This window comes from Columba livia, chromosome 8 (assembly GCF_036013475.1).
Source record: "Columba livia isolate bColLiv1 breed racing homer chromosome 8, bColLiv1.pat.W.v2, whole genome shotgun sequence".
NCBI classification, from domain to species: Eukaryota; Metazoa; Chordata; class Aves; order Columbiformes; family Columbidae; genus Columba; species Columba livia.
In genome coordinates, this window is record NC_088609.1 from 11,172,687 (window position 1) to 11,244,117 (window position 71,431).

General features: G+C 43.6%; 2 protein-coding genes and 2 long non-coding RNA genes across 7 annotated transcripts; 2 read left to right on the forward strand and 2 right to left on the reverse strand.

Annotated features, from left to right (window-relative positions):
• Window positions 1-1,183: 1,183 nt before the first annotated feature.
• On the reverse strand, window positions 1,184-24,375 carry ALG6 (ALG6 alpha-1,3-glucosyltransferase). Of its 4 annotated transcripts, XM_065072016.1 has the most exons (16): window positions 24,169-24,269; window positions 23,587-23,637; window positions 21,182-21,293; window positions 17,518-17,602; window positions 13,959-14,048; window positions 12,997-13,085; window positions 10,667-10,749; window positions 9,901-9,965; window positions 7,474-7,659; window positions 6,838-6,973; window positions 4,878-4,963; window positions 4,220-4,304; window positions 3,049-3,119; window positions 2,342-2,410; window positions 1,996-2,194; window positions 1,184-1,674 (listed from the first exon to the last, which is right to left on the reverse strand). In XM_065072016.1, the coding sequence occupies exons 3-16, from the start codon at window positions 21,261-21,263 to the stop codon at window positions 1,477-1,479; spliced, it is 1,524 nt and encodes a 507-aa protein (XP_064928088.1). In that variant the 5' UTR covers window positions 21,264-21,293; window positions 23,587-23,637; window positions 24,169-24,269; the 3' UTR covers window positions 1,184-1,476. The 4 variants fall into 4 exon arrangements, with proteins under 4 accessions (XP_064928088.1, XP_064928086.1, XP_064928087.1 ...); XM_065072014.1 differs by lacking the exons at window positions 23,587-23,637; window positions 24,169-24,269 and adding an exon at window positions 24,312-24,375; XM_065072015.1 differs by lacking the exon at window positions 23,587-23,637 and having other exon boundaries at window positions 24,169-24,308.
• A 20-nt stretch (window positions 24,376-24,395) lies between these two features.
• LOC110363528 (uncharacterized) lies at window positions 24,396-28,239 on the forward strand. The gene is made up of 2 exons (XR_010474264.1): window positions 24,396-24,937; window positions 25,419-28,239. It is a non-coding gene; the product is annotated as an uncharacterized LOC110363528 (long non-coding RNA).
• A 4,183-nt stretch (window positions 28,240-32,422) lies between these two features.
• Window positions 32,423-34,748, reverse strand: FOXD3 (forkhead box D3). Its single transcript, XM_065072021.1, has one exon. The coding sequence runs from the start codon at window positions 34,126-34,128 to the stop codon at window positions 32,914-32,916; it is 1,215 nt and encodes a 404-aa protein (XP_064928093.1). The 5' UTR covers window positions 34,129-34,748; the 3' UTR covers window positions 32,423-32,913.
• Window positions 34,749-55,441: 20,693 nt separating this feature from the next.
• Window positions 55,442-60,173, forward strand: LOC110363416 (uncharacterized). Its single transcript, XR_002421492.2, has 4 exons — window positions 55,442-55,534; window positions 57,154-57,302; window positions 58,232-58,338; window positions 59,714-60,173. It is a non-coding gene; the product is annotated as an uncharacterized LOC110363416 (long non-coding RNA).
• Window positions 60,174-71,431: the final 11,258 nt, after the last annotated feature.

Consider the following 71,431-nt stretch of genomic DNA (forward strand, 5'->3'; position numbering starts at 1 on the left):
CCTAAACTTGTGAAAATATTTAACTTTTGTTGCTTTATAGTTAACTGTTACAGTGTAGGTGAACTGCTAAACTGTACTCACTCCTGATAATGTCACCATTAATATCCAGGAGCACCTTTTTATTTTGTCATAGCTGCTGTGCGTGCAATGTCAGCTGTGGTTACTTTTTCCACAACAAATAAAGCTGGAAAAACTGAATTAATACACTCAGCGTGTAGAGACTTCACGTGCAGGATTCATAACTCACAGTTGGAAGTTCCCGAACAGCTGATTCACACACAACCAACGCTGCAGAGCCCCAGAATGTGCGAGTGGCCACGAGTTTGGTATGTGAGAGCGTGGTCAGGTCAGGGGACACGGCTTCAAACAGTCATGGCTTTGCTTTTATATATATATGTATATATATATATATACACACACACATATCTATAGGGGGAGAGCAGAATGAAAAAAAAAAAAGACTGACTCCTAATTAAACTATAGCACCATGAATTGCTTCATGATCTGCTACATGCTTTGTTATGTATGTATTCAATCAATTTATATTCTCTGAACTGTTGGCATTGGAGGCTGCAATGTGCAGAGGGAAAAACTGCAGTTTAATTCAGGTTATACATTTGCAAATTACTGTGCAATAAGTGGTGGGTTTTGAGGTGTTTCTCTTTTTTCTTCGAAGAGCCTGATACGTGCACAATTATTTCAGTAGAACCAAGATTTTCTTAGCTTTTCAACCTCATCAGAAACAGTTGTTGAGAGTCACAAGACCCACCAGCATTAAAACCAAATAATAGCTACTGATCTGCAGCAAAGAACAAAATGTTCTCCAACCCACCGCATCCGCAAGAACCTTCCCAGACGTCACAACCTCCAGCTCTGCGTATCTCCACGGCTGACGCAATTCTTCTGGTGTTTCTGGTTTGGAAAATGTCACATGTTATAACAGAAGGAAAGCAAAAGACTGGGGGGGAACTGAAGCTGCTGCAGAGCTGCTGTTGTATGAAACAATGATGGGTGACAGTGACTCCACGGGACAGTTGGTGTCACAAAACATTTCAGCAAGACAAGAGCTGCCACTCAAGAGTTTCACTTCATCTGCACGACTGCACTTGCTTGTGCTTTTCATGCTGGGAAATCTAAACTTAATGCTAACAAAACAATTTGCTGTTTTGCTGATATAACAAGGTTTTAGCATTAAATCAAAATTTGGTCCTTTATTAGGTATTTTCAGTTCACAAATGGTAACAAAAGTATTACACATCTGAAAAAACACACTAGAGCACTTTTCCAAGTGCTCTCCAAAATACTTCTCCTTTAAAACAGTCTTGCATTATCTTGAGTTTAAATATGCATGTTTCCTGATTTTCATTAGGTTACAGGACTTATATTACATCACAAATAGGTTTACCTGCAACGCCAGACACTGGTCACTGAAAATACTCTGTCTTTTCAGTTTAGTCCTTGATCTTCACAGGTTGATTAACTGATTTTCTTCTGACTTCTACTATTCTTTGAGTCCCAGAGTATAACAACATTAAAATACACCAAAAATAATAAAAAGTGTACGCAAGAAATAACAGACACGGATACAGGGAATAAATCCGGTAACCTCTGTGGCGGATGCGCTGCAGCACACACAAGAGACAGGATGCCCATCAAGGTTACGGAAAGAAGAAACTGTAAGATAAGGAATGGTATATTAGCTAATGGTGATTTAACACCTCAAACAAATAAGCTTTACTTGGGTGCTCTGTGTTCTTCAATCTATACATAGATGACATTGCATTTTTTATATATATATATATATATATATATATATATATATATATATATATATATAGCATTATAGTGCACCTCAGTGCACACAGATAGTGTGGCTTTCCCTCTTTCCCTGTTTGGGGCATTATACACAGTTATAGACATAAAACTGGTTTATGCAGATGCTTCAGTAGCACGAATAGCTGCAAGTAATGAGTTATACAAATTAAAACTGCTTACCAGCGTCCTGACAATCTTGGGAAGTGATTTAAACCAAGAAACATATCCCTTCATGGAAAGGGAGAACGGTTTCAGCTGCAGGTCCTCAGCTGAAGTCTTGTCCAATATGGAGAAGGAAGCCCCGCAGAGCAACAGGAACGCTGGCGTTGTCACCGCATAGGCCAGCAGCAGCCCGTCCTTCAGGAGAAGGGGCGACATACTGTTAAAACAGGATTAGCCGCAGAAGTGAGTGCACGTTCTGAGTTACATGCCAAAAAATGTAAAGAGAAGAGGAAAAATAATACTTTTATTTACTAGAATTGGGGAAAATGTGGTTTTAAAATAATGGTTGTAGTGTCCAACTCACCTGAAAGTTGATACAAGTAAAAACCATGTAGCCATAAAAGGGATTTCATTTATGATTAAGCAGACTGGTCTAGAACGAAAAGAGGGAAAGCAGGTCTGCAAACACGGCAGCGACAGCACTTTGTCCCCTCCGCCTTGCACAGGGATGATGCCCTCCCACCCGTCAGGGGCTGGGCAGAACAAAACCCCAGGAACCGGCAGCGCCCAAAGCCCCCTGCGCCCCCCGCACCCCACTGAGCCCCGGCGTGCAAATGTTCTGCCCCACACCGGGCTGCAGCAGGAACTACCAGAGATGACAGAAGCTCTCCAACCACCAGCTGAGCCTCTCTGTCAGGCACGAACGTGTTCAGAGGGCTGCCCCTCCAAATCCTCCCTTGCCAAACATTATTTCAGGCACGTGTGAGACATTTGCGCTGCCCTCACCTCCTTTGGGGCAGGGGATGGGAAAACAGAGCTTAATGATCGGTGCTGCAGTCACCCAGTTTAACACTGTGCTCCAGGACGTGCAGCCACAACACCACGCTGAGTGAAGCAGCACAGCCCCACACGTCTGGATTTGTATAATATACTGTCATTTATAAGTTATTCAGAAAAGCAAACGTACACAGGTTTTAAAATCAGATATATATCTAAGTGAGAAAGCAGCATGTGATAACAAGATGAGGAAAAGAAGATCAAAATATATCCACAGAAAAATCATTTACTTACACTGACACTAGAAGAATAGATTTTTCATGGACTTGAAAGGAGAACAGGAAAAATGACAATGCACAACTAACCTTAGAAAAGGAAATCAGAGGTATATTAGTATATCTGACTGCAATGCAAAGCACCGCTTTAGTTTCTCTGCTGGCATTAACTTTACATTAACGTATGAGCTAAATGATCTGATTTTTCTAATTAACTGCTACATTTACTCCAGTGCAACTTACAGCTACGCAGAGCTGCCTCTGTAACCAGCCACGCATGCAAAAAATACATTGTCTGAGAGTTTACACAGAATTATTCAGAAAACACTTTACATAAAGAGCCCTCACTCTTGCTTAACTTTACTGACAAGAGTATCCCTACCAAATAAACACAATATTCACATACATAAGCACTGGCAAAGTTTGGTCCTGGTGAGAACTACCCACCTTTTTGACATAATATTTTGCTCATCATCATCATCATGAGCAGTCCACACACCAAAGTAACCAAACTGTCCTTTTTCCCCACCAAATAAAAACACACTGCAAAATATAAGCCAATTCTTAGAAAGGATAAATGTTAGTTTTAAGCAATGTTGCAATAAACTCTCAAACAGTACTCACATAAAATTAAAAATAGAAATTATCTTGTAACTCTTGAAACCTTAGGACCAGCTCCGTATAATTTTGATTTCAAGGAAAACTGATTTTTGCATCTAAGTCAGGTTAATGTGCTTAAATTCAATGATATAATATGACTAAGATAAGGCAAATATTTGGGAAAATAGTATCACTGTCTCTTCCCACTGCTAATGAGATTACAATGTCCATCTTGGGACCTTTTATTTGAATTTTGCAGCCAGTGCAGTAAGAAAAAGTAGCACTTTGGAAGCTAAACAGAAAGAGGAGAAATTCCAAATCTATGTGAGGTTTTAATGCAGACAGAATCTTCTCAAGACTCTTCAGAGCAAGATCATAAAAACACAGCATTAATGAAAGAAAACTGAGGCTAAGGGAAAAGTCTGGATTTAAAAGCCAGGTCAGTTTCCCTTGGATATGTGATAGCAACGCACTTTTTATCTCATCTTTTCAGCAGAAACAGAACGGCATTTAGTGGCACAGGCAGCTCCGCACGCTGCAGCAACAGCAAGTGGATATAAAACAAGGAGTAATTAAAAATGTACATTTACCAAAGCAAATTTAAACCCTCGGAGAGAAGGCTGGACAGTCAGTTTTATACAAGTAGGAAGGAGGCTCAGGAACGTTACCGCAAAACTAAAGAATTTTGTAAAAACAAAACACAACACAGTTTTAATACATGTGTAACTACATCCATGATATCATATAATCACTTTTGAAAACTATCTAAGTTAGGAATTCACTTGTAATATGCAGAAGTATAAAAACACTCAAGGAGACTCAATCACAAGAGCACTGAACGGTCCTTGCTGACAGAAGTGCTTTTGGAAAAGGAATAAAGCATTTCCATGAATATTTCAGACCCTGTAAACCTCAACTGGAATTGTTCACTGACTCAAAAAACAGAACTGTGAACTCTGACTTCTCAGAGCACTAAAAGAGGTAATTCTCTGAAGAGGAAAGCATGCAAATTTTAACTCAGTTTTGACAAAGCAAGCTTAAATCACTATATAAACAAGCAGGAATTTTTTCAGTCATAAATATTCCTAGCAGTACTTGGGGAAACTTCTATCATTTGGGAGAAAAGTACAGTACAGGAAAGAAAACATTTTTTAAACACCACTTTTCATAAAGCTTTGACAAAAATTACTCATTTTGCAAAAATATAATGAAGATAAAAAGCTACCTAAAACACTTCAGTTGTCTTACCTGAGTTTTAGTTGAGTTTGAGGTGATATTATGTTCTTTATCTTCACAAGGACACTGAGACTGCACCAAATATTGGCTACTTTATCCTGGGGAAAAAAAAAAAAAAAGGGAAAAAGGTAATTAGTAACAATTACATTCATTTAAACTTACGTTTTTGATAACGGTGGGGCTTGGGAGGTGGGGGATTGTTGGGTTTTTACCATGATACTGCAAAAAGACACCTATAGATATACATCATATTCTTAGATGTACTTAAAATTATTCTGATCGTCAAAAATGAAACATTTCAAGGGACTCAATTAAAACATGTTCTAAAATAACCAAGAAACGGTTCTTCAGCACAAGAGACTAGTCCTGAACTTGTGGAATCACACATTTTGTGAAAATAAGGCTCAGAAACTCTCTGTCCCCGACTAAATGCTGGCATATATAAATCTTTTTTTCAAATGTAAAGGCATTGGGTATACTGTCACATTTCATTACATCCCCGAATGTATTTAGCTGTGCTTACTGCTTGCTAGCAATGACAGAGTTAACCTCTAATAAATCAAGAAGTCTAAAGACATCAGCAGTTGTGCTAGGATCACTTTCAAAATTAAATTTGTAACTACAGCTATCATGCTCTTGAAACTCATCCCCGAGCAGCTGCTGGAATCACAGCTGTGTAGACAGAACAGCGAGAAAGCCACCAGCACCAACAACTGAGCCATCTTCCTCACGTGCTCACCAGCAATACGGAGTATGCGCTTCAAACCTGCTGAGGATTACAGGCCAACAGAGGGGCTGGCAGCACCAGCAAACACCCAGGACGCCTCCTTAATAGTCAATACGATTTTACAACCATCAGCATTTGTTACTGCTGCTGGAAATGGGAACCAATTCAAAGAACCTGTTCCATGCAGCCCGATATACATTTACTGTACATTGCTTACGTGGACAATTTCTTGTTTTATCTAGATTAGCATCCAGCAAGTCACTCCCCTGATCAACTTAGAAAATATCTGGGCTAATATTAGACTAAAATCCTTAAGTACTTTCGGACTCATTGGTTATTGTTATTTACAGATTTAATTTTTAAACTTGGTACTGAATAAAGTGTGGTGATCAAAACTATTTATAAATTCCAGGGAATTCGCAAGGAATAGGGTAACTGGGGGGGTTTGGGAGGGGGAGAGGAAGGAGGATGGGGTTTTTTGTTTCTGTTTGTTTGTTTGGGGGTTGGTACTTTAATATTGAAGTTGAGAATTTGCTTGTAAAAGTGTAATATTAAGACTCCTGTCCTAATTAAGCAAAATAACAGCAACAACTCACTGTTACTTGGGAAATGAGCACCCTTTGGTTTACCAGCGAGACTCCTGTGGCGATAGCATTAGGTAAATGAGGAATTGCTCTGCTGGATCAATGCTGCGGCACTCAGCACCTTGCAGTGTGCAAATGTTGATAGCTTGAGCAAAAGTAGAAGCAGAGCTGGCCTAAGGCTTCTGGAAAATATTGCGGAAACTTGCACTGAAAATACAAGGTGGGTCAAAAAGGAAGTTCTAGGCTACACCCAAAATACTATGTTAATTTTTTTTTTTTTCATAATTAATCCTGTTGAAAAAAAGCTGAGCAGAACCAAAGACAGAGACTGAGGCTGTTAACTTTAAGGGTTACATCTTCTGACACTGTCAATTACTATGGAATCTATTTCAATGGAAAAATGTATGGATTGAAGTATGGGTTTGATGATGGGATAAGTGTTGTCTACTCATATAATATCCTGGAAGATGCCAGCTGAGCTGGGGTTAAATACTGGATTAAATAACTGGCAAGAAATGACTGCTGAAGAAGCCATCTCAAATTACTAGTTCTGTGGTGTGTCTCCCACATGAAATCCCTAAAGGTCACAATGAAGGTTTCTCAAGGGATCTAAGAATACAGAACATGTACAGCAGGGCGGGGGAGAAGAAAACATGCATGCCTCAAACAAGCCTCGGTCAATGGGAAAGAGTCTTCTGAGTACTTGCATGATTTGTTCCATGTCGGTACAGAATGGGAGCCAGCACACGGCAAAGGAAACCACCACCGTTCCTGTTATTTTAATTAACAATACTAACCTGCAATCAAGAGAAAAAGCTTATGTCAGAAAAGATGTAACAAAAATGTTGGTAACAAATGTCAGTTCTTAGTTTATAGCATAAACCTTTTTTAAAAAGATACAGCACCAAAGGCAACAAATCTAAACAGAAAGAGCTGCCAGTACCAAAATTTGTCATCCCCAGATTAGTGAGAACAAATCCATGAGAACCACAGAGCTACTGCTGTCAATCAAATCCAGTTGCCCACAGCAGCCCATATTTAATTTAGCTTACAGAACAAAGAGTGCTGAGAAAGGACACCTTAACCAATTTTGCTGTCTGTTCAGTGGAAATATTTAATGTAAATCTCAACAAGAAATATTTATTTTGCAAGAGAGGAATACATTACAACAAGATAAGTACCTTCCACTAGAAACTAATTCAAAAACACCCATGTGTAAACAAGGAGAATCCCATTCTTAATGCCAGGCTGCCGGGCTGTATTCTTGAGAAAGATAAAACGATTTAAAGTCACTTACCCCTTTCCTTTCAGTCCCTTCTTGAAGCACTTTCCAAGTAAATAGCAAAAGAAGGGCAGAGAATGGTAGAGTTCCATCTGCTTATAATTTAAGGCCAAGCAAAACGCCACTGACCCCAAAAGGTCCCAGTCATAAGACAAAGCAAGGACACCCCACAAGGCAAAGCCAAGGCTCACTGAGTTGTATATGTTTTTTTTATGTCAAGGACAAGATGCACATCTTAGTAGTGGAAGTCAGCAACGAATGCCCTGAGGGACAAGCGTAAAAGAAAGAGCATGCAAGAGAAGTTTGTCCACATTAGTTTGAAAAACACACTGCTAATTGTGACTATGCTATTCAGAGACAGAAATAAATTTACTTCTATTTGAAGTGTAATTTTTATATTTCCAAGGCTTGATTCAAAGCTTGCACAGACAAATCTGAGGACAAATAGTGTGTGTTAATTATACATGTAATGTATATTGAGTCAACCGAGCTTTTGGTGACAGTAAGATACATCAGGGTAAACATTTTATTTCTTGGTATTTACATGATTTAGGATAAACCTTTCAAGAGTCTCTCCTCCAAAATGATATGTGCAGGATACTCAGATACATCAGTATTTAAATTATATATTATTTAGTTCAAGGACTCCAGGGGTTTTTGTGATTCTGTTATACTTGCAATGCACCCTCATGCATGCCAGGCCCCTTAGCTGCTAATACTGTACAAACAATGAATAAGTTACTGAAAGCAACGTTACTTCCTTATGACTTACAGGTTTCCAACTCAGTAGAGTTTGAAGAGACTAAGCTACACTTACTATTAAATAGCAACAGAAGATTAGCTTTGTCTTTTACTGTTATTTTTACACAATGAGAGAAACCAAGTAAGAGACACTTGCGCTGTCAGAAATTTCACAATATTTTGGTTTCTCTTTGACAATAAAAGTACACATCCAGATTGCCTATGTTGTTTTTAGTCCACTCAAATTTCCTACTCAAAATCACCACATATATTTGAAATCTCATCAACAAGCTGTTCTACCAAAGGCCTGGGATCTTGCAGAGATGTGCAGCAGCAGTTAAGGTTAAGTAAATCTATTGACTTCTCGGGAGCTGGTCACAGATAGTGAAGCTATTCATGTTAAGAGTCACAGGAGACTATGCAGAACATTTGTCTGCTTCAACATCTGTGTCATTCCTGCCATGAGGTTTGCTGAACCTTTTCTTAAGGATCTCGATGCTGCAGATTCCACAACATCCACAGACAGTCTATTCCAGCATTTCGTGGTAATTAAGGTTCAAAAGACTTTTCCTTTCTTTTTTCTTTAATAAATATGCCGTATGGTAACTTCAGAGCCGTTACTTCTTACCCTATCCAACACAGGACACATAGAACACATTATTACCTTCCTCTTTATACATCTCTTACATATTAGAAAACTGTAACTCTGTGCCTTCTTCTGACCACCTGAGATGAATTGCATTCATTCCCATTCCCCATTCTTATAAGTGATGTCTCCAGATGATCTACATCTTTAAAGAGTCAGGCCAAAAACAGAATTTCAGAATTCCTGAACTGTAACTCAAATATCCAATAGCACCATGATATTCTTTCCTTCAAAATCTGCTTTCCAAGATATATCATCTTGCAAGTTCACCATGCACACTCTTGGAAGAAAACCACAAGTTAGCAAATAGATTGTCAAAGCTTGATTCAGTAGATGCTGAGATTTAATATCTCCTTGGAATATTTAAATATCTATATTTATCACAACTCCAGGGTCGCGTCCCTCTGGTTCAACAGCACTGAGCAGCACAGCCTGGAGTAGTCAACTAACAGCATCTGCTTCTTCATGTGCAAAACAAGTATAAAAACAGAAATGTTATTAAAAAATACCTGTGAATGTATCTGCCACCAATATTGACTAGTAAACTCTGATGGCCTAACTCATATTAAATGCCTAGCTTTTAAATGGTTTGGCATTAAGGGAAGTGAATCCAGTTTCAAGTACTTGTAAATGCACAACACAATGGCACATTTTATAGAACTGAACATTCTACACAACTACACTTGACATGCTCCTCTGCCATCTCAAGATCTGATGTGATTCTCTCTCCAAACACAAATCACGGGAGCACAAGCCATCCTTCTTTTCACTGTCATAGCACCATTGATGTTTTCTACAATAAAGCAACTGACAGAAATATGAGTCTGAGGCATGGAAAAAATGGTGTTCATCTTTGGATTGACTTGTCCCAATATCAATTATTTCTCTCCAATATATTTCAGACTTATGGTTTTCTTTAATATCTCTGCTTTGGGGCAGGCAGAAGCCCCTCAGATAACTTTGTATACAAAAGTAACATCCTGCCCAGCCAAAGACAAGTACAAAACAACAGTGTTCGTAAATGAAAAACTCATTTCACTGCAGAACAAGGATACTGGAAGTGCCCATGGTCAATAAGAATGAGGCCTGGATAAAGCAGTATACAGAGAGCACTGGAAACCTGGAAAGAAGGACCAAAAAAAAAAAAAAAAAAGAGGAGAAAATTATTATTTCTAAGTTAGACACCAGACAGAGGAACTTCCACTACTCCTCCAGTACAAAAAAATGCCCCTCCATGGTGCATCCTACATTTAGGAATCTACTCTACAAGTAATATTCTGACAGTAATATTTTGAGGAATAAAAAAGGATAAAGACTTTCCATAAATAAGAAAATATTTAATGGAGACCAGCCTGCCCTTTGCCAACCAGCTCAAAGATCACACACACCCATCTTAAAGCTTGGAACCAATCCAAAAATCAGAAGACTTATCATTCCAAAATGTTTTGGTTCTACCATTAGGAGTGTGCGCAAAGCAGTTCCTAAATTCCCCCATGTTACAGCACAAATCTGTGGTTTACTATCCAAATAATAAATTCAGAAATAACTGAAATTCAGGAGTTCATAGCTATTAAACTTCAGAGAGTCTTGTTATTGTCATTGAAAGCATTACAATAATTGCTCTAAGTTAATTCCTTTTTAAATCTTTTTAACTGAAAAGCCTTTAATACGAGATATACTGACTGTCATTAGTTTTAAGTCAATTGAAGCCACTGTGGTGTTCCATACACTAATTAACTCTCATCCTGTTACATTTCTACCCTGTTTTAACAGTACGTTTTCTTTGTTTTTTTTTAATTTACACACACACCAGATACTTGCCTTCTTTTTAGTAGATGTTTCTTTCAAGGAAAAACAATAGAAAATAACTGCAGGAATATAAACCAGCAAATCAGCCACAAACACTGAAAAATAAAAATCAACTTTACGTTAGGCTTTTCTCACATACCTCATTTTAATGCTACTCAAGTTGCATATTTTCATCTGGATTATGAATCTTAGACTCTGCTTAGAGTTTTAACTTCTTAATGCTCCACATCTTGGTTGTATTTGGTGTAAAAAACCTAGGATGATAATAACTACCCAGTGTTAGAGCAAGACTAGTTGCCTCACTGAAACCTTCACTTTAGTCATTCAACTCAACTGAAGTTGACTGTAGTTTCAGTTGAACGTGATTTTCTATTGTCTTACATTGCACTAGAGTATGTTTAGTTGTTTTAGAGGTAGCTCAGCTTTGGCAGTTACACCCAAGATAGGTTTTTTCCAATTGTTTTTGGGAAGGCAGGAAAACAGGACAGGCAAATAAACATTAAAATATCAGAAAGTCCTTCATTAGAATAAACTGGGTAGTTCCACTTCAAAGGACAAAAAGAAACAGGTCTACAGAATTTGATCTTGTTAATGTTTCTAACGCTATCATTTCTGATGTCCCAAAGCTGCTGCTTCCACATGTTCAGCTGTTTTGGCTTCTGGCACAGCCTCAGTCAAGAAGGGAGCACTCTCTAGTTCCTCGCATGCCGAAAGGAGAGAAGGCATTCTTAATTCTCAAAAGAAATCAACTACGACTAGATCCAGTCAAGTTGTTTGATGGAACAGATAGTCTGAAGACACAAGTAATTAAGAAGCTCTAGTTTAGAACGATCTCCAGTGTATCTGTGTGAATTACTAGTGATGTGGATAAATAGACTCAAACTAGTTATTTGGCTCTGATCATCTGCCTACAGCAAATACATGGAAGAGGGTCGATAAGAACACAGAACCGGCAGGTTCACCTGCACAGAATTATGTCAACTCCCACTCGTGCTAAAACCACCAGGTAAATTATTCTTGAGCCCATCTTAAGAGTCTGAGAAAAATCTCAGATTGTTTCTATAAACCACTTTCAGAAAATGTGCGATTATTCCAAAAGGGAAAATATGCTTTGGAAGTCATAGGTTTTGGAAGAAAACACTCAAAGACATCAGTTATTCAGCGAGAAATCATTTTGCAGGCTTAAGCCAAATATACCCAAGGCGTTAGCAAAACAAATACACTGACACCGAAAATAAAGGTGTAATATCAACTGCTGACATTGACCATTCTGAATTATTTTAATGCATTCTTCTAATGGCTATTGTTAGAAAGTTTATCAGTTCTCCTAGATCCATTGGTGGTTTGTCAAGTGAGTTAATTTCAAAATTAATAAAGAACATTACAAGGATAATTAAGTTCTAGTGATTTTTTTTTTCAATTCAATCAATTACTGGAGACCAGACTATGAGGTTTGCGAAGTACAGAAAAGCTATTGATGAACAACAAATTCTGCTGTCACAATCAGAAAGCATTTTGTGGAACTCTACTGTTCTGAAAAGCAAAAGACAGATTTAAAATGAAAAAAATGAAAAAAGGTTAATATGGCATCTGCCATTGCCTAAAGAGTTCACAGACCACATTATTTGCTGTCCTACTGATGCAGCTACTGAACTAAATTATCTACAATATTTTTCTGCACTTGTTTTATACTTTTCGTTGCAGAGGCAGTTGAAAATAATCAAATAGTCAGAAGGGTGACCACAGGAAGATGAATTTAGTATAAAAGTGGTAAAATACACTTTTATTTTTTTGTTAACATAAGTTTATCTCTAGAAGGTGGTGACCATTTGAAAGGAAAGGGACATCTTTAAGATATCAAGTATCTCCTCCTTTCAGATAAAGTATACAGCTCACAATAAAGATCCCTGAGACCTCAAAAGTCTGTTAAAGTCAATAAATGCCAGTCTACGTGCAAAACAATTTTACAATAAAGACCAAGCTAAGCTGAAAATGAAAAGCATATTTATCAAAATGGAAGGGAAGACCACAGTACTATTTTTGAAATTAAAAAATGGGTCTATGCTAAAAAAAAAAAAAAAAAAAAGTAGCTTTGTTTTAGAGTTTTTACTGGGTCAAATGGGTTGAAAACTTGTTTGTATATTTTATATTTATCACCATCACAAATAATGGCAGAAGAAAGAACACGGGAGTTTGGTTCACAAGTGGACCTGCAAAGCCACCCCAGTCAAAGAACTGAGAATAAACTGGTGAAGACAGAGAAGCTGCTTGATATTAAACAAGCGAAATTAGCAAGCAAGACAAATCTGTAGGATCATCCTAAGGAAATATAAGTTTCCTACCTGTTGTACGCATAAATAACTTATGCGGCTGACTCTCATACCCCTGAGATGTGTGCAGAGCAATCCAATCAGGATTTATTAACTTTGCGCTGTAAAACAAAGTACAGACACATCAAAATGTAGACAGTTCTCATTTCCCTTTACACTCCTCTCAGCAATAAAGATGACATGCACAGGAGCATATTCCAAGAATTAAGATGAATGGAAGAAATATTTCAAAGAGCAATAGTGATCAATGAAAGATTTTCCTCACCACTAGATCAACTTACATTATAGACTTCAGCTGCTATTTCACAATTAAGAAAAAAAAAAAACCACAAACTATATTTGAAAACAGTAAAAATGGAATACAATATTTATTAGGATAAGATAACCACCTTCAGTCTAGTTCCACTGACTTTAAAAAAAACAATTGTAAATACCTTTCATACTCAAGTATTAAATATAAACCATTTACAGTTCACATAGATGCCACACATAACTCTGCCTGTGCACTTTAACCTACATTCTTATTCCATAAGTCCCATTCCAACAGCAGTAAAGCCCTTGTGGAAAAAGTATTCCAATAACAGAATTCTATTTACATGATATCCAGTCATCAAATGTCACTTGGGCTCTCAATACAAGAGAGGTTCCCAATGCGATGCACCCAATTCCTACAGCACATTTCTCTGTACATCACTGAGCCAACACTGGCTTATAGACAAAGTTAAACATCTAAGTCACAGCTAAATCTGCAAAAATTTAAGGACCTGGCAAAAAGAAGAATGTATCCCTTTGATCCCCCTTGCAATACTTACAAGATAGAAAAATAAGAGTGTTAGTTTTAAGCAACAGGGATAAAAATAAAATCTATTTCCCTAGCTTTAAGTAGCAAACAATACTTTCCATTTCATCAGCTGCCAAAAAAAAAGGTGAATTTGGTGGTTTGTATTTGTAAATATTTAAAATAATTAACTTACATGTAAGCACACAGAAGACTATGATAGGCAGTAAGAGGTGGATAATCAAGTCCCCAATACAGTAGGTTATTATCACTCGTATTGAAGTACCTAAAAAAAGAATAATAATAATAAAGAAGGATCTACACTTCCAGCTTTGCTTCAGACCAAGGAAAAGACTGAATATTAAACCAAATATTTTTATAAATATATTCAAAATCCAATATAGAAGTTAGCAACTTCTGTATCTGTTTTATTTTACTCCACACAAAAAGAACTCAAGCAACAAAACAAAAGCAAAATTGATTCAGGATACACTCACTTGTGTTTGCAAAACATATTAAAAGCAGCTGCTAGCACTTACTTACCTGGAGAGGAATAATTCTGGATGTGAACAGAGTTGGACAAAACCCCAGATACTAAGACAAAGCCTGCACAAAAATAGCTCTACACATCTGCTGTGGCTCTGGATTTGTTTACAAGGTAGGCTTTGCAGGTCCTCACCTACATCTACAAACCCAACCTACATTTTTCATGCATGCCGATTATTCCAGAAGATAGCAGCCAATTTGCTAAACAAAATAAATAAGAACAATGCAACTAAAAGGAAATTTCAAAAGAAATTATTTTCCTTTTATTAATCCTAGATTTCTTTTCTCTGGACTTCGACAGCACGTTCAATATTTGACAATGACTCTTAAAGAGTTAAACTATATCTGCTACTCTTTTAGACTGTAATGTAGGAAAGTTGTGAATTGCTTCTTAACAGACCTTAATATGAAAGTTCTGAAAAACCATCAGTTGAAGTTATACTGCTGGGAAGCAACTGACATGGAAAAGGGTGGCATAAAGATATTACGCAGACAAACAAAAAGCAGCAGAGGGCTGGAAGAAAACTGCCACAGCAGGCGCCCTTGTAAAATTGTGATGGCACAAATGCAGGAGTCATGGCGAAAAAGTTCCTTAGAAGGCAACACCAAGTTAGTAGAGCAACACTCCCTAAATAGTCAACACAAGGTCACAAACCTCAATCAGATACATCAGCCACAAACACTTCACCTGGTTCTACCTCAAAACTCAGGCAGACCATGGGAGAGAAGGAAAAGGATTTTCCCATTTGTAATTACATTGCACTGGTATTTCTATGGAAGGCTGGCAGCAGTTAAAACTAAGTCACCTCTTCCAAATAAGAAACAAAAGGCTTTATCCAAGGAAAACAGAAGTTACAAAAATAAGGCATCAGACCCTTTATATCTTAGAGTGAATCAGACTGGCTGTAGTCTATTCTAACTGCCGAGGGGCAAGCTCTTGGCTTTTCCAGGTTCACTCTTCAAAGGCAGCCAATTTTTGACATTTATTACAGTAAATGATATTTCTTTAATTCCTTATGAGCTGCCTGAAGTATCTTATGAACTGATGATGAATCATATTTCTTTCAGTTGCATCTCTGCTTCTTATCCTGCAATTCAAGATTGCTCATGCCAAGGCAGTTCAGATTCTTTGTGCAGAATATAATAAACTGAAACTTAGTAGTAAACTTTCCAGTTTTGTTTGTTTCTTTTAATTTTACCTTCCATAAACTCATAGTTTCAACAGAAAAAAAAAAAAATCCCTATACCCAGTAATATTTAGCAAAAAGGCCTTCAGTTTTAATTAGCAGTATAATAAGAAAGTAGCCTTACATAATTAATGTCAAGGCTCTAAAGAATAATATAAATAAAAATAAATAAATAAATATTTAAATTCTGGTTTCTGGCTCAGAGAAATCTCACACAAGGAAACTAAGTACAAACCACACCACTGTTTACTGCAGCAGGGGTGTTTTGGTTTTTCGGGGGGGTTGTTGGGGGTTTTTTGTTTGTGGGGGTTTTTGTTTTTTGTTTTTTTAATAAATCTTTGGTTTGGATCAGAGAAAATAAGCATGAAGAATGCAGCTGCATTACTCATACGTGCCTGTCAACATGACAATTGAGTCTGAAAAGATAAAGCAATCTTACAAGACTATGTCCTCAAAGAGCTATTCTCTGTATCTACCTGGACAAATTAGCAGCTTGTTGCACAGACAGCTTTTCTAAACATTAAACAAATAACAGCACTAGAGATTATTAGAATCTCAACTTCAGATTTGAACACTATTTTCACATACTGGAGCATAACATCTTTCTGCACTGCATATTTCCATAGTACAGAAGGGGAAAGACAGTTCAGTATCCAGAATGTAATCCCTCGCGTGTCTGCCGGGATGTTCTTTTCCAAACGCCCAAGACTGCATATGACTTCACTGTACGAGAAAGTCAATTCTCAAAGCAGACCCGATTCAAAAAACTTCTGTTGTAAAGAAAACTAAGAGCAAATACAAGACAACCGAGATGCCTAACTGGCAGCCTGCAGACTAAACCCACCCTGCAATACAGTTTCATCTGGCCCCTGGATACACCCAGATATGACTATCATAACTCTTCATTTTAAGTACATATAGTTTCGCATAGCGGAGTGGATCAAAGCTGCCAACTCTATTTTTATGTCAGCTCTGCATTATCACAACTCTGGCACAATGAGGCATTTGGATAACCAAGAAAAATGTAGAAGAGAAATTATAATATGGATACAATGGGATGATCTGAAGTCACAATAGAGAGTCATCTGCAGAGTTTCCCAGAGCGCTACACTTTCAGAATTTGCCCCACATCTATTTACAGATATACAACTGAATTCATATTCTATTCTGTCATATCAGTCTTTTCCCCAACAGACAAACAGAAAGCCACCGTGCCCGTTGGAAGATGACCTGGAGTTCCCATATATTCCAATTTGTGTTGTAGCACATATATGGACTACATAATTTTTACTGTTCCATTCAAACTCTAAGGAATATTAGGAATGACATAGAAATAAATAAAATATTTGGAATAATTTTCCTAGTGTTTTAAGTGATCTGTACAAATCAAGTCCACTATCCTACGTATAGATTCCAGACACCCACGTTTCAAAATCTATATTAAGAACATGAGTGTGTACAATGAACTTGCAGGTGTAAAAAACAACCAGTGCCTCCAGCACAAGAATTAAAGTCTTTGCACTTACTGGAATGACCCTGTGCTTTAGTTCAGAGAAGATGAGCAGAGTTCATTTTGATTTTGTCAGTGCTGACAAGAGGTTTCATGCAATGCAGAACTGGAACTCAGGAAGCTGATTTTTTTTTCTCTATACCAGGAGAACAAGCTCTTCTATGATCTCTCATATAAGTCTGCTAAAAAATTGCTTCTTGATCTTTCCAGTCAATTCAGAACAAAGCCAGAGCCTCACAACAGAGAGATCTACCAGGCATTTTGTTATACAAGCTCACAGCTAGCAAGTTGCACTTTCAAATTTTAGGGTTTTTTTTCTTTTTTTTGCAAAGAAAATGGTACCTCAGCCTAAGACCAGGGTGACACTATATTACTACAAAAAGCTTTTGAGAATAGTTCAGAAAACAGTAGATAATATTGCAGAGAGCTTAAAGGTATACTAAAGTAACACACAAAGCAAAGTTTCTTTACATTTACCCCTCTGTAACCTGAACTACAACTGCACTACGTACCACTGCCTGATGGGTAAATTGTAAGTAACTTCTTGCCAGTGTCTCTGAGCTTCATAGTCTCCATACATAGGTGGCTTTCCTGCACCTAAAAAGAGATGACAGAGTATTAATGAATTTATTCTGTTTATGCAGATTGCTTTTTCTCCAGATCTGTATTTGCATATTAATATATTACTTATTTCACTCTCCATTCCTCTGTGATATTTGAAAACAAAATAGAAACCTCATCTGCGATGCAGTCTTAAAGGGGGGAGGTGGGGGTGGGAAGCTATGCGTTCTTTTGGCTTTCTGGATATTTCTGCAATAAGCATTTATCAAGATATTCCACTGTGAAGAATTGCTTCCTCAACTGACAGAAAAAAAATCATTTCCAAGTGCAGATGAAAAATGTGGCACTTTCTCCGAAATAAGAAAATGTACATCTTATCTTGATTTCACGTGAACTACTACACTTCCTTAGTATATAATAATTCACAATTTTCTCACTTGTGTTTCAGCCATGTTGTTGTATCTTGCTATTAAAATTAAAAACCAGCCTTATTTTTTAATATACTTCGACTTCATACCTGCTCAAAGTCCCCCAGTCCCTCTCCCTTTCCTCTGTTGCCTGCTTTGCAACACTAGCAAGGACACTGCATCTGTCCCTTTCCCCACGATGCTTCATAAAGAGTTAAGATAAGCTATTTACTAAATCGGGCCATTCAGTACACAGAATAGATTTAGCAGATTTTTTTCTTGTAATCTACAAAGCTTTCTAAGTAATAACTGCTCCGTTTCGGTTTACAGGAATTCTCTCACACATTTTTCAACTCAGTGTTATATAGCAGTTCTGCAAAGTGAATTATGTTAAAGGACACATTTCACACATGCATACATCAGTCTCTCAGGGATTTTTTTTTAATTTACAAAAAAAAAAAAAAAAAGGTTTATCAATGCAAATATTTCAGGTGTCAACTCATAAACAATTCCCTCAACATAAGCCCAACTCTGATCTCGGTAGTATGTTAAGTATCTTTATCAGAGATTATTTACTTCTACTAATCTGCACTTATTGAGAACAGAAACTGAACTTCCAGTAAAATATTGACACTAGTCAGACAGATTTAAGAGTTTCTTTAAAATATAGGAAAGCCATCTATAACTTTTTCACATGATCTATGCTTGTGGGAGTCACACAAGCTCAGATATGTACTATTTATCCCTGGGTAGTGGAGAGAACAGATTATCTCCACTAATTTATTCCCAGGTAGCACAGAGAGTAGATTATCTCCCCTATACGATACACTAAAAGTTTCCCAAATAATTGAGGTCACTTGAGAATCAGAGTCATATCAGTATCCATCCTGTAGCTATAAATCTAGAGGAACAAAGAACCTGTCATAGGATTACATAAATACAAAAATAGGTGTTATCCCAGTTTTAGAATGTGCTATACATGTGTGTATGTACACATATATATATATTAATATACAAACACATATTTCAGATTCTCCCCTTTAAAAAAAAATAAAAAAGGAAAATAAATCAATTGGCTTCAGAATGGCCAAAAGAGATCTTAATCCAAAGGTTTGATTACATCAAGCCAAATGCAGAGACTGATGACACATCAGTTTGAAAAAGCATATTTAATTTACATCTATGGCAAGCATCAAATATACAGCCAAACAATTCAGAATCAAGAAAAGTGGAGTATAATATTTTTAAAGTGCCACAAATACTTTAAAGTGGTCTTATTCAGTTTCATTGTTACCTAGAAACAGACATCTTTAAGGGTCTGAAGCTGCCTTTCAACACAGGTATTTATCTTCTACTCATTAAACAGGAATTTGACAACACATTTAAAAAAACTATGCATTAATCTATGAAGTCTAATTTTTCCCCAATAATTCTCCGAGACCAACTAATCTAAGGTCATCGTAAATGGTAAACTTCCAAAACTAGGAATTAGTTATCTGCTTTCTCACCATCATGACCGTAATTCCAGAGGCAGATGCAAAAGTGTGCTAGATGGCAAGCAACAGAATTGAAACTACAGAGCAAATCAACACTGCACAGTCCGCAGGGCCAAAATTAACCCCCTCACTTCTGGCCATCCACACCATGCATGGTTTCAGGCTGTGACGACTGAGCATTTCTACCAGGCTCTGCTTCAGAGAATGACAACTACTTCTAATCCTTTGCTCAATTCTATCTCATGGAGCAGCAGTGAACGCAGAAAACAGGACTGTGTCAGTTTAAATATTACCCTGCCCAATTTTTTTTTTTCTTGCTCCTGTCATTAAAGGTTTATTACATCTGAAGGAAATCAAAGAATAAAAAGTTTCCAGTGTACCTATGCACTTGACAGCTCTTCTTAACATTCAGGTTCTTTTTCTTTTTTCCCAACCAGCCAGTGCTCAAAGTTAAGCACACGCTTTAATAATTTGCTGGGTTGGATCAGACTGAGCTTTTGCTATTCCAAAAGAAGTTACATGATTGTTCTGTATGAAACAAGATGAAAAAAATGTTATTTTAGTTCAGGTATTTTTTTTAAGACTCTCTTTCAAAATATTGATTGGTTAGAAATTAAATCAACTTTTTAAAAAGTCTAGTTAGCAAGGTAATTGTAAATACTTGCACTGCAACAGAAATTTAGGATTGTATGACAAGAGACATGGTGTTTGTTTTTCTGCCTGTAGATGGATAGAAGAGAGCCTCGGTTACCTACAGAACAGGTCTCTTATGGCATTTTCAGAAAGCAAATTCAAAATAAGACAGCTGTGTAAGAAGGTATGTATGCAACTTGTCGGCAAGCAAATTCCTGCAAGTAAATGAAACTCAGGAGTTACCAGTTTAAAATCCCTAGAATACTACTGAGCAGCTCCAGCGACTCAGGGGATGAGGTTCCCAATTGCCTTCACAGAAAATCAGAGTTGAATTTGACTGAGCTTGTGATTCTTTCAGCTGATGGGAACTGAAAGTAATGACTCATTAAAAAAAAAAAAAAAAGAATTGCAGAGAGCAAGCTTTGTGCAAACTTATGCTAACTGTAGGAATGGCACTGAGAGGCTTGGAAAAAACCTTCCTAGTTCTTTGCAAGCATTATGAGACAGGGAGGAGAAAAACTCATCTTATTAAAAGAATATAGCTCTAGATCACACTGTAAACAACCTGAAGGAAGTATTGCTACAACACAGAGCATAATCACTCACTGCACATCACTTTTATACCATCTTCATTATCACCAGTACAGTTTTATCTAAATATAAATTAAGGCTATATCTGTTATAGAACTTAAAGGACAAGATTTTTTAAAATGTACAATTGGACTGCAGTAATATTTTGCAGCTACTGAAACAACAAAGACACAGATGTAAACCACCAGCTGTTCTTTGGCTCCTCCTAAAATATTACTGACCATCACCCCCCAACAGCCAAGAAAAAAAGTTGTGGGTTTTTTCAGAATTTTGTTCCAAGCGGCTGTGACATTAATCATTGCACATGTCAGAAAAATATGAACAAGGTATTACAAGAATCTTATGGAAACAGGCACTAAAATATGACAATACTTGAAACATCACATTGCTTCCTATTTATGATTTTACATGCAAGTTTATTTTAATTTATCACAAGCTGCATAATTCACCTTCATGTGGTTGTTTTATGGACCGTGCACATGTATTACCTGAATAAGAACCAAGCGATACAGTCCAGCGTACAATAAGTGCTAGTAAAACAGTAATTGTCATTAAGCTCCACTTCTCCATAGCTGGTCTTCGTAATAAGCCAAAAGGTACCTGAAAAAAACACCATAAACATCACTCCAACAATGTCCATGATTTTATTCCTTAGGCGTTTAACGGCACTACTGACAGTTGCAGATTTCCCCCCAACCAGCATCATTCTGTTCCTGTCCTGCGTCTGGAAGCATGCTCCAACCAGGAGGGGTTTGCAGTACTGAAGAATTTCTAATCACGAAGCCAAAGGCTGCCCAGAAGCAATTTCTCCCACTTGTGCGCTAGACGCTGAAAAGGCATCTGAGAAAATGCATAAAAACAACAGCAAGAAGGTAAAAAAATTTCAAACCACTTAAGAGAATTCAGATACTAGATCGACACTGCGCTGTACATACACATCCATCCTTAAGCATCACCTTAATAAGCTCCACACAATTTGTTACACAAACATGTAGCATGTTTTATCTCTAAGTGACAAGAGAAGGTTCTACAAGAGAGCAGTAGAGAATATTGTAGCAGCAGACAAAATACTCATGCCAGTCATGGATGTTAAGCAGCTCACAAACTACTACTTGCCACTGAACAAGAAAAACTTCTTCAAAGAAATCTATACAAATTTCTTATTTTCTTGATTAAGAATGCCACAGTCAAATCACGCAAAGTGCAGATCTGGCTTCTCTGATGGTTTAAACATACTCAAAAATGATTTAAAAGTTAACTATGTACTGGCAGGTCTTATGCTGGAGCAGGTTTGTTCTCCTGTAGCCACCATAAAAGCACAAAGTCCATCATAAACTCTGTATCATGTATTCTAACCAATTCCACTGGAATAAAGTCAAGAGCCAGTACACAATCAAAAATTTAATGTCTACCACTGACCTAGGAATGCAAACATGGTATTAATGATGAAACATCCTTGACCCAAATCTTACTTCAGTCTCCTCAATATTCAAAAAGGGGTTTGAAATTCTACCTCTTTCTTCCCAAGCATAACCACACAATCCACCAGCTGCCTTTCTCTACAGGATCCACCAGATAAACCTACGAGGCTCAAGAGATCTTCTCCGTCCTTCTACCCAAAAAGGCTGGGGGAGTGATCTCCCACCAAGCCTGCTTGACCATCATAAGGACATAATAACAATAAGAAATGTTGCTAGATCTGTCAAATTAAAGGCCTCATGCATCAAATTCCAAAATCAACAAACAGGAAAATAACGATGTTGCCTTATGCAAAAAACACCCACTAACGATAGAATACGCAAACTTTGACCCAGAGGATCAAAAATATTTTAGTCCAAGTTAAAAAAAAAAAAAAATCAAAGTACTTGAGTCTTGACAGTGACAGACAGCAGTAAATCCCAAGACCGTTCTGCCAAATCAGCAGTAGTAGCACCATTCCCTCCAGTCAGCAACAGACACATTACAGAGGAACAGATGAGCCTGGTACAACTGCCAAAGACTTTCCTTGCAGAAGAGGCATCATCTGATTTAAGTGAGTTAGTGAGTTTAATACACTTGCCACTGCCAAAGGAGAAAAAAATAGGCACAGAAATCCCACACTGCAGCAGTACTGAACTGCTGGTTTAGTAAGACAAGTAACATTTAAGACATGTTTAGGTTATTCTGTTCAAATTAAGTCCACATTTATTTACTGTTCACAGAAAGGTATGACACAACACCACCACCAAGGGAAAAAAAGCTACTTTAATAATATACATCTCTGACAGCAGTTGATCATCATCTATAAGTAGAAACGTGAACATTGATATTTTCATGCTTTCAAAGCTACACCTGTGCCTAAACCACAGGATGTGCACATTTATCTAAATAAAACACACCAAGGTTGACTCTGTAGATCATTTTACCCTAAGTGAACTCTCATGCTTCCTAAACTTGGGCCCAACAAGACCAGTCCTGTGTGACTTCCAAAATCGAGTGTCACAAACACAGCCTTTCCATTCCAGAAAATACCCACATCTGCTCTCCCTTTTTATCTCCAATTAGAATAAGTGTTAATTAATTATATCTTCTTAACTCCTATGTAACACCAATTTCAGCTACAGACAGACTCCTCCATCTCTGTTCCTCCCACTTCTGCCATTCCCTACATTTGGAGTAAACATCATTTTCTGGGGTCTTGAGTTTCTTCTTTCTCTCAAAGGTGGTTCATAGTCTTTCCTACTTCTTTTTTATCTTTAATAATTATTCCATACCTCCTGAAGCAAAAGCCACGGTTTTGTTAGATGCTAAAGCACAGATCTCTAATGTTTGCCATCCCACAGGTAACAATGTTAAACAAATAAGACTTTTCAGGAAATGATAAAGCTGGTTTGGTCAGTCTCAAACTTTTTACCTTCTGCCTCTGTATGGGCAACACTAGAGGGTCTCTCAAGGAAGATGCCACCTATAAGCACAGGGTGAAAATCACAGCGAAAAAAAAAAAAAAAAAAAAGAAATATCCTTTCACACTGCCTACTAGGTAGATCCAGATAAATAGCTCCAATACAAACCACCCACTCCTTACCAAGGGGAAACTCACATAACTCAGTCACGTGTAACTCATTTTAAATGAGATGTCAGCACACAGCTCACAGCATCCTTTCCTTCCTCAAAAACACCAATACTAAACTAAGAATTGCATTTGCCGAATACCCGCTCTATAACCCTACTGCTCCCTCACTCCTCTTCAGAAGACGTATTTATTCCTCAAATTTCCTAATTCACCCACCCCCTATTTCCCGCCGCCTCACAGAGGGACACAAGGCTGAGGAGCTGGGGAGGGTCTGGCGCTCGGGCCGAGCCGCTCACACAGCCGAGCTGCCCTCACCGCCCGCGGCCACCGGGCCTCCCCTCAGCCTCGGAGGATTCACTCAGCCCACAACCGCACCCGCAGAGAAGCCACGAAAGGGCGGCTCGGTACACCCGCCCCGCGCACCGACACTGGCGAGGCTCCCGGTCACCCTAGGGCACGGCAGCGGGAACGGGACAGGAGCCGAGTCCTGAGGGGACGGGCAGCGCCTCCCTGCCCGCCACGCACCCCTTCCCGCCCCGCCACGGCGCGAGCCCGCGGCTCCTTACTGGACACAACGGCCGCGCACGCGCTTCCGCCTTGAAAGAGGCTTCCGGCCTCCCGCCCCGTGAGTCTGCGCAACGCGCATGCGTGAGGGGGCGTGCGTGCGGCTGCGCGGCTGCGGCCGCTGCGGGGCTATCCCGGACACCGGCCCTGCGGGCATAACGGGCTGGGCGCGGGTCGGAGAAACAACCCGCTCGGGGTGTGGGGGAATGAGAGCTTAACGAGAAGCTTTAGCTCAGCGGACGGCGCGAACTCCGGGTTCAGCTTCACCCCGCCGGTTCTGTCAGAACCGGATGCTCTGCATGGGGTGTATTAGAAGGGGGTGGTCCGCAGGTCGAGAGAGGTTCTCCTGCCCCTCTACTCTGCCCTGGTGAGACCGCATCTGGAATATTGTGTCCAGTTGTGGCCCCTCAGTTCCAGAAGGACAGGGAACTGCTGGAGAGGGTCCAGCGCAGGGCAACAAAGATGCTGAAGGGAGTGGAGCATCTCCCTTATGAGGAAAGGCTGAGGGAGCTGGGGCTCTTTAGCTTGGAGAAGAGGAGACTGAGGGGTGACCTCATTAATGTTTATAAATATGTAAAGGGTGAGTGTCAGGAGGATGGAGCCAGGCTCTTCTCGGTGACAACCAACGGTAAGACAAGGAGCAGTGGGTCCAAACTGGAACACAGGAGGTTGCACTTAAATTTGAGAAGAAACTTCTTCTCAGTGAGGGTGACAGACACTGGAACAGGCTGCCCAGGGGGGTTGTGGAGTCTCCTACTCTGGAGATATTTAAACTCACCTGGACACATTCCTGTGTGACCTCATCTAAGTGTTCCTGCTCTGGCGGGGGATTGGACTGGATGAGCTTTTGAGGTTCATTCCAATCTCTAACAATCTGTGATTCGATGTTTTTTTAATTTACCCTGCTTACATGCATCCCTTAAGGTCGTGCTTCTATCTCTATCGCAGCAGTTAAGGGAAGTGAGGAGGTATAATATTGAGGTATTATTGCTGAAAAGTGTAGTCTTGACACACAGAAAAACTGGCTGTTTATTCAGGCTACAAATTAACCTTTTGTTTGGGGGGGGTGTTTATTTGTTTGTGGGCTTTTTGTTTGTTTGTTTTTCCAGAAGGAAGGGAGCAGCTGGAAGACTCATTGTCCAACTGCACCAGAGAACTGGGAAGCAGCTCCTCAGTGTTTATGCCTGGGAGACAATATCTGGGAACCAACCTGGAGAAGAAGGATCTTGGGCACCATGGGCCTCTCTTACAGCCCTTCAATTTCACCCTCTGTGATTAAGGACTTGACAAAGTATATAGCATAACATAAATGATCCTAGATAATCTTTATAAAACCCTTGCTGATATTTAAAAGTACAGTCTCTGTCTGATGACTGTGGTTTTCTTCTGGTTGTGTGTCTAACTGAGGTTGGCCTATGAAACTAAGTAGAAAAGGGATGATTTTTAAAACTAAACCCACCTACTGAGGTTTTTGTGGACCTTCCAGATGGTTCTCACCTTGGGCTGGAATCCCAGAACTGAAAGGTGTAAAGGCTTTAAACCCAACTGCAGCAAAATGGAAGTACAGTCACGAAGTATCTGATCACTTACAATAGAAATGTCAAAGTAAACAGAGGTGATAGAAAAACAAAATTCTTAATTTCTTTTTTTTTTTTTTTTTTTTTTTTAATGTGTGGGTTCTTTTCAAAATACCTAAATATTAGGCAACATACGGTGTTTCATACCACCAGAGATGGCTTTTCTTCCTTAAAGTTCTAGTCTAGTACCATATAGAATACTGATTTCCTCTATGCCAACCATTTTTCAGTTGAGTGCAAATCACTTGGACATCGTGGTCCCTCTCACACCTGCCATGATTTCAGTGCTCTCAGCAACTGTCACTGTGTTACCTCAGGCAGGAGGGCATGAAAAGACTGGAAGATTCTAGTCTTACGTAGGTAAATGTAAAAATCTCACTAGTCTGCTGGCCTGTCATGGTGTTTGGAGCCATCTCTATTGAAAATGGTGGATTGTTATAATCAAATGTTACCTGTTTTACCAAAATCTGTTATATTCAATCATATTGCTGCTAAAGAAAATGCTTCCATTTTAGGATATTAAGATTCTAAGGGATCTCTGGAGAAGACAAGTCTGTAAAATAAGCATAGTCCTAAAAAATCCATCAGCTACAAAGGAAATTAGAAGGTAGGAGGAGTTACATGTCCCGGACCCCACCGGGCTGTGGTGTAGACACTGGAAATGTGCGATTCAAAATGAATTCCCAGCCCAGGCCTGAGCAATAATGTCCCTATTTTCATTTCTCCTCTCCCACCCTCTCTTTTCTTTTCTCCTGTTCTTTACTCCAGGATTTTCCATGCCCCGAATTCCCTAAAGCCGGCTCCTGACTCTTGAGTTTTTAGGGTTTTTTTAGGTTTTACCTTGCAGGTTATTGATAATTTAGCCCTGGAGCCGGTGTGGGATGTGCACGGCTGCACATTCAAGTGCATTATTTCAATTAGCTGAGTGTTCTGTGTTGCAAGGTGAAATCATTCACTCCCCGGGAAAGCTTTTTTATTGAATGCTTTCTAAATCCTTGCATTGGTCACGTCGCCTGGAATTGAGTCCCTGTCACTAGTATTTCTGCGGTGACTTTGACCAGATCAATGACTGGAAAAGGCATTAAGGACACATTGATACGGCGGGTTTGGAGACAAGCGGGGCTTGGTTTTGGTGCTCGGTAGTGAAGAGAAGCCGATAATGAGCAGATACACGGCTTTTCTTAACCCTTGGCGTTCTCGGGAGGCTTCAGCAGATCTGGCTCTTCTCCCCCAGCCCGTCTCGGAGGGTTGATGGAAAGCCGAACGCTGGGAAGGCAAATATCTCCCGGGTATTCCATACATCTGAAGAGAAACGCGGTCAGGTTAACGAGAAAGTTAACGAGAAAGGAGGATGGGAGCCCTGGCAGAGGCGAAAGTTGTTTTCCAAACTCATTTAGGATTTCGTTTCTGAGCTGAGCCGTGATGTGGAAACAAACTCCAGAGCCTTTTTCGACTGTAGATTCACCATCTGACCTTTTCCTGGGTTCCCGACCCTCCAAAATCGCCCGGAATTCAGCGGGCACGTTTGTCGGGCTGGGAGAGGCGGGAGGTGCGAGTGCGGCCGGACAGCCGGGCTGTGAAACCCTCCGCTATCGCATCTTGCTTTCCAAAGCAGGAGCAGAACTAAATGTGCTCGAAGCCACCACCACAACCTGCAGGGAAATTGTGTGGGTTTGTTTGTTTGTGTGTTTTCCCCCTTTTCTTCCCCTGAAATACTAGCACTTAATAAAGTAATTAGAAAGGCGTGAGGTTTGGGTTTGTTTTCCTGAATTCCTGCCATGCTCCGAGTCCTCCGGAAAACGTTTCATTCTTTACTGCAGACGAGAGGCGGAGCGCATTTCGCCTGTCCCGGCTTTTCTCATTTTGCTGAAGCTCAAGGAAACGGGGATTTTATAAATCCTGAAGTTCAAGGAGGCTTCCTCTCACATTTCATCGTCTCAATGAAGTTGCGAGGTGCCTACTTACTCAGCTTGCTTACCAAACCCTGAATTAATAAAGTTTACTTAGTTATTTAAATAGATTAAATGTCACATTTTAAATGGAAGGGGTAGGTTTACCTTACTGACCTATTTTTCATTCCTGATTTAGAAAAAGGCAAGATTAGCATGGATATTGCATTTTCAAGGACCTCGCCACTATTAAATAGACTGTTAAGTGCATTTTATGGCTGAAAGTCTGTTCCCAGTTCAGTCTGGAAGACGTGCTAAGTTCATCTCTACCTGCTACATTGAACATTCACTGACTACAATACTTTCTGTGGGTGTAATACCTATGCTCTGTATCTTTTAAGTACATAACGCTTAATGGTTTAGGACTAGTAAAACGTAATTCAATAAAAGTCCCTGGAATACAAGTGTTGTCTCTCAAGAAAACTGGATGGCGAGTGTCTGGCCAATTGCACGGATTCCCGGCTAGGTGCCATCAAGGGCAGGGAGGCTGCAGGGATGACAGGGGTGCGCACGGCTCCGGACGGTGTATCCGCGGAGGTTTAAGCGGGTGCGTATCAAACGCAGCCCCGGGGGATGCGCTGAAGGCCAGCTGACCCCTGTCCGCAGCCGCGGAGCCGCGGGCTTGGGCGGCGTAACTTGTGCGCGGTGCTCGCTGTGTTCCCTCAGCCGCTGCCTTTTCGAATCGCTTGTACCCATCCAAAACGACCAGGCTGGTTTTCCGCCTTCCCGGACCATGCTGAGTTCCCCGGAGCGGCGAGGACGGGCCTCCAGCACATCTCAGACACGAGGAACCTCCTGCAAAACTGCCCGAGAAGCCACGGGAGGCAAAATCCTGTTGAATTCCCCAGTCCTCCGAGAACAGCCGCCCTGCCCCACACCCGTAGCGGGGGAAGAAAAACCCCTACTCTCGTAAAGCAAATCCCTGTGGCATTTTTCCCGGCGTGGGAGATTTAAGAGGGCCCCGCGAAGTGCAAGGGATGGCCTTTTCCCAAACTGAAATCCATGTCTCCCTTCCTTTGTTTCTGGCCCCGGACACGGAGCCCGGGACGGCGGGGTGGGGACAGGGGGGAACCGGAGCGGCCCGGCGGCGAGGAGCCCAGTTCTGGGGGCGCTGGGGATTTGCGGATCGGTGCGCGATTACCCGGGCAAAATCCCACCGGTACCGCTGGCGTGGACCCCAGCCCGTACCCGCCAGGTACATCCTCGGAGTTCGGGCCGTCCTCAAACGCTGCCCGCGTCCCAAAGGTTTCTGGTGTCACTAGTGGATTATTTCCTCCGGCCACCTCTCCGCTGGACAGACAGTGTCGGAGCACCCGGAGGGAAAGGTCTCTGAGGGGCCTTTCCCCTCCCTGAGCCCTCCAGGACGCTCCCGGTAGACCGGTCCCTCCCCTGACACCGGCACTCCCGGCCTCAACTCTGTCCTGCCGCGGCTCCGGAGCGGGGTCTCCAGTTGTCCCCCGGAGCTCCACGCTGCCTCACCCCCCGGAGACACGATCACCGGCTCCGGTGCTGCCCCCGGGTCACGGCTGGAACTCTTGCCTGAGCAACAACGTCCACAAGCGATAAATATACATTTTAAAATAACTACAAAAGACATTTTCCTGCCTTTTCAAATGCTCGCCGCTGTCTTTCAACAGCCATTAGCCTGTAACTTTCAGCCCCGCTCTGTGTCCGGGGAGAGATCAATTATGCTATAAATAGGCGGCGTTGAGAGCAGTTAGCGCGGAGGGAGCGCAACTCCCGCGGCCGCGCAGCGCTCGGCCCTGCCGGCTGCGAAAGCGAGAGGGTTCCCCGGGAGACTCTCATCAGCCGAGGAAATGGTCCTGATGAGCCCATCTCATCCCTTTTTCAAGCAACGTGCTGGTTAAGAGGATTAGGGCCAGATCGTATCTCCACCCTATTGTACATCCTCCGGCACCTTCTCCAGGCGGAGAGAGCAGCGGGTCCGCAATCGTAATAAATAATGGGGGGTCACGGGGGGGTCGTGGGGGGGTGACTCTGGGTAAACTCTCCAGGCTGCGAGGACGGTCATTTTCCCGGTGCTTAGGATCCAGTTACTTTCAATACACTCCAGGGACCGACATGACACGTCTTATACTAATAGGCATCTGTCACCGAGCGTGTCAAGTTTTGCCATATGCGTCCGACAAGTTTGTGGAAGGAAAAGAAGAGAAAGAAGAAGAAAAAGACTTTCTGTTGTTTGGCTAAAGCGAGCGGCTGCGGAAACTTCGCCGGGAGATGGTGTCCCCGGCTGTCCCCAGCCCGCCGCCGCTCTCCGCGGGGCAGCACCATGCGGTGAGAGCTGCTCGCCGGCTGACTGCAAACCCTCCCCCGTTTAGGGACCAATTTCTTGTACCCCCGGACTTCCGAGCCCTGCCGGTAGCTTTGCGCGACCCGCCGGGGCGCTCCTTCGGGCGACCCACTGCAAGAGCGCGCCCAGCGCGGTCCCACCCCTGCGGCTCCGGGCACCGGGGATGCTCCCGGTCCCCCTGGGTGCTCCCGGCCCCGGGGGGGCGCGCCCGTTCCCCGCGGGTGCAATGGGAGCCGCCGCGCCCCCTGCAGGCACCGGTGCACCACTGCAGCTCCGCCGCCGCCGCGGCCACCGGGAGCTCTCACCTGCCCGCAGGGCCCCGCTGCCGCTCCCGACCCGGCGGCCCCAGTGGCTCCTGCGGGGAGGCAGCGGCCGGACGGCAGTCTCGCCGCCGCGGATCTTCCCGAGCCCCGCGGCCTCCCGGTGCTGCCCAGTCCCGGGAGCCGCCGCCGCGCCTTCCCCGAGAAAGGTGTCTCCGGCACCGCAGGGTCCAGCCGGCCTCTCTCCTCGGCGATCGGGGAGAAACCGGGGGAGAGAAATAGAGGACGGAAGTAACCGGGGGAGAAGCGCTTCCCGGGGCCGCGGCGGAGGGAGGCGGCGGGTAGGAAAGTTGCCGGTTCCACCGCCGCCGGCGCGCAGATGCCGAGCCCGAGGTATTGCTGCTATGTGGGGAAATATGAGCGAGTAATTTTATAAGTAACAAAGGCTGGGGAATGGAATGAGCTCCTGTTATCCGGTGTCCTCTGGAAGCCCTGGATCAGCAGCTTCTTGAGCCTAGAAGTGAATTCAAGCAGAGGCTCCTTTCTCTTTCCCAGGGGTATCCGCTAAATATAGAAATAACCTAAGCGCGTGTTGTACAAATCACCTACCATTTGCTGTTTGTGTAAAACCGATTAGCCAGACACAACTGTGAAACAACTTGTTACTTTTATAGCCGCCACGTACAAACAAATTTAGATCCGCTGGGTTTCTCCGGGTGTCCATGTAGGGCCCTGCCTGACACCGAATCCCCGCTCGCTTCAGGTGCCCGTTCTCCCTTTTAGTGTCAGATGATTAGCGAGTCCTTATTTATAAAGTTCAAACTATCTCATCACTAAGCTGCTTGTTTTATTTTAGTCCAGGTATGCGGAGGTATAAATATTTACTTAGGAAAAAATAATATTTACTGCTTACCGGGAAGGCAAGGACACTTTTATTTATTACTATTTTTTTTTAATCCGCTGTTCCCAGCAGGTGTTAGAGGTGAAATAAGCGCCTCGTCCAGCTCCTCCCGATGCGAAACCCGGTGCCTGCTGCATCCCGCCTGCATTTCACGCCGCCGGTTTTCCTAACAAAGACAGCGCATTATTTGGGCAGAAAAGCAAAATCCACGAAGGTTTCCAAAGGCGACAAAAATTGAATGTTTTGCGAGGGAGAGAATAAAGTACCAACCACCGTCAGTGCACAGGAGAGACTGAATGCCCGAGATCTCGCCAGGCTAAACCCCCAAAGCAGGGTTTAAAATATTGTAACGCGCTACAGATTTTTTTTTTTTTTTTCATCCTGGCAGTCTCTTTATTTTAGCCTGAAAATGCACACAAATGTATATATTTTGGCAGCTGCCCTTAAAACTTGGTTATTAGGAATTAGCTGGTAAAGGCCGTTCCCTTTCCATGGGAACGGAGCCGCTTCTTTAACACCAATTATTTTCCCGATCTAAACGAGAGATCCGCGCTCGGACACCGCACTGGCGCGGCTTCAATTATCTTTCCCACCCCGCAAAATAAATAGTAAACGTTACTTAGATCGCCCCAACGTTTTTTATTTAAAACAATTTCCCTTATAATTAGTCACGAAAGCCAACCCAAAGCGTACCTATTCCGGCCGGGAAGGGGCAGGATCCCACAGCGCCGGGCTGCAGAGCTGAAATCACCATAAGAAAATAAAATAAATGTGTTTAGGGAAAAATCACGGCACGGTTGATGGAAACTCGGATCTGCCGGGGAAGGTTTAATTTTGAAGGAATCGCTTTGATGCTGCTCCTGTCACTGCGGCCGCCCCGGGAACGTGCGAGGCCGGTCGTTGTCGTTGCGCGGCCGCGGATGGAGCATCACGAAGCGGCAGAAGGTACGTGCGGGGCCGGCCCGCCGTGGGAGACCCATCCGCATCGCACCGAGACTGACGGAACCCCGATCTCCGAGGCCACTCTGCTCAACCGCTCGCTTCTCCAGCATCCGCGGGCCCCGCAGCTCGTCCTTCGGGTGGGTGCGCAAAGATACGCTTCTCACACAAAGACGGGCAGAGCAGTTTAAAAATTTATTTACAAAGTTGTGTACAACACGAAGGGATAACATTTAGAATACATATATTCATTCATATATAAACAGACTTCTATAATAGAATGACAGCGTTTTCCTCCTTTGTTATTTTTTTCTCCAAAATTCTTTGTTTTGTTCGTAGTTCGTTTAATATTTAAAATCTTCCCCGCTTATTTTTTATACTTTTTTTTTTTTCGTTTGTTCGTTTATTTCGGATAAAACCGCTCAGAGCGTCGGAACCTTCAAAAAAAGTGAAAGTTCGCAGCTCCTAATCGCGACCGTCATTTCGCCTCTTTAGAAAAATAAAAACCCCCGAAAGCAACGTCAGTGATTTTTGATACAAATATGTACAAGCGGCGGTGGGGGGGGCGATGCCCGCTGCTCCAAGCCCGAGTCGGGGCGGCCGCGGAGCCCCCGAGGGGGCGGCCGGCGGTGGCTGCAGGAACTCGCCTGGGGCTACTTGGCCGGGGCTACTGCGCCGGCCACTTGGCCTGCACGGCGGCGGCGGGGGCTGCGGGCTGCAGGAACTGCCCCGCGATGATGTTGGTAGGCACGCTGAGGATGGGGGCGATGGCGGCGGTGGTCCTGGCCAGCGCCAGCGGCTGGTGGGCCATCAGGGCCGACTGCACGGTGACGGGCGGCCGCAGGAAAGTCTGGGCGCTGGCGGCCGAGCTGGCTGCCGGGACACCGATGATGTTCTCGATGCTGAAGGAGGGGCGGCTGCTGGGCTCTGACTTGACGATGGAGCCGGCGGCCCCCAGGCTGTTGAGCTGCAGCTGAAGGCTGGGGCTGAGCTGGGAGTTGAAGGCTTTGCGGCTGAGCTCGCTGGACGGCAGCAGCGGCACTGCCGGCGGCAGCATGGGCCCCACGGGAGGGATGTAGGGGTACTGCAGCGCGGCCGCGGCGGCCGCGGGGTGTGTGTAGGCGCCGGGGTGCAGCCCGTAGGGGCGGCCATAGGGACCGGCGAGGCCGTAGGCGCCGAAGCCCTGCATCATCAGCGCCGTCTGGTCCCGCAGGTGCTCCTGCTGGTGCCGCTTGAAGCGCTTCCTGCGGCGGAGGAAGCTGCCGTTGTCGAACATGTCCTCGGACTGCGGATCCAGCGTCCAGTAGTTGCCCTTGCCCGGGTTGCCGGGTTCCCGGGGGATCTTGACGAAGCAGTCGTTAAGGGAGAGGTTGTGGCGGATGCTGTTCTGCCAGGCGGGGAACTTCTCCCGGTAGTACGGAAAGCGGTTGCTGATGAACTCGCAGATGCCGCTGAGCGTCAGCTTCTTCTGCGGGCTCTGCAGGATGGCCATGGTGATCAGGGCGATGTAAGAGTAGGGCGGCTTCACCAGGCTGCTCTTGGGCTTGCTCTGTCCCGCCGATGCCCCGCCGCCACCGCCGCTCGCCCCCTCCTCGCCGCCCCCCTTGCCGCCTTCGGCCGCGCCGCCGAGGGCCGCTTGGGCCGGGCTGCCGCTGCCGCTGCTGCCGCTCTCCGCGCCCGCGCCCGTCTCCGCGGGCAGCGCCAGCTCCGCCGCCTCGTCCAGCGGCAGGCGCGGCAGAGCGGCGGGGCTGCCGGCCTCGCCGTCGCTGTCCTTGCCCAGCCCGTCGTCGCCTTCACCCACCACGTCGATATCCACATCCTCGGCCGCCGGGACGGTGGGGCCGGACATGTCGCTGGCGCTGCCGCCGCCCGATAGGGTCATCCCCGCTCGGCGGACAGGGCGCGGCGGCGGGGCCTCCCGCCCGCACCCGGCGGCGCGGCGGGCTCCCCCCGTGCCCCCCTCCCGCCGCTCCTCCGACCGGCCCCTGGGGCTAGACCCGAGCGGCCTGGCTGCCCCCCGCGGCCCCGTCCCCGCGGGGCATGGGGCGGCCGCTCCCGCTCCTCTCCCGTCCGCGGCGTCCCGCGGCGCGGGGCTGCCCTGGCCGCCCGGTCACCTCCGGCTGCGCGCCCTGCTCCCGCCGCCGGGCATCGGGGATCAGGCGGCGACGCTGGTTCCCGCCCGCTGCGATGGGCGCCCGCGGGCGCCGGGCATGGGGCCGCCGCGGCTCCGCGGGCACCCGCCGCTCCACCGCTCCGCTCCGCGGCCGCGGCTCCGCCGCGCACCGCTCCGCCGCCCTTGGCTTTTTTTTCTTGGCTTTTTTTTTTTTCTTTCCTCTTTCCTCCTCTTTCTTGTTGTGGTTTGGTGTTTTTTTTTTTCCTCCCCTTGGCGGAGGGAGGGGACGGAGCTCCCGGCGGCCGGGCGGGGCGGGGGCAGGAGGCCGGGGCGTCGCGGGGCCTCGCTCGCCACTTTGGAAGCGCGGCGGTCCGGACTGCCTGATAGATTACTTTCCCGTTAAAGATATACTCGGAGGCGGCGCCACGTGACCGCGTGACGTCAGGCGCCCCGCTGTGAAGTCATGCAAAACTCGAGTTGTTTCATGGACTGTCAACAAAGAGCAGCGGCGGCTCCGCTCGGCCCGCCCGCCCCGTCGGGCCCCCGCCGCCCCTGGGACCCGCGGGCACCGCGACCCGCCGGCCCGGCGCGGAAAAGTTGCGGCACCGGGGGTTTCTTGCTGCTGCTGCTACTGCTGCTGCCGCCGCTCTCGGTGCGAAGGGCCCGGAGGCCGCCGCGATGCGCTCGGCAGCGGCCGCCCCGGCCGAGCGCAGGCTCAGCGGATGCGTCGCCGCAATAGCGCTTCAACCCACCAAGTTTGGGCTCTGAAATCACTTTTCCATCGTTTTCTTTTTCCTTTTTTTTTTTTTTTCTCTTAACAGCAGCACCAGCTGGTAACGGAAGATCGGAGAATGGCTATTGATTAATCTATTAGGTTAGTAGCAGGGATAAATAAAAAAGACGTAAAATAACAAAGGGAAACTATAAATAATAAGCTTTTAGCCAGTTCCTTTTTTTTTCTCCTTTTTTTTTTTTTTTTGTTCTCTCTCTCTCTCTCTTTTTTTTTTTTTTTTTTTTTTTTTCCAGAGGTGTTAACGACTTAATCATTGCGGGCGTTAGCATATGAAAAAGTAGGAAATGAGGGAGTGTGTGTGAATGTGAGGACCGTATTGACGCGGCCCCAGGTAAGCCCCGGCCCGGGGAGAGGCGCCCGGCGGGGCGGGAGGGGACCCGACCCGACCGCCCACCCACCCCTGTCCCGTTGCGCCCAGGAGAAGAAATCCCCACTCGGGACCTTGGCCGCGGCTGGCTCACGGGGCTTTGCTTTCTAATTCGTACGGCTGATACCCTTGTAGTTCACGCACGTGTTGTCGGATTTCGGTGAATACAATTAAATGAGGAAAATGCGCCAGGAGCGACACAATTCCCACGAGCGGTTCTGGTTTAGGAAAGGCAAATAGTTCCCTAGTCCCCATGGGACCCTCGGAAATGTCGGTGCCCCGGCCGCCCCGAGAGCCTCAACCCGGACCCGACGGGCCGCTCCGGCCGCAGAGCCTTCGGACGGGCCGGGCCGGGCCGGGCCCCCTCGGAAAGGGCCGCGGGGAGGATGTGGGGATTGTCCCGCGGGGCAGCAGGGCCGGTTGCCTCCCTGCGCGGCCGTGGAGCCGGCACCTTGCGTTTTTACGCGTTTCCCGGCGGATCTCAACGCCCCGCGGACCGTGACCCTGAGCGGGGCGGGTGGGCGGTTCGCACCCGCGCAGCCGTTCACAGATACACTCTCACACACCTATATGCACACTCACACACTCCCGCTGTCCTCCCGCGCTCCGCACTGTCTCCCAGGGAAAAGGGAGGAAAAAAAAAAAAAACAACTCCGCAGCCCCCTGTTTCATTTGTTGCGCTTTTCTTCGGCACAATAAAAGTCAAATTAATTGATTCATACCATTAATTACGGTGCTTAGCGTGAAAAGAAACGTTTCCCCTCGATTAGGGCTCTATTGTGCTAATTCCATGTTTAATCCCTGCTGCCGACGGAGCGGCCCGGCCCGGCGAAGTGGCCCCTTTCCGCGCCTCTCCGCGCCTCTCCGCAGGCCGGGGGCGCTGCTGCGGCTTCTAGGGCTTCAGGTGGCGAAGTTTAGGAAAGTATTTGGGAGCCCACCCTTGAACGTATTTAGGAGGCCACCCGGGTGGAGTGGAGAGGGGAAGAAACCTTTTCTAAAAATCAGGAAACTTTCTTCGGGAGCCCCCGAATCCACCGAAGTTCAAGGGCTGAACGTGAGCAGGACCTACGCCCTGCAAAACGATAAAATAATTAAAGCGTAGTATGCGGAGGCGAAAACCCACAATAATGACACGGCCAGAAATAGAAAGTGGGCGCCCATATAGACAGATAGATTTAGCAACAGGAGGAAAACAAACTGTATCGTCCGGATCGATACGGAGTCAAATAGAGACACGGCAAGCACCGGGGAAAGGGAGGATGGAGTTAGTTATGACAGAGAGGGAGAAATTAATTACAACTCAATTTGATTCTAATATAGCAAAGCAAGATCTTGGCTGCGAGGTGAGTTAAAAATAAATCCGGAGGCTGAGCCTCGGGGGTGGGGAGGATTGAGGAGGAAAGGCAAGGGCTGGGGCAATTTCTGCTTCTGTAATCGTTTTAAAGGAAGGAGAAACCAAAGGTGTCCCCTTTCATCTACTTAAGCCTATTACTTTCACTAATGAGTTATATAAATCGTTGACCTGACCTGGATTAAACTTGCATTGTGGTTCGTTATAAACGTGTGGGGCTAACGGGGCTCGCAGGAGAGGGGCTACAGGGGAGAAATGCCTGTAAAATAAACACGTCCAAGAGGGGGGACACACACAAACATCCCCCGTTCGCGGCCGGAGCGGCGCGAGCAGCCGGGGACACCGGGGCCTGGACCCCCCGGCCGGTCTTTGCGCTAAAGATACAGATTTCCAAATATACCTGATTTTTTAACATTATAGTTATTAAATTTTAAGGCGTCTATTTGCACCTTTTTTTTTGGTTTTGTTTTGTTTTTAATTGTAATAAACTGCCTGTAAAACCGGCAGACCTCAGTGCAAAACGAAATTGGTCATGTTTCCAAAACGGTTTCGGATTTATTTGTATTGGAAATGTATAAACATCCATTCTGTAAAAGGCAACACGTTTAATTAACGATGAGAGAGCAGTTAGGGGCAGAAAGCTAGTAAAATTGTGTGATAAATTTATGGCATTGTTAGCGTGCTTTTAATTATGGCTATTATGTTAATTATTTCACATTAGCATGGAGTTATCAGCAGCATGTCAGATTTAATCAAAACGAGCCTTTCTCTCGAAAATCGTGCTTTTCATTCGCCGCGAGGAGAACGGGGGGTCCCGAGCCGAAGCCGCTCCCCCCCCCCTTTATTTATTTAGAAATAAATAAATGAAGGCTTTTAAAAAGAGGATTTCCCATTCAAAAGAGTGGCTGGACGTGATCCGGGCGGGTGCAGGCGGCAGATCCCTTTAGGCTACTGCGAGCAGCGCAGGGAGGCAGAGGAGAGAAACGACGCTCTTGTTTTTTAGGAATTCACCATTTTCACCCCCTCCGGAGAAGGCACTTTATCATTTTGGATCATTCTGTCAAACAATATGATGTTGCTCATTTTTATCTGTCCCGTTTTACAAAGCCCCCGTTCACACTGCTGGCCAGGACAACACGCCTGAGTACAAAAGAATAAAAGAGACAAGCCGGGAGAATATAGGATCGCTGCGTGGAGCAAAAAGGAGGAAAGAGGAGGAGGTGTGTGAGGCAGTGTGTTAGTGCGTGTGTGTGCGCGGAGGGGGCTCGGAGCGGAGCGGGGCCGGTTCCCTCCCCGGCGCTGCCCCGCAGGAGCCCGTCGGTGGCTCCCGCGCAACCTCCGCAGCCCCCGGGGCCGCCCCCAACTCGGTACCGGGGAGGTGACCCGCCGGTTCCCGAAACGCTTTCGGCGCTTCCGTGCAAAAACTAAAAAAATAAAGAAAAAAATAATAAATAAATCCAGTGTTGGAGCAGCCGCCAGCGGAGTAGGCGGTGAAGTTTTGGGGAGCTCCGTCCGCGTCGAGGTGCGGAGCAGTGCCTGCCCCGCGGGCAGGCCCGCTCCGCGCCACCGCGCCCGCGGAGCATCGCGGCAAAGCCTCCGCCAGCCGCCGCGCAGCCCTCGATCATCACGGCGGCTTCATGGCGCTGCACCCCGCTCTGCGCCGGTTCCCGCGGCGCGGCCGCTCCGCGCAGCCCCGCGGAGCCCGCCCGTCCCTGCTCATGCCGTGGCGAGCCCCCTCCTCCGGCCGGCCCCGCTCCCCCTTCCCCACGGGAGCGGGGGGCTGCGACCACGGCAGCTGCTGGCTTATTTTTAGAGCATTTCCATTCCTCCGGTTAATTTTAGATCGATTCATTATTTAGCCCTAGTTCGCCTTTAGGGAAACCCAAGCTGGGGGCGCCCGGCGCTCTGGGAAGGTGAAGGCAACTTCGGGACCCCTCGCCCCGGGGCTGCATGCAGGGGCGAGGGACCGGCTGCGCCCCGCGGAACCTGCGCTCTTCCCGGCGGGACACCACGCTGCGGCGGAGCGGGCCGGGCGGCGTCATCCCGCGCTGTTTGCGCAGCGTTTCCCGCTGAGCCCTGTGCGGGGGAGTCGGATTCCTCCGAGGTGCAGTTTTTCAGTTTTCTACGGAAAAAAACCCTATTCCCCTTGAGGAGACAGCCCTAACCCCCTCTCAGCCCCTCTTAACTGGGCGGAGGCACCGGGGCTGCCCCGCGGTCCCGGCCCCGGGGACCGCGGGCGGACGGGGGTTGTCTCACACCGCTCACACACACACAGGGGTGTGGTTTGTATCTATATGTAGATATAAATCCATGCATATGCTCCCCGGGCAGCCCCGCGCCGTGTCCATCCTCCCACCGACCCCACGGGCGGACACTCCGAATTTCACACCGAGCTTCTCTCTGCTCCCTCCTCGCCATTGCTTGCGGGGTCTAAATACCAGCCAAGGATGGCGTTTAGGCAAAACCATGCATTTTATGTTAAATTTCCTTTAGGTGTGCTACTGCGCTGGCCATTTCCCTCCCTCTCTGTCCTCCCATCCCCTGGGAGGTGAACTGTGGGGTGGGTGGGTGCTGTTGGAGGGGGACCCAGAGGTGCTGGCTCTGCTACGACATCCCTGTGTTGGACACAGTCAGGAACATCCCAGGGACCTGGCAAAAGCAGGCATCAACACTCAGGTGTCCCCACAATGCAACCTCTTGGGACTCGCAAATTAAAACCAAAATCGTCAGAAGACTGGAGCTCAGTACAGCTTAGAGATTCAGGTGCTTTACAAAGTAGGGGGAGGGCAAAATAAATGAAGTAACTTAAAATACAGAATTATTATTGTGCAAATTGGGCTGTGTGAGCAGAAGAACTCTACTGCCTTTTGTGCGAGGTTGCTGCAAAGTTACCTGAGACCTGATTTCAAAGAAAACCCCACAAAACCATTGGCAGTTGTTCAATCATTTTGCAAATCCCCACTCTGAACAAATGCATAACTGTCCTCAGTTTGCATCCACAGGCACCCTGTGCCCATTCTACGGTCCTGCACAGCCCCGGTCATCCAGCAGCGATGGTTCCTGGCAGGTCCCTGCTCATGTCCCCATCTGTCCCCAACAAGATGGCTAAACCTCATCCTCCAAAGCCCCTGTCAAATCCCTGTCCCTGGAGCAGGCTCCTGGGCTGTGTGGCATGGTAAATAACAGGAACAAAAAGCAGAGGCAAGTCTAAAAAAATCCTTTAAATTTGCTTTATTTAGGGACCAAAGGGGTTGGTGGGAAGAGGTGACCCTGGCCCAGCTCTGTGCCCAGCAGCGATTACCGGGGTGTGGCATCTTCATCCTCCAGCTCATGATCCAGGGGATGGCTGGTCAGGGAAGGGATGTGCTTGGGCCATCATTGTTCCTTCAAAATCCATGGATTTCTCCATACATGGAGGGAGAGAAGAGGCTCAATGGGCTCAGGAAGGAAGATACATTTTACATGAAGATTCTTTTGTCTGTGGAAGGGGAGTAAATCAACATGACACAATATTTTTCCCTTCATTTATGCATGGCCCAAAGGGACAGTGCAAATGGTGCTGAACTGGTAGCAAACTCAGGGACCTGCTTCAAAAAGAGGGAATGCAACCCAAAAGGAAGGGATGTAACTCAAAATGAGAGGCATGTAGTGGGAGCTCATTTCAAACTGTTGCCCATGTGTGTTTTTATACTGAGTTCGCAAGTAGGCAGAAGGTGTGAGGAAGGCACAGCAGGTTTTTTTCTCAGTTGTTCCCTTTTCCAGTGAGATGCAAATGGCTGAGAAGCAGCAAAGAGGGTTTCCAGGGATGTGGCGAGATCCCTTTGCTGAGAGCAGCATCGTGAGGCCAACATGTACTTAACTCTGAGATGCTCCCATGAGATCTTGCACATCTTCAGAGCACCCAAGAAACAGCACGAACTGATCCAGGATTTATTTTTATTACTCAGCACAGCCAGGACATCCCCCTCCATGTGCTCTCATGCTTCCCAGGGCTTCATTTGTTTGTTTTTACCAGGATAGTTTTGTGAGCCTTTCCTCTGGCTCGTGTATAACATCCTCGATTCCCTTTATTAAGCACAGAAAGACAAGCGGTGAATTATCACTGTTGTTAATAAAATTACTCTGCTAATATTTTTCCCCAACACGTTGAATATTGTTGATACATAACGGATGAAACCCCTCCTGATGCTGGCGGCCGGCACAGGGCCTATGTATCACCGAAGCTTCACGTGCACCATCCAAATGGTGCCTTGGTGGGGCGTAAGTGGTGCACAGGCCTTTTATGGGCCTTCTGCACAACGGTGAATTTTACCCAAAATGCAGGTTAAAACCCACGCTAGGTATTAATGTAATCAGGTCCATAATCTTTCTATCAAAACCTCCCCAAGCGCCTCTTCACCTGCTGAACCAGGTAGCTCTTTATCTGGAGAGCGCTGCAATGCATTTTAGGGGACTCTCTGCTTTTTTTTTTCTTTCTTTCTGGAAAGAAAATATGCTTTGCTAAACATTTCTACAACATCAATTTTTTGGTCATTTTTTTTGTTTGTTTTTTTAATTATTTTTTGAGGCAACATGGAACATTTTCAGCAGAGCTCCTTCCTGACATTCCCCACAAAGCTTCTTTGTCAGCTTGACCATCAGGGTTCTTCTGAGAATCCAATTTAGATACTTCTCCTTATTAGAAGAATCTTTATAAAACATTGTATTGAAGTATTTCAATGCCTTCCAAAGCATGTTGTAAACCCCTCCTGGTTTCAGAAGCTTCTTCAGACAGCCCAGATAAGCATTGCCAGCACTTGTGTGACAAGAGCACACGTTGGCAGCTTAGCCAGGGAGGATTTTAATTCTAACAAAAATCACGATAGGGTGGTATTTCCAATTGGAAGGATGTGAAGAATCAGTGTTTATTCCATAAAACAGACCAACATCATTATTTTTTTTTTTTTTTTCCTCTGGATTTCCTGCTCTTGCCCAGGTAAAAAAGGTTTCCAAGAGGAATTCCAGCTAAGGAGGTGATGAGACAGTGTTATTGAGCTTGTCAGGCAGTATTTACAGTCTGTAAATAAAGCTTATTTAGGGGCTCTTGTTAAAATATTACATGATGGAGGAGTTCAACAGGCACATTTAAATGAATTCTAAGCAACTGGGCAGAGCGAAAATATGTCTGTGGGACCATGAAGCATTTATTTGTCCAGAAGGAGAGGGAAAAAAAATACAGGGATCATCTATCATAAGGGAGGAAACATGCACCTCAGCATTTGCCGAAATGTCTTAATTGCTTTGTAAACTCATTTAAATAAATAAAACATGGAGGGCTGTCGCAGCTCTCTGCTACATATGACTGTGGTCTGTGCGGCACAGGGGATCGCTTGGGGATTGATCTTTTAAGAGCTAATTCTGCCCAGGGCTGGACTTGTGGGGAGAGATCCCTGCACCAGCCCTTGGCCACAGACAGGAGACACTTGGGCAACTCTGGGCTCTGCTGGAAGCTCTCACAGCCATCGTGGCTCCTCTGCACTCCGTGTTTTTACAGCTCTTTTACAGGTGAAAATGGCTCTGTTGCAATGCTTGTAGATCATTTACTCTGAGGACTCACACGGCACAGGTGTAAGAGCACTCCTTTGGTTTCCTTGAGTTTATTTAAAACCTTCCAATTTGTGGGGCTTTTCCCTACTTCCCTTGGGAAAATATTCCACTGCCTATGAGACACTTCCCCTCATTGTTGGTCTATGCAGATCATTTATTATTTTTACCTCATTACTGCTTGTTACACCTCTTAGCATCAATGCAGGCTTTACATTCATTCATAAGACATTTGTGCTGACAAAAAGCTTTCAAGCGAGTAATCTCAAAACATGAAATAGAAAATGAGTGAATTTAACTTGTGCAACTCATTTAACCATGGGAAAACATTATTATGGCCCAGTGCTGCAAGGGGAGATACTGGGGTTCACTGGGAGCTACCCCAATAAGTACCCAACGATCAGATCTGTCCATGGGGTTGCACCCTCACCCTTCTGCAGGCTCTGCCAAATCCTCTTTATCCCCTGCTTTTGCTCTCTGCCCATCTCCAAATAAGTGGGGAGATGGCTTTCCTCCTCAAAATCCACGAGATCTTTTCTCAGAGCATGAGGATGTGCAACATTTCACCCCAAGAGCACTGAGCCCCCAGAGCACAGGTAACCATGCAATGAAAAATGGCTTTTGGATTCACCTCCAGTAAGCTCTTGTTTAGTCCTGGGTGGCTCTGGGTTTGGAGGTCACTGACTGATCCCCAAGAGCAGGCTCTGCCCTCTCTGGCCTTTCGCTGAACTGCCCAGAAAAAGGAAACAGCTGCAGTTTTTCAGAGGTGAACACAGTCATTAGGTCTTTGCCCGTTGGGACCTGCCTCTATGTATGTGTAGCTGTAGCCTGGGAATGCAAATTTAAACAATTGCACTTTTCCTGGGATGGGGTGAGGACTTGCAGGACATCAGGTCAGATCCTGGTGCTGTTTCAGGATGGGGTAAAGCTCACACGGGGTTGATAGGTGAGGAGGTGGCTCCTCTCTAATGCATTTAGTTTTTTCTGTAGCATAACTGACTTCTGTTCACCCCTACAACTGGCAGTCCTGCATTTTTAGGTCTGTCAAGGTTGCTTAGCATAGCATTTAAACCGTGTAAATTAATGGGACTTAAATATGTGCTTTGAGTTCACTCTATTCTGAAGCCAAACTAGAGTTTCATTTTCCAGGTAAGTCTTGTTAAAATTTGTAAGGTGAGTAACAGCCCAGTCCTGTGTCCCTTTTGTGGACAAAAAAGGCCATTTTCTCACAAACTTCATGTGGTTACTCCTGTTAGAGTCATTCTTTGCATGAGTACGGAGGGTCCCCGAGCTGGTAAGGATTTTTCAGCCTGTCATTCTGGGAAGGACATATGTCTGGCATAGCTTTAGCTAATATGTCCTGCATGTTTTACGTTATTTCTTATGTGTGTGAAATGTAATATACACTTGCATGTTTTGGAGTCATGTATTTAGATATGACCTCATGTAAATTTGGCAGATAGATATGTTCATATCACATAGCACTGACATACTTATTTTCACTCAGGACTGCTTGTAGTCAAGGACTTCTCTCTGTGCTTGGTGGAGTCAGTAGGAAGCTTCTTGTTGGCTTAGCTGGATCATAATTAGGTCCAAATTTTCCCTTCAAACTGCAGCCATCGTTTGAAATAAAAACATGCTGTGCAATGTAGTAATTATGTTTAAGTCAAACACTAATGTTAGATATGGATCCATCCTGTCAACGAAAAAAAGGTTTATGGCTGTTGGTACTAGACTAGGTAAACCCTTGAAACATGGAAGATGTTTTATTTTCTATCATCTGCCCATGATACTTCAGCCACTGGTCTCTGGGGTCTCACTCCCTTGACGAATGATGTGAAACAGGCTGAGTTGCAGCTCTTGCCCAGGTGAACGGCGCTTCCCTTTGCAAACAGCTTTGTGCAACTTGCTGGCAGAATCACCTGGACAGAAACCTCTCCTTGATTTTACCTTTCATTACTCACCTGAATTTATGAGGAGGAAAAGGCATGAGGAGGAACATCTTGAATTGAAGAAGCTGCAAATCGGGCAAAGTTCTGAAAATGGAGAGGCTGAAAAAAATTCAAGATGAGAAATTAAATAAAGAAGTCAAACACACACTGCTTGATGGGAGAACAGTGCTTTAACGGCATAATTAGTGAACAATATTGCTAAAGGTCTCTGTGCTTGCTGTCCCTTGGTACCATTCTGTCTGCTCCTGTGGTGCAATATTTGTTCCCAGTTTCTTCTGGTAAAGTTTGTAGATGCGACTTCAAAAAAAGGGCGAGTATTTTCTGTAATTACTTGTTAACCAATCTGCTGCAGTATATTATACCCCAGCCCTGTGCCTTTCTGTTTAACACGAATCATATTTAGTTTAATAAACCGTAATTTCTGACAAAGGTAACTGTCACCTTTTGTTTCATTCTGTGGGTTTATTTTTCAAGCACCAGAGCTGACCTCCGAACTCAATCTGCACTTGTCTATTGATGCATAAATATCTGTAATATCACAGTAAATTAAATTCAGTTTTAAAGGGTTTCTATTTAACAATCTGTCAGAACTTTCACAGCATTTGATTTCTAGTTTCCTCTGTCCACTGACAGGTTTATCTCAACATGGCTTGATTAATGAAACCTTTTATTTGGAGTAAGCATACCTATTATTACCATAATCTCTTAATGCTTGCTTAGGCAACATTGTACTCTGACAGCAGGGCTCCAAAAACTTCCAGCCCCTTTGCTACTTGGCAGCAGGATTTGGGGGCTGGGAAGGGACAGCGCCGTCCTGCCCCACGCTTTCAAAAAATCCAGCGGCTTCCCCGTTTAGTGGATTTGGCAATGTTATTTTCACAGCAGTTGGTGTTAAATGTGCATTATTACAATTCATTTTTACTTAAGCCTTCACTTGGGATTAGTCTTATCCTAGGGATGCAACAGATGTTCTAAAGATAAGTTCTTATAGAGAATTTGTTGAATTTAGGGAAAAAATGCTAAAGCAAAGCCTAGAGCAGGGAGAGGGTTCACCGGGAGTTTGATCCCATTCTTGTTCTTATTTACGGCTGGGGTTTGGGTTTCTTCCCAACCTGCTCCTCCCTGAGACATCTTTGTTTAAGAGCTGATTGTCAGGCTCTCTCAGGTTCTGCTGAGTCCAGCACTTCCGAAAATGAAGATGCCACCTCCCAGCTTTACCACCTAAAAAAAGATTGAATAATCCAGGTGGGTTTACCTCTGGTTTTCTAAGGACACTCTTTGCTTTTAGCTCTTCCAGATCTCCAAGAAACTCTAATCGAAGTCCACGTCCCGCTGGACTCAGGGCCAAAGTTCCCACCAGTGTCAGTAAAGATTTGACTGTCAGTCTAAGGATCACACATGGAAAATGTCACACATGATGTGTCACTCCAAACAGTCACAAATCCCTTTTGTGTGGAAATATAAAGAGCTATCGTGTCAGCACTATGGAACTACTAAAGATGTGAATAATTTTTAAGGCGATTTTACGTGCTTGTTTCTACAGAATGAAAAGAATTCAAGAGGTTTATTTCATTAAGATATTAATCAGCATCAGGAAATATATTCTCCGTTCTGCATTAAGACCCAGAGAGGGACTGTCATTTCTGTATATTAAAATAACTCACATATGAGGATTATATATATCAGCATACACATACAAAGAGCACACACACAAGCATATACAGTACTTTGCGCATATATATGCCATCACAGAATATTTCCACAGTATAAAAAGTTGGAGAAACTCATCAGAAGCAAATTGTATATTTTCAATCAATAAATGCAATATGGTTCAATGGCACTGCACACAATATGTGCTGCTGCAGTACCAGGAGCAATACTTTCAATAGGCGAATGCTTTCGATAGTCATAAAAATGTTTATTTCCTGGAAAGTACAGACTTCTGCTCATGCAATCCTCCTTGTAGAATTATTATAATTCTCCGACACGTTTCAGACTTTTTGGGTTGTTTCACACTCTGCTTTTTAACCTTCAACAACAAATATTGTTGTATCATGAAGACAGCAAATCCAAACAATTACATATGTAGTCCAAAGGCATACACAAGAAAATCAATATTTGACATCTTTGCAACTCCCTCTTTGGAGCAGCGCTCAATAGCTCTTATTCATTATACACTTATATCTCTTTCAGATTCGCCTTTGTCACCAGAAACCCATTTTTTTTTCTCCTTTGACTTCCACATAACTTCTTTGCCCTGTACTTTTACAGATGCCTTCTGGCTATAAATACTAATGAAATCTCTTTGCTTAATTCAATTTTGCTGGTACACTTACAGTTATGACCTAACTTTCCCACGAGAGAGACTGATTGAACATTCCAATACCTTATGGATGGGAGCAAACACTCCACAGAACTGGACTGACAATTTCCATAATTATAGAATCCACAGCCTAATGACCTTAAAAAACAATAAAAAGATCTCTTGTTAATTCCTTTTCTGTTACTGACATTCAAGATATTTCATTTTTCACAGGACAACAAATTTACTTTTTATTTTCAAAAGAGCAGTCTATCCTTTTACCCTAGATTAAATTTTCTGAATATTGAAGGATTTCATTGAATATTTAGCATTTCTTTGTCTTTTAAAAGTTAGAATATTTATGATCCTTAGAATGCTTCTGACTGATTTATAGCAATCAATTATAAGAGTGCGTTTTCAAATAGCCCTTTTAAAAATGAAGAATAGAATAATTAAAAAGATCAGAAGTCCTCCCTTGCATATAATTATTTCATTATTTCATTACAGTGCAGAAATTGTTTTTGCTGACTGTGAACAATTTTAATTGAGCAAAATCTGTATTAATGTACGATAGCAAGCAGTTCTTCCTAAGAAATAAGATCACTAATTGCCTAAATTTTTATTCAGCACAGTGAGCCTTAAAAGCCACGTTGTAATATAAACCTAATCACTAGGTACAGTGGATACTTCTGCCATAGTGGAGACATTCCCCAAGCACAACCTTGCTGTACAGCTAATTTATTCCTTCCACAGATTTATTGTAACATGTACCGTTCGTTTGGGTGCTGGTTTGTCGCAGGCTGAGAGCTTTGCCTGTCCCTGCTCAAGCGAGGCTGCCGGTGCCGCATGGCCCAAAAGCTGCCTGGTGCCATGGACGGCCACCTTGTCCCCATGTTTTGATGGGGACACTGTCGTGGGTGGCCGTGTGCCTTGCCCACATCATTTTTGGTCTTCTTGGTCCTCTTTTATGATGTAGATGAGGCCCTTAGGGACAGGGTTTAGTGCTAGATTTAGGTTATGGTTGGACTCAATGATCTTGAGGGTCTCTTCCAACCAAAATGATTCTATGATTCTGTTGCCTGGCTCCTCTCTCCAACCACTCTGGGGTTTCTATCTGCTCAATTAAGAGAAAGAGAAACACCACCAGAGAGAAAGTAAAAGCAGATGTCTTGAGTGACCATGTGGATGAGGTTTCCTCTCACTGTGAGGGTCTGGGGAGCTTCTGCTGTTGCTGGAAGGTCTAAACTGTACATACCCCACCCTGGAGCACCCACTGGGAAGGCAGTGATGTTTGCTGCAGGCTGGGTTTTGGGTGGCCTTGCTTTGACCAGGAGACCAGTTCTCAATCTGCTCCTGCTGCTGTGCCATTGGGCACTTGGGCAGACACCCCCAAACTGGTGCCTAAATCCAAATCAACTCCAAGCGTGGGGAAGAAGCTTCAGAGGAACAGAAGGGAGTGCTGGGTGCTTAAACTGGGATGTTAATGCTTGTTTCACTGTCACTGCTGTCTCCTCTCTGCGTGGGGGATTTAGCTTGGCCCGGGTATTCTGTTACCTGTAGAAAACTGCTCTTGTTTTGGTGGGACTGAAGGTCTTTTGGCCCCATACAGCAAGCCAAATTGTTGTCTGCTTTGCAAACACATGCTAGGGCACTTGGTCATGCTGGTCCTTCCTGGCCCTTGCCACCAGGGAAGAGGGGACTTGCAGGAAGGGAGAGCTTGGGGCTGTACAGGAGGCTGCAGGGGCAATACTACAGGGACGAGGTTATAGGGACAAGGCTATAGGGGCAAGGCTATGGGTGCAAGGGTACCCACCACCTTTTCCTTGCTCCCCAGCCACTGGGGCGTAATATTCCTGCATGCTCAACTCCTAAGTTAGAGCTCAACATCCCAGTTGAGCTAATGATGTAGACTAGAAAATACTGGTGAGGTTATCTCAGAGTCCTTTATCTTAATAATACCTTAGTTGGCACAGTGCTGGGCAAACAGCTTGCGATAGCTTCTGCCGAAGGTCTCTGAGCTTGACAAGAGGAGCGTGCAAGTCCATGTTGGAGGCAGCGCGGTGCCTGGAAGTGCAGATGGGGTGTCATGAGGAAATGGTCGCTGCAGGGGAAATCTGGAGTTTGTCTGATGTGCAAGTTTCTCCTGTCATAGCATCATTGGTTCCGGGGTGCTGGGGGAAGTCACAAATGGGGTTGCTGCTGGTCTGTGAATAAAGTCCTTTGTCAGTGCTCAGCTACATCCCCCCTCCTCTCCAAGACTGGCTGAAGCCCATGCAAAGAAGAAAAGTGGAAATTAAAGACAAAATTCTGGCCCAGTGCAGCAGCCTTAATATAGTGTCTGAATGGGAGAGAAAAGATTTATCATTACCTCAAAGTGAGGCTGGAATTTTCCTCTTGAGCTCATTGCTTTCCAGTCCCACCATGAAGTCTTAAGTGCAGTTTCAGTGCCAAACTAGAATTGTGGTGTTAAAGTAAGAACAGTAGAAGTACTGGCACCGATAACACCTGGCAGCAATCAAACATAGGCGCATTAAGGATTGCCTGGCAGCAGGTGTGATGTATCCCTCTGCTGTTCTGTAGTGGCAGCCCTCAGGTACATAGTTATAATTCCTGAGAGAGGCAGTCTCTGGAGATGACAGACAAAATAGTTACAATCTATCACAAAAAATTTTCAAGGATGAGTTAATGATTTTCTGCAATTTCCAGACCAGTTAGTGTAAGACTGGGAGTCTGGAAGTTGGAGTTTCCCTGGGCTGCATCTCTTCAGGAACAAGCTGTTTTTCCCTTGTGCCTCAGTTTCCACATGTATAAAATGAGTAAAGATTCCGCCTTTTCTGTGAAATGATTTAAATCTGTTTCAAAAAAGTGCTGTGTAGGAAAGGGTGATTGTAATCAACCCAACTCTTCTTGCAGTAAAATCAGTGTTAAAACTAGTCTTAGGTTAATGCTTTTGTTATTGCTGAATAGCTGTATCCTGGGCTTGCCTGAAGAAGGCAGACAGTGTAAGACAGGGAATGTCTTTCTTTCTTAGCTACTTTGGTGTCTGATACCTGTGACAAGTGGATACGCAGGTGTTTACATTTCAAGCATCCCATTACAGATCCTCAGAACCCATAGCCCTGATCCCTACAGTGCAGGCTGCAGCTAAAATTCTTTTTTAGCATCCAAAACAGAAACGTGCAGTAACCCAAGCTAGTGATGCTGTAAAACAGGGCACTTTGTGTCCACTGGCCTGGTTCTTGCACAAGACATGGTCACACACACCATCCCAATGGGGAAACGACTAATGTAGGACTGAACTGGGGCGCATTTACTGTCCTTTTCTGCAGGTGGAGGTGGGAAATATTGGAGAATCCTTTTGTCCGTGCTTGTTTCTAGCAGGACTCTGCTGTTGCATGCATGGTTTTCAGAGGTCTGAAGCTTAGTTTCCCAACTTGTAACAAACTGCTGACACTCTGCTTTTCCAGATGTTGGCCAAAAAGCTAAAAAGTTGGGAAAGAGTCTCGGTAACCCCATGGTCCACCCGTCTTGGGTATTTGCAGGAGCTGTTGGCACCTAGCACCCTGCTGGCACCCAGCACCCTGCTCCCTGGGACCCGTCTGGTCCCCACAGCTCGGCCAGGACTCTGGCAAGGAGAGGAGGCTTCAGCTGCACCCAGACACATTTCTGCAGCACTGACCCTTGGCTCACAGCTCTGTCCTTCGGAAACTTTGACTCTGGGGAGTCCTGTTGGTGCTTCCTCTGTGCTCAGGGTGATTTGTACCAGGTCCATTCCCAGTCAGCCCCAGGACAGCTGTGGTGGCAGTGTGTGTCACAAAGGATCTGAACTGCCATCTGTGTCCTTTGTGCCTCCTCATGGCTCCTGTCCCTGTACCCAGGAAGATGGAGAAGGTTATTTGTCTTAAGAGCACTTTTTCCTTCTCCCTCTTTGTTGTGCAGCAGTGTCAACAAGCAATTTGCTCCCTCTAGCATAATTCATTTCTGTTTGGGCCCTAATTGTCCCTCCCTGTATGTGGCTGGCTGCTTGCCTGGCTATTCCCAGGCTCTCCTGGGGTGTTTTGCCGAACTTATTCCATCTCCATCGAAGCAGGGCCAGCCTTTGGCTGCCAAGCGATGGTTGCTGTGCTGCTCATGTCCTCCAGGCAGAACAGGGACTGTCTTGAGGAGCTCCTGTGCTGCCCATCATGAGTGGGGATGTGGAGGGTTCCAAGCAAATACTTTGGGGTGGTTTAAGGTGTTGCTACCTCCAAGAGAGCTGTTGTGCTGGGAGGCTGCTGTTGCCTGATTTCCAGCCCTCTGTGGAGCCCTGCTCAAAAGGAGGCAGCTCGGAAAGAGGTGGGATTGGTACTACCTGCTCATCTGGACAACAAACAATATGCTTTCTCAGCTTCCTGTTTGAGATGTCTCATTTGACCCCTTGCAAAGGGTTTATTTGATGTTGGTGTAGCCTTGAGAAAAGGAGACATGTCAGGACTGAATTATCGGTGCAAGTAACCTGGATCTGGTCTGTGCAGCCCATGTGGTGCTGGCAGGTGGGGCAGCACTTTTAAAGTTGTTAGATAATCTGTTGATGGAAAATCATAGCTTATTAATTCATTTTCCCCTCCAAGTGGTCAAAAAAGAGTTGGCATTTCACTCATGGATGCAACAGAGGCATCTCCATCGCAGTCAGAATTTTGTAAGGGAGAGAACACCTCGCAGAGGGCTCTTGCTTCCTGGAGGTGAATCTGATGGCAGGAATGGTGTAAAGGGATGGAAAACCATGCCCTTAGGTAAAGGACTGCACTGAGCTCAACCCTGAGCAGGTTAAGGAAGACTTGATGATAACTCAGAAGTTTTTACAAGAAACAGAACTTTTGTTATGGTCTTTTCAATCTATATCAATCAGGCAAAAGAACGATGGGGTGAAGTGGTGAACAATTCAACAAGAGGCCCACTGGCTTTTTTTTTTTTTCCCCAACTGGTCATTTTAAAATTGTTCATTTCTCTGAAAGCGATGCTGGAATTCAAACAAGAATGAAGGCGGGATTATCTATGCCTGCAATGTGAGAAGAGACTGAGGGATCCTTGGAGTTCTCCCCGGCTTTATAGTCCAGAGAGACCATTTCTGCACCAACCTCCTCCCCGACATCACACACATACACAGACACACCTCCAATGGCAAAAGCCAGAATGTATCTCTTAAAAAGGCCTGAAAAAAATCCACTTTTCTTTTATAATAATATTTCCACAGGCCAAGCAATTGATGGCTGGACTAGAGGAAAACATACATCTTTGCTTCCAAGTAATAGGCTGCAGATTTGCAAGACTAAATCCTTTTAAAAACCCAAAATCACATCCATTCAGTCTGTAAAAGAAAAAGAAGTCTAATTTGATAACATTATACGTAAAACGTTTTCTTGACTCGGATATATTTTAGGCTGCCAGTTATATAATACAGAACAAGCAGGGGGAAAGGACTTGATCACATTCAGATGACACTAAATTATCTTATGACACAGACTGTATCTTTTTTACAGCAGAAAATGGAAACAACTGTGTCCTTGACCTTCAAAAAGGAATTGACTTCCCTAGCTTAACTATTCAAACAAACAACTGTGTACTCTCTTCAATTCCTGTGATAATTTTGATTTACTGTAAATGACTGAATTTAATGAACTAAATTATGCTATTTAAATGCATTTTGTGAATGGTATTGTAGTTTGTTACTAAGCATTATGTCTATGCTAAAGTGTGCTGTAAATGATATGATATGGAACATATGTGCTGTATTCATAATTTAACTGTTGCTATGGAGTGCCTTCTTCAATAGGTTTCTTTGAAAAACGAGTTCTTTATTTACCTGGTGAAATGAAGGTGATTTCTCAGCAAATCTCTAGGTCTCACTGACCTTGACAGAATTACAGTGCTAATATTTTCACATGGATGAGCTGTTCTTCAATAATTTTTCCAAAATAGGTGGCACAAATAGGTTTTCCATTAATGCCAGGGCATATTGCATGTTTTCTAATCCTACTTTTCTTTTTGTTTGAACAAATGTTTATTACAGCTATTGCAAAACGACTCCCGTCCTCATTAGCGGTAACAGGTTTCTGAGTTCAGAGCCGGATCTCAGGGTCTTGGACATGATTTCCACAAATGCCGCGAGCCTGACGTGGCAGAGACAGCCAGTGTTGTACATTTGAATGTCTGTGTTTATGCTGGTTTTTGATATTGAACTGAAGCACTAATTTTTATTTATTTATTTGTTTGTTTTAAATACCACTGCTGGCCCTGCAGTTTTTGCTCATCACTGTAGTGGTTGTGTTGTAAGGAACAGATGGCAAAACCACCTCAGTCTTTTGGTGAAGCGCACTGTCAACTATCAATCAAATGCAAACACCCAAGTGGTTGCTCTTGGTAGCGTTTTACAATCCTAACCCTGTATCTGAGACTTACTTTCAGATCTATCAGTGATCAGTGTCCAGAGCATGGTTTAATATGTGCTATTAATTAGACAGGATACCACTAATAAAAGACCAAATCCCGATTCCAGCAAAATCATGCAAATTAAATAGTAATTAGAAGTGACATGGACATATTTCTTTAGGTAACTAGATCACTTACTGGACAATATGTGAGGTTTGGTTAAAAATTTAAGCAAATTATACAACCACCCAAGTAGAGAAGCACATGGGCAGAGTGTATTTTCTTCTGTATGGGATGGATGCAGCATTGAAGTCCAGAAATCCAACAGGTACTTTGGCAAGTTGGTGCTATGTACACCAGAAATGTTACATACGATAATGTATCATGTTTGAAGGTAAAAGGTTACCTAAATACATATTTCTGATACTGAAGGCCACAAAATTGACTCCGTTTTGCTGGTATTGATATTTTTTGCACTTAAAGCCAGGTTCAGCGGAGTTATACCCAACAATTACAGTTGGTCCTGCAATTGTCTGGAAATTCCCTTAAGCCAGATATATTTTTTCCTTTCATGCTTCTGTGCTAGTCAGGGCCACATAGCTGGCGGTCACAAATTAAGGATGTTATATGAAAAATTATATATAAGAATAGTTCTAATGTTTTAAAGAAATGATGGGAAATTGAGGAAAGCCTCGAGAATTGCAATGGCTACTTTTAAATTCGGAGCCTCACTTCAGATTTTTCTTATTCTCTACTTCTTTCCAAAGAGAAAATGGTAATTATTTCTGGGGCCAAAAAACAATACAAGAAAATTCTGGCAGCAACAGGGAAGGATTTTTACAATATCTGGGAACATATCGGTCTTCATATAATGTGCATTTAATGGGTCAAATAAGGACACTCTTTAAAGCACTGATGAAACATTGAGCCATATATTATGCCACCTTTTAACTAATTTGAACATCCACAATAAATTATGGCTGGATTTCATAACTGTTCATCAACCATCAGCTCCCAAGGAGAACAGCTGAATTTTCTGAATATTGATTCCTTTGGAAAAACTGACTTGTTTTAACTATATTTTGTGTGCTACCGTTGCAAACAAATGTAGCAAATATTGTAAGGTTTTTCTTAATAGCCATATTTCCAACGGCATACATCACTGTTGGCATTTTTATATGTACAAAGGCTCCTCCTGGAGGTCAGTTGTGTTGTTAGATGCCCCGCTCCACAGCTTAGCATACCCAGGTGGATTTTTGCAGACCAGCCTGGCTTCCTGCATATGTCAGAAAATGCACTCGAAAACCAAACCATCAAAAATATAATATCAATAAAACCAAACACATATGGTGCGTTATAAGAAACTCTTGCTGGAAAGCCCCTTCCTAAATGTTTGATAATCAAGTGCAAGTGGGTGTATCTGTTTGGTTGTGTCTATAGAGGAAGAAAAACACCAAGATGACTTCATATTTTCACTTCGTCTTGAAAAAATAAATGGAAAGATCTGCTAAAGGAGGCGTGCTCACCCCTGCACAACCTGCAAGGCCTCCTCTGAAAGCGGATAACACTTTCCAAGGATTGTCTAAAATGGTACCCCCGGCAAAATGATGTGCAGAAAGTGGACAAGGCCTCTTGAGCCAGGAATTACCACAGCATGAGCAGCCTCCTCCGGGTACCTGCTCTGCATTGTGTGCCATAATTGTGTGAGAGAAGGACCTATTTTTCAGCAAGTGGCTATCGGATACTTCCTGCGCTGCATATCAACAACCAGATCTTGACCCAGAAATGTCAGTCCCCGCTCAGAGCAGACAAGGCAGCATAATTAGAGATGCTCTGGCAACGTATTTTAGCACTGACGGTGACAATGTTTAAATTTTTAATCAGGCATGTAACATAAAAAGCACATAACATGAAATGTGAAAAGAAAATTGGCAAATACCGACGTGCTGTTTGACACTTTATTTCACTGAAGGAAGTGAACATCAATAAACATAATTTATCATAAATGACAGAGAGGAAGGTGTGTTTCTAATAAAAACCTTAGGCTTGCAAGGGGTGAATCTCATAAAAGCACCCTTATAGTACTGTAAAAGACACACTGGTCCAGATCACCAGAGGAAAGATGGAGACCTTGCTTGTGAAGCTGGATTGTGCACCCAGATGTGTTCCCTCACAACAGCTGGCGGGAAGCTGGGGGGGAGGCGGGGCAGAGAGCTCCCCACAAAATGTAAGGACCTTCCTCCTTTACCTGCCATGTCCAGATGTGCCACAGCTCTGAGCCCTGCAGTGGATGTCACAAATGTACCTCCATGTGTCACACAGCAAACATTCTCTCAGGTCTGGGGCTCAGCCTTTCAGGAACCAAATCTCCTGTGGCATGTTTTGCTCTGTGCTGGCAAACACTGAGCTCAGTAATCAGGTATTTCCATCTGGAATATTAGAGACAAACCTAAGAGATGGGGTAGGGTGCAGCTGAGTCTCATGTACCCATCCAATGTGCAAATAGGGAGCTGTTGTGTGACCCTCTCACACCAAATCTCTTATCGTATCTTCCTGGTTTTGCAAAACCTTTCAGCATCAATGTCTCTGTAAACTGTTTGGCATTTTCTCCTGCCCAAACCCTGTCCCTCTTACTAGATTATTTGATGTAGGCTTTGCTGAGTGAGGCCCCATGGTTCTCTGAGCCTGGAGAAGCACTGAGCTTGCTTTACAGGGCTAGATGAAAGCACCCAAAATTACTTGAGTGTAGTGCTAAGGTACCAATCCAAGTATGGTCAAGTTAGGAAAGTCCTGATTTAGGGCTATTCTTGTCACTTTGCCTCTGTCATATGCCTGAATAGAGAGTCTCCAACTGCATGATTCCATTTTCTGCAACAAAAGAAGTACAAACTTAGAGACAACAACCCATTTGTGCAGTGGGTACTGTGGCAAGCAGTGTGTGGTTGCTTCTGAAGCCCCTATGAACATGTGTGCATGCTTTGCTTGCTTCCCAGCATCTGGAGCTCTGCCCTCTCTAGTTGTAGTTCTCCCTTTCCTCCCACTTCAAAATCCTTTCATCTTCCAGTCCTAGTACCTGATCTGCCTCCCTGTTCCACATGCCTGTGTTTGCCTCCTCATTGCCAGGTCTGACTCTTCTCTGCACCAGGGTTATGTTTTGCTGGTCTGTGCTGTTGGAATGTGGTGGGGGAAGAGCTGCAAGCGCAGTGGGGACAGTGACCTGGAGCAGGAGGGAGCTCAACAAGTCCTGCTCGAGCATCAAAGCTGTGGGCTGCTCTTCTCTTGCTTGCTTTGATGGGATCATAGTTGCCTGGTTGATGTGAGCTGTGAGAAGCAGCAAGGCCTTATGTGCAGAAGACAGAGTCTTTGGAGAATGTAGCTGAAAAACTCTAAAACCTCTAGTGAGTTTAGTGAGTTTTTTAAATTATTATTTATTTTTTTAATCTTGACCAAATCCAGACAGTTTTTGTGGGAAGAGTCAAGAGTTCATTCCCAAAAGCAATGGAAGCCTTGAAGCCAAACTTTAAGCACAAATCACACTGAAGTGAGATGAGAGCACCAATGAGATGGTCATGAGATTCCTTTTAACGTGGGCAAAATGAAATCTTTTGCCTTGTCCTTGTTTCAAGTAAGATGTGAATCCTCTTTTTTTTTTTTCTTCTTTTTTCTTCTGAAATCCAGCTTGAGGCAGACAGTCATCATGGGATGTTTCATCTGAAATGGGTGAAGGCTGGGCAAAGATACGGGCAACTGAGGGCAGATTTATACAATGGGAAGTGTCAGACAAGTTTAACTGTAGGCACTGATCTGCCCCAATTTCCATGGTATTCATAATAACACTTTTCATGGCAGCTTGCCTGGGTTAACTCCTGGATGATCACAAGCCTGCATGTCGCTAATAATAGCATCACTGGGTAAAATATCTCCATTTTTACCAAGTTCCATATTCCAATTTTGCGTCTCTGTTTTATCCTGCTTTTTCTCTTTTGTTTTCCATTCCCGTCATGCTGTTACACTAATATTTTCCATCTTGGTTCCAAGGGCTGCCATCATCAGCTCCTGCACCACGTGAACATTTGTGTCTCTCCATCAGATTTGTGAGGAGGTTGTGGTGGCATGGCCAGCTCTCATGGCAGTGTTTCCAGATAGCAGATGGTGACAGCTCAGCGCTCTCACCCGAGGCAGCTGGGGTGAGTTCCCTCTCTTGGAGATGTGCACTGTGGCTGAGGCATGTGCTCAGACCTGGGCATGGCTAGAACTGGTCAAAAAGCCTGGGAAATTTGGGCAAAGAGGTTAGAATTTATTATTTATTCCGCCCCCCCCTCCCCCCGAGAAGTAGTTTTGCAGTTATTTGAAATAGAGGCAAGGGATAAAATGCTCTGTTGTCAGCCCTCACTACCTACCAGGAGTAGCTTTTCTATTACCTAGAGGCATTACTGCACAATACCCAAATTAAGTTCCATCACACAGTGCTTGGTAGTTACGACGAGGAGTAAATTTGTGTCACGGGAAGAAATAAGAGAGTTTGCGACCAGAGTTGACTGTTAGTCCTCCGTTAGGCTCCATGGACTTGGTCAAGCACAAGACAGTTTCTACTGCACTGAAATCACAGCTGGAAGCCAGTATTTAATATTTATCCCAGCTCTCTACCAACTTCTGGCACACCTCTTCAGACCAGATCCTTACATTTGATTCCATGGAGATTTAGATACTAAAGAATTTGGGTCTTAACCTCCACTGTAGTTTCCCATCTGAACAGAAGTAATATTTCTCTGCCATACGGGAGACTTGGGGTGAGTAATTATTTTGTAGACTACTTTGGAAAGGATGCGCTCCACACTGCTGACATTAAGTTTTGGAGTCTAAGATGGAGCTTAGAAGTGCTGTAGAAGTGCTTTCGTCCTGTGCAGTCCTTGCTGCTCTTGAAATCCAAGGAATATTTAGTGGGTTTGACAGGAAAAACTCTCAGCAACATGAAGAAATCCTTCCACACAGCAAGAATTTGGGGAAATAATGGAGAACTACCAGTACACAGCCTGTCTTCTTGTTGCCAAGTGTGTTTCCAGCCCCCATAAAAGCCCTATTTACTTATCTTGTCAGATGACTTTGTGTGTTGCAGATGGTTGGAGCATGCCAGGGTAACTGAGTCGACTCACAGACAGGACTGTTCAGGCAGCAGATGTGTAAGCAGAGGTCAGGGTTCGTATGGACAAAGAACAGGGTCTGGTGAGTGGCTGAGAAATGCAGAACAACAAATAAATGTAATGTGGGACAAACCTTAGTTATTTGGTCATAAAGCTCACACCTTCCTCTCCCCCAGTCATTCACGTCGATGCAAGTTAAGTTGTTACTTGCATAGTTTCCTCAACGGGAATGAACTTTTAAATAGACTCCATCAAGTCCCAATTTACTATTTTAGAAATGTGAGGTATGTCCTGGCCTGATCACTCTATCCTCTGAACGTGTATTGACAACATTTCTTACTAAATAAAACATCCCTCTCTCTGTACATACGTCTGCATGTATATGTGTTTGTGTGCACACACATGCGTGTACGTGTGGGCATTCAAAATTCTATTAATTTGAGGTGCACTGTGCAGAAATGTAAAGAAACAAACGCATAACATTTCATATAATGCAAAGAAGCCTTAGGCAACCCATACAGAACTGCCTTTTAAAAACATTATCCACTGCAGCATGCATCCACTCTGGCCATGCCATTTCAGCTGGTTTCTGTTCTTTTCCCTGTTCCTGCTGAGAAAGCATTATGCATTGAGGCACTGAATTTAAAATTTTGATTTTTGTTGTTTTCAATGGAAATCATGACCTGGCTCACTTTGAGGCATTCAAAATGAAGGTTGGGTTTTTTTTTTCCCCTTTTCTTGTTTTTATATAATTTTCGATAATTTCCTCTTGCCTTGTGCTATTTTAAGATGTTTAACTAAGTAGCTCCAGAAGAACCATTCACAAATAGCGTTGATCTGTGTTTTGAAAGTTTAACATACACTATCCAATGCACATTTACATACACCACCGAAATCCGGCATTTGGGAAATTAAAACAACAAAACTTGATTGCATATCATGATTTCATATTTTGCAGATGTTAATATTTAATCACATGCAGAGCCATTTAGCTTAAGTGCATTAATGTAACTCATTTAAAAGAGGCCAGTAATTGCCCTATTAACTCCCAGCCTGGATGTTATCCATGCTGCCCTGCTGGTAAGGCCAGAGGGAGAGTCTCCTATTGGCACCCACAGAGATTGCTCTGATCTGTTGAAAATCCTGTTAAAATCTAATTACTTAGGAGAATAGGCCGGGGAATATCTAATGAGCTTCAGGAAACCCACCGAAAGAAATTCTCTTTTAATACAGACTGAAACATCTTCTGTGTTTCAATTACAGTGATACCACACGAACATAATTACACTTGTATAGAATGTGACTCTTCTTTGTTATTTTAATTATGCATCACTAGATTTCTCTTAGTCATGGAAAAAAATAATTTGATTCCCCATAAAGGTTAAATGTTGGTGAAAAGCTTAGTGTTAAAATGAATGTAATCTTTGTTTATGATAATTTCTTCTTTGTTTTGTGAGAAAATGTTAGTAAAACCAGGTCACCGAGGGAAGTTCACCAACCAAACACATGGTGGGGAAGCCTGGGGAAGGTGGAAATGTTGTTGTACCTACATGGAAGATTTTTGAGGAGGTCACTCGCTTCTTTGCCTGCATGAAATCTGGACTTACTTTTGTTATGGTAATTTAAGATGTTGACATTAAGCTAACAATAAAATCGCATAAAAGCAGCAGCAGCAAAACAGGCTCCTCTTTCCAACAGGGTGGACTATTTGCAATTTCTCCCACTTGCAGTCTCTTAATTTTGTTCCTTTGAAAACTCCCCTGCTAACATGAACAATATTATCACCGATGGCTCTGTACGGTGATACACATTATTTCTGCCTCAGCACACGGTTAGATGGGTCCCACAACAGGGAAGGTGAAGAAGCCAGTGGCAAAGAAGGTGCTGGATGTCCCTGTCCCTGTTCCCTGTCCCTGATCCTCAGCTCCTGCCCCAGGCCCCCCATGCTGCTGTGAGAGGCAGCAGGCAGGCGGCAAAGCACACAGCCAATCCCAGGCTGCCATCTGTCTTCACCTGACCAATCCCATGTGAGGAGCTGTGTCCCTGACCAATCAGGTGCTTCCACACCGCCTGGCCGTCCTGAGGTGCTGGGGTGGGGCAGGAGCCATGTTGGGTGCAGGGTTTGGCATTGGAAGAGCTGGCTGCGTGTGGGTTGGTTTGGCCACCCTGTTTCGGACAGTGTCAAAGGAAGTGCAAATCAAGCCTGGCTGTGCAAGTGGGTTCATACAGTGACTGGTAGAGGCGTCCCTGAGGTATCTGACTACTCCGACCTGCAGCCTTTAAATAAGAGGGCATCTGACTGTGGGGTGGCTATAGAGAGTGAGACATAAAGGTGTGAGGGGGGATTCCCCCTCCTCAGAAGTGATACAAACTGTTACAAAGGTCCACTGTCCACCACTTCAAACTCCTGCCCAGGGCTTTGTGCTGTGACAAAGCTGTTGCAGTTGGGCTGGTGGAGGCTCAGGACTCTGGAACAACTTTAAAAAAGTTCGGAAGAGGCAGCTGTGAGTGGTAGTTACCTTTGGAGTTACTCTGACTTCATAGGAAGCTGGTCTAATGTTTGTACAAGGAAGGATCCCAGTAACAAGGTTAACTCTGTTTTCCTTTTTTCAGGTGGTGCGCAACCTCAAATCTGTGCTGGTGTTTTTGCTTCAGTGCTTATCCTCATGTCTTCCTTTCAAGGCATCTTGATTTCCAAAATGTTTGAATGGCAGACCAAGGAAAGCTGACAACACAGGTAGTGTACACAATACATTTCTATCTATCACTCTATATTTTAATTGCCTTAGTTTTCTATTTTTTATCTCTGAATGCATTTTGCAAGCATGACTCCCTTGTTCTGAAAATAGTCTAATACTGCAAGGCAACTACAGAAATGTGGACCGATGAAAAACATTAGCAAACTCCATTCTGGATTAATCCAGTAGAAATCCCAATGAAGACATTGTAGCCATATTTTCTTAAAATGTTGGGGACTGAATATGAAGGGTCAGAGAATAAGTTGTAGAGCCACAGGTTTGTCATAGTTGACCTCTTTAAAATTATTTTCTTAGAAGTTTAAGTGATAAATCTTTGTCCAAGACTTTGTAAACATATTTACTATGTTCATTCCAGTTATCAAATTCAGATGAGTGGGATTGCACCCATTATATTTGGTATTACTGGAAGTGAGGAAAAAAATGTGCTCCCACAAGCTGAACTCCCACTCATCTGCCTAGAACTGGAAGGCCAAGTGCCTTGGAAGTCCCATATAAAATCTATCTGTAATATTCCTCAGTGCGTTGTTCAAGTTTTTTATATGTATCTTTAAGACGCACATTTGGCAGGAAGAAGGAAACAAACTTGGGGAAAATACTAAGATTTAGCTGAACTGTGAACTTTATATCAGGAATTGATCCAAACTTTGATTTTGCCCTTTGTAAACCACAAAGCTGGATCTAGATTCAGAGCGAATAATTCTCAAATTCTGAGGCTCAGTTTGGTGTGGGATTACTGAATGGTCAAAAATCTAACCCCGGCTGTCAGGTAAGAAAGCTCTTGGAGGGGATATGGGCACAGCTTGAGCAAGCACGAGAGCTAAAGAACCAGAAGGAGCTCCAAGGCACTGCAGTCTCCTTCACTGAGTGATTATTACTAAAACTTCTGCAGTCCCTTTTCTGAATCTCATCCTTAAAAGATGTCACATAAAAATGGGGTATTCTACCTACAGAATGAGCAAAGGAGTTTGGAGAGCATTGAGACTTAGGGGAAGATGAAACTCAGTGACAGGACGAAAAAAAAGAAGGGTCAAAAGTGGAAAAGAGGGAGGAAAATGGCTACTGTGAAAGACAGTTAAAACCACTTGAAATGTTCCCACCCCCACCCAGCATCCCGGCTCCAGCTCTGTGTCAAATCGTTTCTTTGGAGAAAGAGCCAGCCAGAGTACATTCCTCCTCAAGCCTGAGTGAGTGCATTATAAAAATGGAGAGTAGCATGTAAATCATTCATGGGGACGGGGAAATAAATAACCCTTTATGCCCATATAAATACTGATCAGATGTTCATAAGGAGAATTTACATGGAGTTTTATTCAGTACTGTCAGCCATTCCTCTGTCTTCCATCATTCGTGCCGTGAAGACAATTCAAAATATGGCGGTGGAGAGAGCAGCCTCTCCACCGATTGATCCACAGCACATCATGTAAAAAGCTCTGAACTTGCCCTCAGTACTGCTGTTATTTTTATTATGGCTCTGAGCCGAGTGAGATCATTCTTCCTGGTTTGCCTCCTAAGAAATAATGGGAAGCAGTATGTTTAGTCAGTGGATTGATTCAGTGATCTATTAGTCTAATCCCGACTCTGCCAATCATCTACTAGGCAAATCACGTCACTTCTTTGTGCCTCTGTTTCCTCTCTGACCTTCTGTCTGTCTTGTTTATTTGGACTGTAAGTTATTGAGGGCAAGGGCTACCTCTTGCTGTTTGTATGTATGTACCACGTCTAGCACACTGGGACCTCTGCGACGGCTTCATCTCTAAGTAGTGCTGCGTGTAAATAATAAGATTCAGCTTCTCCTCTAGGAAGTCACAAAAGGATGGTTGTATAAACTGGTGGCAAGCTAGAAAGAAATGAGGAGGAGCCTCTAAAGTGTGCTGTTTTCCTAGGTCCTGAACAAGCACAGAGCAGGAAGATGTTCCCTGCCCCACAGCTCACTGCGTAAGGTCACTTTGGCCACCACAAGCTGCCCTGAGCTCTCGACTCCTGGATTCACAACTTAGGGACATTTTCTGAGCGTCAGGGACTGAGCCGTATGCAATCATGAGGCAGATCCATGCCGTGTGGCAAATGGAAACTAAGGGGACTTGACCCAAATTAGCTAAATTATGCAATGTTATACTGCTTCTACTGTGAGCAAGGAATACAGCTGAGGAGCTCCTGCAGGTCAGGTGGAAAGCTGTGGTAACCCAGCCTTGGGTTGTTCAGCTGAGACCTCAGGTGGCGGCTATTCTATCTAGAAGGATTTAGGTTGAAATTTCTTTTGTTTTGAGGGAACTCCATGTAATGGTAAGATTCATACCTGTTTGCAGGGCTCTACCAGGAATGTTTTTCATTGGTGACAATACTGTCTCTTCCCAAGGATTCTTTTAGCCATCATTTTGGTTTTGAGGCCCCTCTTTTAGGGGCGGGAGTGGAACCTGCTTTAGGTAAGTTTTGGTTGTACTTGGCATTCCCTCAGTAGACTGTTCCTCATGGATACTGTTGAAAACTTGGTTATTGTTTTACGTATGGCTTTTTTGATAGTCCTAATGCCTTTTCATACATTTTAGATATTGGATTTTGGAAATCTTTTAAAGTGTCTCTGTTCTGTTCTGGTGGAAATCAGGCATGGAGACTGGGCTGCAAGTTCCTCAGTGGAACCTAGGATTTTATTTACTACTCTGCTCATATCTGGTTGATTCCTCTTTAGTCCCTGGAAAAAGCAGTCTAAAATATGAAAAGAAAGAGGATGATCCTGCATTGTGCTCCCTAGCTTTTAATATGAAATTCAGTATGTTGCTTTGTTTATGTACTTAGCACCATCTTTCAGAGACTCCTTTTAATTCCCACTTAAAAGTTAAAATTAGTTTTGTTTTTTGAATCATCCAGTTCAATCACCAGTTACTGGTGATTCTCAAAACAAAATTTTTCCCTTTGTTAAAAACAAAATAAGAAAACTGAAATGCTAGATTTTATATGATATTTTCCTAATGGGATGATGCATTGAAAATGGAGCTAGAGATATCCAGAGGTAAAGGAAATAGCTACTTAGTTCCAGGCTGATAGACTCCTTTCTCTGGGGGGTGGTAGAAATGTTTTGTAACACACAGAGAATGGTGAGCTGTGTTTACCCTATCCCAAATAGCATTATCCTGAAAATATAGTGTAGAAGTTTAAACAAAAATGAATGTTTTAGGCAGATTCTGTGCATCCCTGTTGTTGGCCATTTGAAAAGGACTCAAAAAACCCCAACCTAGGATGTATCCAGTTTCACAATTCAAGAAAACGTCCTCAGAAATGCTCCCTAATGGTGTAAACAGCAACAACTTTTGTAGTTACTTATAGAGACCACAACATCCACAATTCTGCATTATGCCATAGCCCTTTATACCAGATCCCCTCACTGCTGAGGTGCACTGCCCCATGTGTGATGGCGAGCTTCCAAAATCATAGGGTATATTAGAGAGCAATAATTTGGGTAATGTTATAAACCTGATGAATGGGAATTTAAGGAAGCAGATTCTGATCGTTTTAATGGGAGTAGCATGCATAAATCCCTGTGCATCAAGAAGATCAAACTAAACTTGCCAGTTTTAGTTATAATTTACATCACTTTTTTTATTTGTTATACATTGTACTTAGTAAGGAAGCCCTGGTACAGGTACTTCAGTTTATTAATTCACTTGAATTTTCTAGTGTTACACTTATGCTAGATGACAGTCTGGCCCATCACATTTTCAACTGTCAAAGAATGACAATAGTTGAAAACTAACACTTATATACTACATGTACTGTAAAGCAGACATACTGTGAAATACTTGGAAAGAAATTATTCAAAAGTTAAAGCAAATATAAACCTGAAATCCAACCTCTGATTAAATTTTTGAAAATTTGATAACTAGCTTTTAAATTAATTGTGTGTGTGTGTCTATGTGTATATTTTATTTCTTGATATGTTTTCTTATAATATACTTTGCCTGATAGCTGAAGTAATTACTACTTATTTTCCTGAAATCTGTGTAATTTCAATTGTAGTTTAGAACTTGCAAAAAATTAAATCAGACAGAAACACAAACATCAAACACAGTAGGTAAATGTAAAAAATTTAACTACCTTAAATGAAAACTAATAAGATCATTGCTATGAAATTAGAAGAGACTCATCAAAGTAAAAGTAACTGTGACTAAGGACTATGAAAGTATAAAGGGATTAACATATGTGGTAATAGGGCAATTAAATCCTTAGCTTTTTCACTGTGATGATTTTATAGCATCTTCTTGCTGTTGCCAGTTTGGAAGCTGCCAGCAAATATTTTCTTAATTGCAAAAGGAGACAATATGTGTCCTACTGTTTCATTCATAACATTTGATTAAGTTAAAGAGGCTGCACTTCTATTTGAGAGAACAAAGAGTTTGAGATGGAAATAGCAAAGACACGTTGTGCATTTGAAAAAAGATTCTGGGAACAAATGATTAACCAGAAATTTTACAGGGAAAAAAAAAAAAGTCTACTTGTCTTGACAGAATAGCCTGATCCTGTAATAAACCCTCCCAAAGTCAACAGTTCATAAAGTCTTTTGTTCTAGTAAAAGGGTCTTTAATTTTTAACACAAACTCACACTTTGGTATGCATGAGCTTAAGTAAAATTAGAAGACATGTATATAATAGGATTTAATGGATTATCATCTGCATTTTCCAAAGATGTCAGCTTCTCTCGGCTCTGATGGAGTAGCACTTAATGTAAATTTAATTTGAAGTGATGTATGGAGGGCTTGAGGTGGTACTCTGTGATTCCCTAACTGCCTGGAGAGGCTCTGTGGGTAGCATCTGGATTTGGCTGCTCCACATGCCCAGCAGCATCTACTAACTAGGATTAATGAGGTGGCCTGTTCACCAGTGATCCAAAGGAGGTATGCTACATTTACTCCCAACAATATGAATAGGAGGGCCAGTTTCCTTTGGGGGCACACTGTTTGATGAAACTTAATGATGGTCTCGATATTAGGTGTAATAAATATACTGTATAGAAAGCACTTTTGCTTTTGTCAGATTTAAATGTTATTTAATCATAAAATGGTGTTTGACTTAGCAGGGCTGAGTTAAAGATTATAGCGGTCTCCGATGACATCTTTAAAGCTAATAATTTGCTTAAGTTGGGAAATAAAGTACCAACTTAAAAGCTCTAGTATTTACCTTTGAGTCTTGTTTTTTTTTTCAGTTCGGGGAAGAGAGGGAGAAAATCTTTGCTTGCTTGCAAACTTATGAGACAGTCTTGAAAAACATCTTTGCGCTTACCTCCATGTGTTTATGTAGAAATCAACAGCTATTAACTTAGGCAAAACTTCTCTGTGTGGTCTCAGCCTCATTTGTGCATCAGAATTGCGTTTTGCCTTTGTGTCTAACTGAGCATTGAATGAAATCTCAGCTAATTTCAAATTCCCTTTGTCATCATGGTTTTCAGCCAAAAGTCTATAATAAATGGTCAGAAGATGAGCTGAGACTGAATGAATAGTGAGTGGTATTCATCAGCCAAACATAGAGTCCAGATCCAATTATATGTATTCATTAAGTGATAATGATATCATGGTCTTTAACTAGGAAGAAAAGAGTGTAATTGAATAATAACAGTTGTACAATCCCAGCGGAACACACTTTCCATCCCAGCACAGCGACCCTCGGGGATGATGCAGAATTGATGGAATTCTATTACTCTTTGATAGATTTATTATGAAGGGCTGAGTGGACTTGCTACTCCACTTTGTCACTCACACTAATCAGTATCGTAAGGCCCCGAGCGTGCAGGCTTTTGTATCCCTTTGACAAAGACAAGGTTAGGGGAGGATGACAGACACCCAGACCTTTACAAACCCATACCGCAAGATGAAATGGGCCAGCTGAGCTCTGAGCTGGGACAGAATTTTAATTTGTTTATCAATGGCTCACATGTGCAACACCATAAGGATATTTGTCAGAGGAGTAACACTGAAGCTAAACTCTTTTGTTTGGCAAGTGGAGCTTGGAAAAATATTTATTGAACTGTAAAAAACAGGGTAAATGAAAGGAAGGTGAAAAGTCTAAATGGAGTGGAAAATAACTTGCATTACTGTGCATAAAGTATAAGGAGGATGGTTATCTTTGTCTATTTTTGTTTGTTTCTGTTGAAAGAAATTTACTCACAAACTACAGTCTGATCTCTTGTTGATTTAGATTCTGGGGAGGACTCAGACAAAACAGAACTGGGCAAAATGAATTTCAGGTGTTGTTTTTTATTGTTGTTTATTTATAAGAAGCTTGCAGTTCAGACAGATGGATTGCTCTCATGCTTTTTCACCATTGAAAAAAACAGCAAAGTGAATAAAATACCCTGGCCTTAAAAGCTGGAACTTGTAAATACAGTCTTGGATTTATAAAAACAATCTTGTATGTGTTCAAGTGTGGCTGTTTCTACTATTCATCGTTCCCATTCAAATGCAGGCAGTGGGCTCTGTCAGCGTGGTCACCAGCTATCAGAGCCGGCTGGATTCAGAGGAACAGACAATTTGTTGTGCTTCTGATCCGAACAGGAGCTGCAACCAACACTGGCATAAACAAGGCATTGCATTGCTGCTGCCAGGGTTTGTTTTTTGTCAGTGTTGCTGGATGATAGATATTTCCATCCTTTTCTTCTCTCTGAATTGCCCTTTTTTTTTTTTTTAAAAAATTTATTTTTAGTGTAGCATTCTGCATTCTAAGAGGACTTGACAATTTAGAGCCTGGGTTCAGTGTCCCTGACCGTAAAAACAAATAACTTGAGCAGTGCTGCTGTCCTGTGACTTTGCCCTGCCAGCGGCTCTGGCTCTGGTTGGGATTGTGTCCGAGGCAGCACAGTCAGCTGTGACCGCAGCAGCTCTTGGCTTTGCTGGCTCTGGGGTGAACATGCACTGTGGAGAACAGAAAAGCAGAAGCAGAGATACCAGTGACCAGAATGGAAAGCGTTTAGGAGAACATTGGTTTTCAACTTTTTGTTCTGTGGATTCTCTCTAGAGCTTTTCTCCCACAGAAGCTATTTTTTATTTATTTTTCTTCTCTCCAGCCAAAGGCACAGTTGTGTGGATGTGTCTGTGAAGCTTGGTGGCCCTGCTGGGTACATCTAAATGATAAACTAAAGGTGCATCTGGAGCGTGGGAAGGCATGCCCACACTGATGATTGTCTTGCCAACAAAATCAGTGAAGGGAAGATGACCCAGGTTTTACTACATGTAGCAGCCACAGCACAGAGTTGCTGGCTGGCTGGTGCTTAGGTCTGGAGCCCAGGCAGAAGCCTGGTACCCCATCAGCATCACTACTATGTGCTTTTTGTTTTGTCTCTCGTGTTCCTCCTGCACAAGTAATTCTGAGGCCTGGCAGTGGACTCCTGCTCTCTTCCAGGACCAGCTATATCCATAAACTCTGTGCTTATCAGGGGTCACTGAAGTACAGTTATTCAGCTAAGGTGCCAGGGAGTGTCTGAATGTTTCAGAACTGAAAATGATTGTCTGTGCTACAAATGAGACCTGCCATGACAACAGCCCTTCTGCATGACTTCCTTTGTATGGTTCAACTGTGTGTCTCCCTTTGGGCTGGATAGAGACTGCTTGCTCATGCAGGCATTTTTGTCGCTTTTTTGCATCTTGCGCAGTCATGGGAGCAATGAGCAGATGGTAGTATTTTGCATCTGTTTTGCAAGAGGATGCCCAGAAAATTGGGTTCTGTAAATAGAGTACAAGAAGGGTAATCCTTTTGAGTGCCACACATGGGATTTCACAAGCCTCTCTTGCCTTCTAGTCTCTCCCAGGGGCTGGCACAAGTGCCTGTGAACAGCCCTGTCCTGTCCTGCTCCGCTTTGCTTCTCTGCTTTGGCACATGGATCAACAGGTGTAATCAAGTGGAAGGGGGTGTGTGACACCACCGCTCACACAAAGGACGACGTCCTGCAGAACAGATCTCATTTGCAGCGTTCCGCTGCCTGCTTGTGTAAGCCCCTCGGTGTCTGGCCAAAGACCCGACCAACTTGCAGGCAGGCACAGTGCCTCCCAAACAGATGGACATGAGCACAGGCGGGCCAAGGACCACATGTGAACCTGAAATATGTTGGAGGCGGGTAGTGTGAGCAGCCAGGAATGTCACAGTATCTTCTACTCCTAACACCTTCACAACAGTGGCAATATCAGATCCAGCTTAGAGGTGCGTTAACCCTCAGAAGCAGAGAGGAGAAGCAAAGAGAAGAGACACTACAGAGCCAGGAAAAGCAGTCACCTGGAAGAAGTTTTTTAATGGTGTCATCACTTCTGCTTCACCTGGTGCAGAGGAGTATGTATGGAAGAGGCCACAATAAATGTAGCTTAGTAGTATGAATCCTGTTTCCGTGATTTGCTGAGCAAAGTTACTGTAAAGAGAAGGGATGTGTACGTACCTAAGCAGACTCTGACAGAGGACAAGAGGAGAATAATTTGAATAGCAAAGCCAGCATTAAAGCTATTGTCAGTTCACAGCTGTCACGATGAATCCACTCCCTGCAACATTTCTTCTGCAGTTCCAAAAACTCAAGTATTTTGCAATTACAAAAAAATGTATTTATTAAAGAAAAAAGGTCTGCAATAAGAAAGAGCAACTTAAAGTCAATTGAAAGTCCATCAGTGCCTTAAAAATGTTTTAAATGAAATCTGCAGTACGTTGACCAGAAAAGGAAGATGTTTGAAGAAGGATGTCTTGCTAGCTATTTTCTTGACTGGTTTCACTTTCAAATGGAAGATCATTCTCCATAAAAAAGCACTGTATGTGTGCTTGTCATATTTTGATCCACTGTCTTGGCAGAGAACAGACAATTGCATGAAACTCCTTATATGAGTAGCATGTTTGTATTGCAGGGTGGGAATCATGACCCAGACTGCTAATTCACACTCTGTGCTACCGGGGGAGGCAATGGATTGAGTCTCCTGGCACTTGGATCCCGAGGTCAGGGGAGCTGTCCTAGCATTCACTGCTGTCACTGAAGGCAGAATCAGGCCCCCTGGATTTTCATAGGTTTAAACCAAGGCAGCATTCACCTCTGGAGATATGTGTAGTTATTACAACAGGCGTGCCAATGGGAGCAGCGATGGGGGTCATTCAGCTGGATGTTCTTTCATGGGAGATATAAAAATAATGATTTTATTTTGACCAGATATTTTGTTATAGATGATATAAAGGTTCTTTGGAAACAAGGATTCACATTCTTAGGAGAGTACAGCTGAGAGGAACAATCTGTTCCCTTCGGATCTCTGCACCGCCGTAACCGAGGAGCACCAGCACTGCTGGCGCGGCTGGTGCTGAGTCCCTGTGCAGCAGCTGCATGAGGTGGACATCTGCAGTTCTGCCAGTAAAATGGTGTGGAACTTTTTCCTCTGTGTGTCCTGGGATTTACTTCCCACAAGACAGTACAGTGTACACTAGCTGACTTATCTGTGAACCATGGAAACATTTTGAAAAGGTAAAGCAGACAGTACACTGAAGAATCATTTGTCACAAGTAATTGCAGGCAGGCAGAAAGAGCAGAGAGAGTATATGAATCATGACGTAAAAACAGTGAAGGGCAGGCATTTAGTCTGGTCTGTGGCTATAAGTGCAGTGACACAGGTTAGTCCTGGCATGATATACAAATGTTATGTGCAGGGGGACAAGTACAATGAATAAAGAATTCCCGTTTTCTCATTATCTCATGCAGCAGAGAGGTTTTTTACTTCACACATAACTCATAACTTTTAGTAGGCAGGAGATGGCTACATTGAATTAGTGGGAACATTTTGTTTCCTGAATTTAAATATTCTCCCTGTGACAATTTATTTCCCAGTGTAAAATCCTGGTAGGATGCATAGAGGCAGGGAAATTAGCCCAGCCAACCATTTCAGCTGGTCAGACCTGGGGCTGGGTACAGCAGATCTGCTACCACCAAAGCACCAGGGACAGAGAGAGTCTGGCAACTAGACTTGATAATGTTGACAGACTTATCAGGCATCAGTGAGTAATACAGATGAGGTTTGGCAACTTCCTGGACTATAAGCGGGACAAGAGCTCTAAATAAGGATCATTAGAAAAATAATAGTGTAAAGAATTAGAAACAAACAAGACAAAATCTATTTTAAAAAACTTTTCATCACAAATCAGTGTTTCCATTCAGAAATATTAAAAATAATAAAACACATATAACCTAGATAAGGAGAGAGGTAGATTTGGATCTGGAGTGAAACCTATCATTCAGCTGACAAATCATGTACAGCACTATTGCTTATGAATTTGTTATAAAGATCGATGATAGTGGGAACTTCCGTTCTTATGTCTGATTCAGGAATTTATTATTTATGGGCAAACACATGCATGATACATAATAACTTTTCGTTGTTCTGTAATTCTCTTCACTCAGACATCTCAAAATGATCTGTAAAT

Coding starts and splice junctions, on each gene's coding strand:
- ALG6 (XM_065072014.1), bottom strand. CDS start 21,263: ATGGAGAAGTGGAGCTTAATGACAATTACTGTTTTACTAGCACTTATT. Junction 17,603..21,181: donor ATCGCTTGGTTCTTATTCAG/GTAATACATGTG, acceptor ATCTCTTTTTAG/GTGCAGGAAAGCCACCTATG. Junction 4,964..6,837: donor TTGACCGAGGCTTGTTTGAG/GCATGCATGTTT, acceptor TTTTTTCCCCAG/GATAAAGTAGCCAATATTTG.
- FOXD3 (XM_065072021.1), bottom strand. CDS start 34,128: ATGACCCTATCGGGCGGCGGCAGCGCCAGCGACATGTCCGGCCCCACC.